Below are 72089 nucleotides of genomic sequence, written 5' to 3' on the forward strand. Positions count from 1 at the left end.
TAAGGCCAAACAAGAAACAATCCCGAGTTTGTTGGCTGAGCCAGCAGGCTGCTCTCGCCCGCTCTGGAGCGAAAGCGAGGATTACCTCGTTAGGAGGAAATGGGCGATAATAGGGCAATAAACGCTGTGTCCGCGGTGTGATGCCGGCGGAGATTTCCAAAGCGCCGCTCCCGACTTGACGCCCACCCGAGCTCGGGCGGCATAGGGAAGCGCTCGGGGGCCGTGGCCGCGCTCCTCCACTTCGGAATCGGCCCCCCTATTACACTCAGAGTGCTGTTTCTGATCAGCACCCCAACTTTTCCAAAAGTAGCAAATGGTTATTTTAGTGCTTATTTACTTAACGCCGTACCGAAAAGAGTTAGGAGATCGAGCAATGCCCAGTGAGGAAGCGGTCTGACAGAGGTCTCAGTGAGTGACAGAGGTTCAAAAAGTCTCCAGTCCTGGACGCGTTGCTTCATTTTTTTAAGAAGTGACTCTTTTGCTGGTGGCTGTTCGAAGCGTACCTTATTTAAAAAATCTACAGAATGTAAAACTGAGGGAGTCTAGTCAGGAGAGCAGAGCGAGTCTGTAAATTACTGCTCTGTCAGGATTCCTATTGCTTGTTACAAAGTACCTTTTTACGCTGAACTTTAACTCTACACTACAGAGACAGCAGATGTGAGGTGATGGCTTCCAAAAGCAACACAGATGCTGTAAAATTTCCATTGCTATATTTCAGCGAGGAAGCTCAGGAGGCATGCTGAATGCTGCAGTTTAGAATTACACTATAACTCTCCTAGAAATAAGAGAATACCAAGTTTCTCAACAGTACGCTTGGCTTCGTTTTTACTGTCATTCATATGCTCTTGTTTTTTTAAAGCGAGAAAAGAGATGCAGCACAAAGATACTATGTGTCTTGAAGCTGTTCAGTAATGACAGAATCGGTAATATGGAACTTTATGGCAATTTAATAACGACTGCATATCCAAATTCCCTAGTAAGACCATGATAATTTTTAGAATTGTCTTTCAGGTATATGAAACAGCACAGCTGTGAGGAGGCTGCTTTGCTTTATGTGAGTGAAAAGCAGCCTGGATAGCTCAAGACTGTGGAATCACAGCCCATTGTGTGTTCCTCATACTATGAGACTTCCCTGAGGTCCTTAGAAGTCCTGTGATGAAGGAATCAAGGGTCAAATCCTTAAAATGGTTTGTATGTTTATTCCAGAAAATACAGCAGCTGCTGTATTTCTGAGGAGCTGAGCTTTGCTATAGCGCTACAGAATACTTTAGAGCACTTTTTTTTATTCCAAGGATTTCAAAACAGATATCCAGTCATCAAATCATGCAGAAATATAAAGCTGGCAAAAGTGTTACAGATACTACAACTTTTTACAAACTTATAGATTTGACTTGTTGTCAAATCTAGTCACTTTGTGACTAGTCTTTGCCACTACAAGTCTTTGTTGCCACAGATATTCATGCCTCTTTTATCCAAACGTTTAGGTTTGTCACTGATCCTTCTAACATAAGCTTAATTTTTGGGGGATTTGAGGCTTTGCATTTGGGATTATGGGGATCCCACCAAACCAGGTAATGGTAACTACAGGACATTTTAGTTTAAAATAAATAAATTAGCTCCTGATTTTTTATTAACTGGAAATAAAAATTCCACATAAAATCTTGGATTTAACATGCTAGTTTGTTAATGTAAAAATACAGATGTTTAATTTATAAAGTTAAAAATTGCCCTTTAATTCCCAACAAATGTTCTCCAGTAAATTTTAGTGTGGCATTGTCTGCATTGGAGAGGTCACGGAATGGTGCTTTTGTAAAAATGTTTGAAAAGAAGAACTTGGTCCATGGAAATTGTTCAAATAATCTTGTTAAAATGAAACCTTGACTGAAGGCAGTAATTTCATGGATTAAACCCAGAAGGGCTGGCTGGGCTGATCTCCTTCCTATCACAGGCCACAGAGCTTTATCCAGAGACTCTCTACGCAAATGCTGGTTAGCTACAAGACATGGGGGATTTTGCATGGACAATACACTGAACAACACCATGAAACTAGAAACTGTGGAACTTCTGGAGGAGTTGTTGCATCTCACTGTGTTCAGCTTTGCCCTAAAAAAGTACCAATAAAACGTACCATTAAAAAGTAAGAGAAACTGTGTTTTTTTCCAATCCATCCTTTTCTCTGACATGCCACATGCAGTCAGGATCTGATCAACATAATGGGCCATCCAAGTATGGGAAGGAACTAATTGATTTGTACTTCCGCAAGTCTGCAAAGCAGAAACTATGACAAAAAAATCCAGCACTGTGGAACTGAAGAGAAACAGGGATGGGAAAGTACAATGTGCATATATATCTTATACATTGGTAGATATTTTTCCTGTCACAAAAAAAGCCACTCGTGTCTTCTGAGTCAGCCTGTATTTTTATTGTGATTCTTGAGAACTTCCTGTAGACAAGAACAAAGTGCTGCTTATACCTTTTCAGGAATGTCAGATTTGATCATGGATGGGCACAGTACCATGATGCTGCTGTTGGTCAGTGAGATATGAGAGAGACTTCAGGGAAAAAGAAAATAGGCTGAATACAATTTGCTGCAATAGCAACTGCTGGAGTGCGGTGAGTAGGTGACAGATAGAGGAGGAGGAGGAGAAACTGCTGGAAGAGGACTTTGCTGTCCCTTTACCATAAAGGACAATGTAAAATGATTGATCAGTGCTGTGGTCTGAGGATTGCTCCAGCAGTGAAGCTGCAGGCTGCGGCCCTGAATGTGGCTGGAGGATTTTCTGCTGAAAGCACTGGAGCAGACCATGATTAGACTTCTTCCTGAGGCTGCTTTGGATGCATGAGCTTCACTAGAGAAGCAGCACGAGCAGCAGAATAAGTGAAGAAGTCAGTGGGAGCAGCAGTTTAGTGTGAGGGCAATAAGAGATGAACTTGTATTGAAGGGCTTTAGCCACGTTCTCCCTCACTATGCAGTTGATGATCAGGCTGCGATGTATTTGCTCTCTCAATGCAACTGCTTCATTTCTTGAGGGCTTTTTCCTTAATATAATTTTTTAATTTTACCCCCATTGTTTAGCAAGTTGTATTTATCATTCAGCCGTGCTACAAACTGTAATACCTCATGGTGTGATGTTTCATACGTGATAAATCCATGTGACTTTTGAAGACAAGTTGTCCTGAGTTAAACAGTCTGCTGAATCATTGTCACTGTATTTGAAGAAGAAGAAAAATATCATGCAGTTAAATTGCTAACCTTAATGGATATGTATGGACATAGTGAGTAGTGATGTCTTCCTCTGATTATCCAGGTAAACATGAATTTACTTTCTGGCAACTGCCAGAACATTAGGATGTTAATTCACTCTTGAATCTCAGGAATGTTTTGTGAATTCAGGCTGGCAAGGAGAGGCCTGGTCTCTAGGTTTAATATGAGAGTATAAACACGCACCATTCTTTTCTAAAAGTGAAAGCACGTCCAGGCCTCTGGCATGCCAATGACTTCTGTGGTCATATTTGCAATTCTCTCTCCGTGCTCCATCAAAAACTCATTAGTGCTCCTAAATGCTCGAATGGCACATTCACCATTGTTACTCCCAGTGTGGATTGGGAAGTCCATTTGTTCAGTCTTTGGTTTTGGAGGCCTCAATTTTAACAACCTGGGTATAAACCCCTGCAAAACTTCTGGCAGATATCCACCTGGCTTACCTGTCTGAGATGTGGCCATCTGGGGTGGGCAGCTGCCAAATAATAACTCCCATCTGGCCTTAAGGTGTTATGGCATGCTGGTGTCTGATCTTTGATGTCAGATCTACTGGAGGAATTAAGAGAGGACTATATATTAACTTGATCTACTTAACTTTGCAGCATCTGTGTTTGGGTTAAGTGATAGTAGGTGGGTGAGTTGTGCATTTGACTCTTACCAGCTCTGAGGAGTGATGCTGGCAGGGTGTAAGCAGGAGCCACAAGAGAGAAGATAGTGCAGGGTTCTCTCTCGCGTACAGTAAATCAGAGTTGGGATGGCTCAGTTGCCACACCACAAGGAGCTGTGGGACTCCTGGCAAGAAATCCATCCCAGCCTGTCCTGGTGGAAGAAGGCACAAAAGTAGATATGAAAGGCTTTGAGCTAGGGATGCCCTGTTTGCAGTAGGCTAATCTGGGCTATCTGGATTGGTGCAGAGACTACATTAAGCAGTGTAGTCCACTTTGACCTATGAACTTTTGCATAAGCTATATGGAGACCTTAGGTTACATGTATGCCCTCTCACGTGCTGCACATTAAATGAGAAATGCACTTATGACTAAGAAGTGGACTGAAGAAAAAAAGACACTTTGTGTTGAAAGACATGGATAAAGCTAAACCTTTGTTTGAGAAGACTTTGTATAACTGATTTGAAGAGGAAAAGGTGTAATTAGATCCTTGAACGATATGAAGTTGTTCATAAATTCTGATGCTTCTTTTTGCACCTCATAAGTCAGTAATACTATAATGTAAGGGAATAATGTTTTGCATATATTTGAAGTAGAGATTTTTCAAGTTTCACTGTTTTCAATCCCAACTTTTGAAGGATGCATAGCAGTATTTTTTAAAATATTATGATATGATTAAATCACACTGAAGAATTCTTACTGAAATTACTTATTGCCCTGGAATTAAAGTGGAAATAACAAATATATCTTTCATCACGCATTTAGAATATTTATTCTTTGTATTTCACTTACTCTAAACAAATTTTTTATCTCTAGAGTTAGATCCTGACTAATCCTTCGCTGTGCTGATTTTGCTGGGACAAAACATACATGGTTGGTGATTCCAAATATGAGTAAGGACAGCAGGCTCGGGCTTGTACTAATTTTAATGAATAAATGTGCCTTGAGAATGACAAGTTGTGTTAGCACTTTTCACTTTATACCATCAGACAGTCAAAGATGTTAACTCCGTGCAGGGGAATCATCATTAGACAGGTGTTTGGAACTGTATATAGGGAGTTCTCTGGTGCCTAGTCTCAGCAGAAACTCTTAAAAAACCTTTCTCTATTTTTATTTTAGTAAAAGAATGGTGTGATTGAAAAGAAAAGTGTTGAAAGGAATTTCTCTGTAATAGCAAAATGTTCTTCCTTTCATTTCACCCACTGAGTTCTTAAATAAGGATATTCCTTTGCCAGTTCCTTTGAATTTTCTTGGTTCCTAGTTGGCATAATGACAGCAGGAATAGTCCTCTGTGTATGGTGAGGGAAAAGAAAATAGTACCCCACTGGTAAGAGATCTTTTGCAGTTGTCTTTTGTGGGTTCACGAGTTTTACAAAAGATGCAGTCTTGATTGATTTCTTGTCTTTATTTTCTTTATACATTTATTTTGCTGTTGGGGTGTGGGGGGAGGGGGTGGGGAGGCAACTATATGTCAGGAAACAGCTGCAAGGGAAGAGAAATACTAGAAATTTAGTTGTAACATTTCCCCTGGTAGTATTAGTTGAGTGTTTCTCTGTCTTGGTCTGATCAGGGCCTGGTTTTGGATGAAAGGCTTTCAGTTCTTCCAGTAGATTGCTGGGTTCCAAGAAGGAAGGAAGAAGTAGATTGTGTGGTTCCAAGAAAAGGCTCTTATCACCATAAGAACCATATTGAGATAGCTGTTACTCTCACTTTTTTATTGTATTTTATTGATCCTTATCTGATTTATTCCTCCTGGTTTAATTCACTGAATTAAAGAGCCCTGAAAAGGAATAATAAATGGAGTACCTTATTTTCTTGCCACTTTGCCAATTTTGCTATGCACATTTTTGTATTGCAGATTTCTTACCTAGTAAGTGTAGGCATTGTCTGAATCTTACCTTCATCCTTTGGTTTTGTAAGGTAGGCCTATTGGTCTTTTGTAAGTTAGAGCTCATACATTAAGTCATCACATCTAATGAGCCCTGTTCGGTTTATTTTGGTTTTAGCTCCTTGGCTTTTGAACAGTCCTGCTAACAGAACTGGAATGGAAAACTTGAAACATTTTACTGCTGTTTAAAGTTTTTCTGGTTTGTAGATGCATGGGTCCAGCTGCTAGGTTTGAATCTGCAGGTTAATTAGCAAGAAAGACCTTGCTTGACCCATGAAATTTCCAGCATGAATTTTTGACAAAAAATACAGAGCTTTTTTCTTTCCTTTTTTTTTTTTTTTTTTTTTTTTTTTTTTTTTTTTTTTTTTTTTTTTTTTTTTTTTTTTTTTTTTTTTTTGGTCCTAATTTTCCAGGAAACACTACATGCTTTGACAGAATTTAGAGGACTGGGAAGTTTTGTCTGAAAACTAAAACTTCTTGATTTGAAAAATGTTACTCTAGTCCTCATCTGATATTACAGCTCGAATGCCTGCTGGCCCTGTTCTGCAAGGCTGAGGCTGCCTACCACCTTTGACACTGTGCCATGATCTTTCGTCTTTGAAGGGAGTGCTGGAAAGTAGGGAATCCCTCAAAGTAATCTATTATCAGAATTCTCATTTAAATGATAAGTCTTGTTGATAGAGATCTGCCACATAAATCAGGTAAGCTGGAGATACAAGGAAATGCCACAGTAGCATTTCTTAATAATATTGTATGTTTTCAATAAAATATTTCAGTTGGTAAGTTTGGCTTTTGGGTAAGAAAAGTATATTTGCAGAATCACATATCTAGACATGCCAAAACCCCCCAAACAATTCAACCAAAAAGTGTTTAGCTCAAAGCCTCGTTTCCCATAAAAAATAGATGCAGTGGACGATTTTCAGGCAGCCTTATATTTAACCTCCTTGGATCAAAATTCGGTTGTTGGACTGAGAGAGGCTTCTAGAGTGTTTTTGTTGCTTTTGTTAAGGTGTCTGTTTTTTTCACTCATGACATCTGCTTGCTTTTTAAGCTATATTCAACCTTGTTATAATTCTTGATATTGCAGTATTTTACTGTGCTCAGAATGCTAATTCCCACAGGACAACTTCCTGGGGTGTATGAAAACTCAGTTTCTTTCAAGAGGTGCATCAATCTTGCCTTTTTTTTTTTTTTGGCTTGGTTTTAATAAACAAATGTGAGTACCATATCCACTGAACACTGACTGTGCAGAAAACAGTATCACTGCAATACAGTTCCTAGTGTCTTTGCCCAGGGTATCCTTGCTTTGGCATGTTGTGGATGTAAAAGTATATGTAAGTTTAAGGGATAATTGGCTAAGTGTTTGAAAGAGAAGACCCATTGGGCAAGATAAATAGATAAATCACATCAGTCTCAGGAATTCCTGATGGGAATATAATTTAAGGGATAGGGAGTTATTCTGGGAAAATACTGTATTTGATTTCTTTACTCATGCTCTCTTCTCTTGAGTCTGACTTGAGGCTGCTTTTGGAAGCAGGATACTGAGCTAAATGGACCTTTGATCTGAATTGTCATAGCCATCCTTGGGTAAGGAGAAGAACATCAATGAATGAGTAAGTGTGGGCTTTGGCAGTCTGGACTTCAGCAAAATTTATCAGAAATGAGATTCTTTTCTCCAACAAAACTGTAAGCCAGTCACAAAAATGTGCACATAGGGATAGAGAATTTTGGCTGAATAGATTGTGATTCTGGGGTCTTGAGCTTTTTGCTGATTTTTTAATTTTCTTTTGCAGCTTCCATTTCTCTTTTGTTGCTTCTTCAGCAAATTCAGAAGAATTTGCTACAACTATGTATCAAATACAACTGTGAACCTTTTAGTTGGTGGGTAGAACATAAGTTGATACTTCTATAGAGTTCACTGTACCTTGTATTATAACAAAAAGGCAAAACAAAGCAAATAAAAAAAAAATCAGGGAGGAAAATTCTTAATATGACCTACATTAGTTTCAGTAGGTGTTATGTTCTGTCATTAGCTCAGTGTTAGAATGCAGCTTTTAGCCAGAATCTATCACGAACTGCAACATGTGGTGTTTCTTAAGCAAAAGTTGTTATTCTTTATTGCTTGTTTTACATGTTAACACTTACAGAAACATCTTTCCAAATATTTTTAACTTTGTTTTCATGGCAGTTTATTGTAGTTTGCTTCATGACTGCTGAACAATACTATGCTTTTTCAGTCTTTGCAGACATTAATGATGAAATCTGTAAATGAGCATATGCCTAGTTTTGTAAGACAGCAGCTAATTTTTTCTATATTTTAATAAACTCTTCAGATTTTTTATGATTTCCTGAAAGTGTATATATTTAGTTATACTCCTGTGTGCTTAAGTTTACTTGAGAGTTATATTGACCAAACTATATGGTGTCTCTTTTATTTCTTTTCCTGACATGATAGACACCTTTTATTCAGTTTTCTGTCAGCAGAATTTTATTATAGTACATTGCCAGTACTAGAAATGTCCTTTTATAATAAAAGCTTCCTTTCATTATCTTAGAATTATTTAAAATAAATATTTGCATGAAAATGTAATAGCCTGATAAATGTTTGAAAGGAAGAAATAGTTTTTGTTGAGAAAGAGATTCATCATACTGGAACCCAAACTGTGGCAGGAAAGACAACGAAGAAAGGAAAGCACAATATTGAAGCATAAGAGTGAGCTCCTATGGCACTGCTTTACAGCTGCTCATGTATGGAATCTAAATGCTTTTGGAAGTATAGTGCTACACATTTAATTTGTGTTATTTCAAATAATCATTGTCCAAGGAAGAAATTTTAGTACTTTAGAATTCATGAGTTGGAAAAATTAGCAAAAAAAAAAAAATAAAAATCGTGTTTTCCTACAAATGTAGTAAAAATATATAAATTTTTTTAAAATTAATTTAGAAATTTTGTGAAGTGAAAGGAGATATTGTAATCCTGTCTCTAAAGTGTATCAAGAATAGCAGAATAGTGCAACCTCTTTCACATAATTTAGTTAAAATTTTTATGATAATTTGAAGGAGTGAGAAGCAAATAGAATTGCCAAATCTGTCCACTCTTGAAACTGAAAGAATTGAGGGGACTAATTGGGTGCAAAATAAACATGTGTTCACAAGTAATTGTACTGCCACTATTAAATTTCTTTCATTGTGGGAGTAGGTAGTAATTACTTTAACTTCAAGGGAAAGAGAAGATTACATCCTGCAAAACTTTTTCATGCAAAATAGTCTATCCTTCTGTCAGTGATCCTGCTTAAAGTGTCTGCTTGCTTGAGAAAAGGTTTGTCAAATCAAGTCTTTAAATGGGAGAGGGGATTAGGAAACAACAAACAAAATCCAACTTGCAGTGGGAGTTAACTTTTGGGAGTGTAGGGCAGCGAATGGACAATGAATCATCATCTTTTCAGTATTTGGTACTATTAAAACTCTTTTTCTTAGAAGTATTTATATTTTTATTGGCAGAAAATTTGGGATTCAGGGAAGGAAAATGCTATGGTAAAAAACACATAAAGAATCTCGTGCCAAAACCCAGAGTTAAGACATAGATCTTCTACAGTTTTAGGAAATGATGAGCATAAACTGGAAAAGTGTTTCTGTGCTTTAAAAGTCTAATTGTTGCTGTGTATATCAGTCTCATGTCTGTTTTGTACAGCTCTTGTGCTGGCATTTTTGAAACAAACCATACTTTTACAGGAGTCACTAGTTTGGTTTGGGAAATAAGAAATAATTGTTAGTTTTATGGGTAGTAAATCTGGATATAATAATTTTCACTTTTGAATAAGCTGCTTCATTCTGTATGTAAAACAAAACAGCTTCAATATGCTTGGTTTTGTAATTAACAAATGTCGAGTTGATCAAAAATATCTTCTCTAGTATGATGCATGGAGATGAGGCTAGGCTGTGTTACAGAATAATGTGATTATAATGATTTCCTTAAGAGAGCACAAAAGCAGCATCTAAGTTTCAACTGACGTTTATTGACACACAGCATCCGTTGGGAGCCCCATCAAACTTCCTATTCTTTTCTGTTTACCACCTCCTGCTTTTATTTACAGTCAGCATATCTGTTAATTAGCCTCTGGTAGAGCCAGTTCTTCTAAGAAGATCTCTTGTCTTCCTGGTGATGGCCCCATGAGGTGACCATGTACACACAGTCTATGAGTGAATTAATCTTTAACTCATTAATTTCAGTGCCTGATTCTGGAACGTTTAACAACTGGCTTGGTTTCCTGCTCATCAATTTGTATTTGGAGAATTGTGGTCCTTGACTTCCACTGACTTCAATGTCGTGAACACATTCGAGTGAACTTTCAGCACCTTACTGAAGCTGATCACCTTACTAAAAGTCGAAGATTCTTGTAACTTTTTGGTTTCCTGTGATTGGACCAGAATAAAGATAAGACATTGGTGACTTTCTCTGTGTCACTGCACCTAGTTTTCTTTGCACTTTTGCAGAATAAAATTACTCCTCCCCTTCCTCAGCTACCTCTGTTGCACAATAACTGAATGAAACATTTTGGAAAAAAAAAAATCTGATGTAATGTTGTGACACCAGAATCTCCCAAGAGGGTACTTAGTAGGGTACCATACTGTTTTACAGATTCTCAGTTAGACCTTGCTTGTTTATAGCCACAGTCTGAATCCTAGAAGTGGTGGTTGTAGTGCACTTCTCTCACAGCATGTCTTGCGAAAAGAGATGCAGCGATATTTGCAGGAAGAATTCGGGCGCAGGATTCAGAGATGCCTCGCCCTGGCCTACTGTGTGTGCTAGAAGTGATTTGAGAGGTGTGAGCTGATCTGTGCGTCTCACTGGGGTGTTACAAATCTTGTAGTTTCAGTGTTAATAGTTGTGTTTGTTTCACCTGAAACTTGAGAAAGGAATGACTGGGCCACTTATCTGCACAGTCAACTGTGGGTAATGTCTTAAAGTGATGACCCAGCTCCTCACTTTTACCGGAGTGGCGTTTCTTCCTTCTCTGTCCTCTAGTTGAGGAGCAGTCAAACACTAAAGATTTAACCATGGGTTACAGGCACCCTTGAAATCCTGCCCAGAGCAAGTGCAAGTATTGAAAGCCATAAAGTACACTGTGTTATGATGAACATTTTCATAGTTTAATGAGTGCTTTACTGATAAAAATTCACTGTTTCAGTTAAAAAAACCCCAAACAGCAATACCAATAATAATAATAACAACAACAACAACAACAATAATAATAATAAACAAAAAAAGCCCAAACCACCCAAACAACAGCATAATCCCTGGAACATTCAATTTTTATGCTGGAGAGTTACCTCAAAGGAGTATAATTTTCTCTCTTTAGTGTGGAAGTATTTGTGCTCATCTAAAAGATTTTATGCTTGCAGAACTGCATTCCATTGTCTACTTTTTTTGTGAATAGGCAGACCCAGGTAAAGTAACTTAGTTTTAAAGGAACTATAAATCCTAATTCCTTCAAATCAAATTCCTAAGACATCCAAGTGTCCAAGATGCTGTGAAAAGAGACACAAAAATAAAGAATAGAAGGTTAATGTTTGCTACTGATGGCTCTTGTCATTGGAGGATTAGCGCTGATGCAGTGTTGTGACAAAAAAATCAATGAATGAAAGTTTCTGCCACCTTTAATTGTAAGAAGCTAATGCTGAACTGATCTGTTAAGGTTTCATGGAGAAAGTTGACAATGAGGGGAAATAGTGGGTGATATTTTTTCAAAACATGTTAACTGCTTTTACTTATTTTGTCGTTTAAGGATAGAAAGATCAGAGATGCTAGAAATGGTTTCTAGAATTGGGTGGCCCTTCATCAGTGTTTTATAGGTACTATTTAAGCCATCTTTGCTAAGGAGAAGCTCCTTTACTATTAATATGCTGTCATCTTTCAAATCTCATCAAGGCAGCACCAGAATTTTTTCGCACAGATTTCCTTTGACATACAGCCTCAATAAATATGGAAATTACAGCTTAAATCTCATTTTTTTTTCTTGCAAAGCAGCACAGTGCCCAAATTCATTGAATTTCAACTTTTATTTTTTCTTAATGTTGAAAGACATATATGCAAATTTTATTAACAATATGCATGGTTAAATTTAGCTGTAAACTCCAGTCAGGGATTTTTGCTTTGTTTATTGTCCAAGTCAATATGTCTGTGGAGAAAACCTCCTGCTGTGCAGGAATACACAGTCAGCTACTTGGAAAAGTGGAAAGTTTAATTATGAGAGTTTATTCTGAAAAAAAGGTAAAACAAGCATTGTTTTTTGGGTTGGGTTTTTTTAATTATGACTTCAGGTAGCAGAAGTACAACATACACGGTTTATTTTGACACAAACTGTTCTCAGATAAACCATTTGATTTTTCTTTAACCTGGTCATCTGCGTAACTGAGGAGTTCTGAAAGAGAGGTCATGAATAAATGATGCATTTCTTAAACTTGCAAGGTAGATAATGACATAAATGAAGTAAAATCCAAGTGTGAAGGAAAAAAAAAAGCATGAACACATGTATTGCTGACAATATCTTCATTAAAATATACTTTATCCTAGGAAGATATTAGTGTCAGGTTGCCTGAAAGATGCAAATTTCCTTTGTTGCTCTCTCTTAAGTTGTTTTGATTTTTTTCATGGTAACAGTGAGGTACCTTTATAAGAGTGGAAGGGTAAATTATTACTGGAGAATATGTGTTATAAATGATATCCAAAGATATTCTCATGTTTATAATAGAAAGCTCTCCAAGACTGTAGTCACTGGAGTGGTTCCCGTGTGTTCAGTTTTCGTAAGTCACTTACATAAAATACATTTTATCTGGCTATTTATAAAACCCCCGCTGCTTGCAAAGAAGATGTTTCTTCTGTCTATCTAGAGTATATGTAATACTGTAATAATCTGTATTTCTCCCTGTAATTCAGTGTATATTTCTCCTTTCTAAGCCTGTTCAAATGTAATATGAAGAGTGTTTTCATGATAATTTTACTATGGATGACAGTAACTAGCTTTATTCTAAACCAATAAAATTTTTTACAAAATTTGTTATGGCTAATATTTGGGTTACATGACTTTCATCAGATGTGAAATCATATTCTTTTTTTCTTTGCATCTGTGTAGGGACTGATCCATAACCTGGGCTAGTAGGTTCCCCAGCAATACAAATGGTACATCATAATTGCGTGTGAAGAAAGGCTGGCAGCTTTACAGAGGAAATCTCTGAACCTGTAGGTAAGTTCACAATAAGCAATTGCCTGCAACTTCCCTTCCCCCATGCTCTGCATTTCCACTCTGCAACTGCTCCTCTAAAGCTTTTACTGAGTCTCATTAAACAGTCCTATGTGCAGGACATTAAATGTATTTATGGTAGAGTGAGAGTTTTGTTCTGAGTCACTGGTGCATCAAGAGTTCCTTCGTAATGTTCTTCTGGTTGCCTAATACAGTGAGACAGGCACATGAGAGGCGCATACACTGATGGCTCATGGTAGCAGTCCTTGAACCTGAATCATAAGAGATGGGAAGGTGGCTTGTTTCCTGTAGAACTGAGTGGGAATTTATGTTCCTAGGTAGGATTTAGGAGCCTAAATACCTTGAAATTCTGTGTGTATAAAGCTTAGTTGCAATGTAGCCTCTTAAATCCCCACACATCTCTGCATTTTTCCATACATGTTTCTTGTTGGCTATGTACTGTTAATTGGCAGTTTGGATGCTCAAGTATGCTTCTGTTTTGGGAGATGTTTCTTCCTAGTCTTATCCTGTATTTATTTGTCTGTTTCTTTTCAGATCTCTCCACTCTTAGACATTCTGTACCAGAAATAAAGGCACCAGAAAACCTAATTTCCAGGAACTAGCTTCCCTCTTACAGTGGAATGGATGAAACATAAGGCTGTTGGTATTAACAGAGCTAGCTACCTTGTAAAGATGCTACAAAAGGAATCATTAGGGCTCAAAGTCGACTATTTTGTCCATTCAATCTGTTTTTTGACTAATATAAGCCAAATATGCAAGTTGAATATTAGCCAAATTCTACTTCTTTTGACTGACAAAAAGTGTAGGGTGAGGGGTGCCACAGGTAGTTAAATAATGCAAAACTTTATGTCAGTCTAATCTTTTTGTCACAGAAATGACTGCTGTTCGTTCTTCTGAAGCTGGCAATAGTCAGGGCATAAATCAATGTAATGCTTTTTTCCCATGCTAGACTTTTAACTTAGTTTCGGGAGTAGGATACAGTTTGAGTAGTGATTTAAGTGCTTAGATATCGTAGATTGCTTTTTGCTTGTGAAACATGTTTTCTTTCTGTATATTTAATAACGGAACATTAATTAATGAATTAAAGAAATTAATGTGATTGACTGTTCCTTGTGGCTCAGAGATTCGTGCTGCTTGGCTAATCAGTGGCCATGACTGTTGCATGTGTAAATACTTAGAGACACTTTGGTTTTAATTCATGCTGATTTTTGTCACCAAATGTCTTAGTTTGTACTGAGGAACACCCCAGGTGGACCATGGCCCTTGCACTCCACCTCAGTGCAGGGTGCTTTCAGAGGGCCTTTTGTTGCCCCATCAGTGCAAGGTCTAAACACATTCCATAAACAATCTCATAGGATTAGGGAGCAACTGAACTGGAGAGGATGAGAATATGGTAAATTAGGTTAGGAACAGGTGCAACGTTGGTGATCCTTGAGGGACACTCTGACACATTGTGACATCATGGCTTCTTTCAGTCTGCAGCTGTGGGGTTGTTGCCTAATGCCATGTGCTAGATCTATGTATTTAATTATTTAAAAGCATAGCTTTATTTAAAAGCTATCTACCTGCTCTCAACCGGTATTTTTAACTTTCTACTTAACAATCCTGATTAAAATGAAAGATGTTTGTTGGTCATCTTGTTTCCTGATCAGATGCCTCTGGGAACTCAGTCTATAGATAATCTATTCTTAGAATCATCTAAATCATTCTGAGAGCCAAGTAAAACCAACTGAAATATCTAGACAGTATTAGATTTAAAATTATATTTAGTCTAATTTAAAAATCACAACAGTTTTTTGCATAGAACTATTAGTGCCTCACATTCACTGGATTTTTTGTGGCATGTTGACCGATATATTTTCTGCTACTCTATGTGTTAATACAGTACCATATAAGTACTGTATTAATCAGTGCTCATGAGAGATTATGCTGGTGGAAAACATGATCATGGGATTTGACCTCCTTGGAAGCAAGGACTTTTCCAGGTCACAAAAGGCCAAGTATTCAGCTCATGACTAGTGTAGAACTCTTTTCTGTCATAACAGAAATACTGACACCTGGTTTGCACTTGAAAGTGTTATCAAGGAAGCCTGTCAGAGAGGGAGATGAATTTTTTGCTGACATAGCTATGCCAGCAAAAACCCTAGTGCAGAAGCTGCATAAGAAGTTCTTTTAACTGTACATTTTACTTCTCTTGAGGGATAGGTGTAAGTTGCTTGGGAAGAGGAGTCTTGTTAGTGTAATTTCTATATTAACCTTTCTAGTGTAAATCAGCTTTCAGTCTCATCCTGTAGGGACTCATATGCAACTCATATCACTGCACACAGAGATGATATATCATAGGTTATGCTTATGTCACTCCAAAGAACGACCTCTAGAGCAACTCTAAGAATAGTATGTGTCCCTGTCTCCTGTTCATCTTCTGTCTACAGAATTGTCTTACAGCTGCAAGTTGCATGAATAATGCCTGAAAATGCATGAGTTTTCACGTTTAGCACCTGTCCTGTTGGTGGTTCTAGTCCTGAAGACAGTTTTGGGGCCACATTTAGGAAACAGTACAGACAGGACCATTGTTTAACTAACCGAGCTACTTGCAGAAAGAAGGGAGGCTGGATGTAGATGTAACAGTGAAAAGGAGGGAAGGAAAATTCCTAGCTGTGAAGCTTGTGATATGCAACACACAAACTAAAGTGGATATGCAACACACAAACCAAAGTGGAAGCTTCCTTGGGTGAACCAGTTCCAGGAAAAATTAGCATATGGAAACACTTGGTGGATCAGGATTGTCCTTTGCTGGTGCTACAAGCAGTGCAATAAAGCACAAGTAGTTCTAAAGAAATTGGTAGTGGAACAGGAGAGTCGAAATGGTGGGAGTGAACTCAGGTTATAACTTGAAACCTTCTCTTGTCTCTTACAATGCAGTTCCTGGATGCCTCAAATTATCTTTCATTTAGAAATTCCACCCTACTTGGAATTGACGACCTGAAGAGTGGGCTCTTAGTGTTTGTCTGCAGGAAGGACTTCCTTTTCTGTTATAGGAGAGAGAGACATCCTACTAGAAATTACATCTAGCCTCGAGCATATGCGTATTTTGTATTGGTTCAAATTATTTCATAACATATGAACTGAAGGCTGGACCAGGTACCTGAATACATTATTTGCACTAGCAGAAATAATTTCAAATAACACTCTGCAGGAATTCAGACTTGTTCTATTTTTGGGCTTGAAACAGGAACAGCTTGAACAAGCTAGGTGATGTTTTATTTGAGACAAAGGTTTCCTTTTTTCCTCAAAGGTTTTTTCAAGACATGTGGAAAGCCCATTTCAAATAATACTGCCAGAGCCAAAGCTGTGTATGTAAGCTCTGTGGTCGTGCACTGAGGTTGATTAATCAGCCAAGGTTAATTGAAATTGGTATTTTCACTTCAAGTCCTAGAGACTTACTTTGGAAACACATGAATTTGTAGGCTTGCAGTCTCCCTGACAGATGAATCTAGTCTTGAGGATTGCAAATTCGATCCCTGCTGTTACCAGTCCAGCCACAGGGGCCATTTAACAAAAGATCCTTGAGTTAATGATTGCTGTTCTATGACAGGGATATTGGACTTATTATACACTGAACACAAAGGTCTCTGATCCATATTCGTGCCTTGTTTCCTGCTTGGGATTCAGCACCACATGGTGGTAACTGTCTGCTTCATGCAGGAAAGCGTTCTGCTGTGATATCAGTGAGCGATAGTATCAGAAGAACATCCATTTTCCATGAATTTAAACTATTACCGCAGTTAGGTGCAATTATTGAGAATCCCTGTAGAGTCGCACAAAAAATGTTGTCTCTGTCCAAAGATGTTGATTCTGGAATGCAGCAGTGCCAGTCTGACATGCGTAGTTTGGGGTCTCAGTGGCTGCTATAAATTGTACCCTGGAAAATGATTACTAGGACTAGAAAGTATAGTGCTGCATTTCAAGCTCTATTTTGGGTATCAGTGGCTTTGTCAAACTATACATGTAATTTAAACAAAATTTATATGGTGAAAATGTGTTGAAGAGGAACCAATGGAATAAGATGACTTCATAACGCAGAATATTGACTTTGCATATTAACTTCATTAACTTAATGCTGTCTCTTGTGTATTGGAAAATTGTTCAAGTGAGAATAATAGCTTTTGAACTACTTACAGGCTAATAGGTAGTGATTGTAGTCACTAAGACTGAATAGCTGTGGCTGTTGATTACACAGATTAAATGTAAGTGCAGTTTTCAATATGGCTGATTTTCAAAAAACTCATTTTCTGTCCTTCATTTTGACTTTCATGGCTAATGACATTGACTTCTAATGCATATTAAATTCTGGGATTGGGAAAATAAATTCCTCTTCTTCCATCTCATAGTAAAGACATGATTGCAGAAGCATGCCATATGCATATTTTAAATTGTTCAAGACTGAAACTGTCAAATAAAAGGTTGCATTAGTGGCAATTCCCATACAGTGGGACATACTCTGTTTAAACAGCTGATTGGTTATAAATATTTGCAGCATTCACAGCACTAATTTTTCATGCACTCCATCCTTATGTCTTCTCTCTTCATATCTGAACTGTGTGTATGTCTATTTGCATCTGCTGTGATTTCTCAGTGAATGCTGGTTCCCAAGTTCTTTCTCTATTCTCTCTTTTTTTTTTTTTTTTTTCCTCCAGGGCCTAATTATGAAACAGCTTCAAATAAATACAATTTTTTAACAAAAAACATTCTACTTCCTGTGAACAATGGGCTGAATTTTTCTCTTTATTCTTGGGGAGTTCTTATTCAGTTGGAGTGCTTTGCAGTTGGCTAGGCCTGAGATTTCTGGGAGCTGTAATTGTGTCTCATTAATTCTTACAGTAATGTAGGGTAACTATAAGGAGCATGCAATTAGTGGTCTGGTCAATGAATAGAGCAGTTAATCAGCAGACAAAGGATGGGGCTCAGGACCTATTAGGCTGAAAGGAAGTGTTACTATTGTCACAGGCAGTAGGAATGCATGCAGACATGCCTTAAAGTTGAACTGTTTAAGAGAACTGTGTATGTCTTTTTGCTAAACCAGTTTTCCTACCTATTCCACTAGCTGAGGGAGATTCATTTAAGCTTGCCTGCTAAAAGTCAGAGACCATATTAGAGGTTTCGACAAGCTAAACAGACTCCTTAGTGTATTCTCTCACCTTAACAGAGGCAGCCCCAGGGTTTATCAAAAATAAAAATTGGCCAAAGAGATGTAAGGTATCCTTAGCTGTTCCTCCTCCTCAGAAAAATGGTCCGTGAATGTAAAGTTTAAATCAGCTATTGTGTAGATTGTCACTCAGTCATACTCAGCATGTTTGTCTTCATAATGAACCTTGTTTGTTCTGAATGGCTGTGCTTTCAGTGCATGTAAATGTATGCAAATACTCATAACAGTTTAAAAATGGTAGCTCTTATGGTAACAAATAACCTCTCCTTCTTTTATGAAGCCCTGACTTTTACTGTATCTAGGGTTTAAAATGCAAAAATGATTCCACCTTTAGACAGGGCTTCATGTTTTTTTGTTCACCCCAGATCAGAACTTCCAGTTGTTTCTGCCTTTGAAAAAATATGAACCTCATGAATCCTGTGAAATGTTATGACATATGATGATTATAAAGAAAAAGCTTTATCAATAAAACACTGCCCTTGAGTAACTCTTATTTCTAGTAGGCATTGCTTCAAATAGAAAGTAATTTCTTCTCTTAAATAAAGCAGACACTTGGCATAAAAAAGCAGTAATTAAAATAACTTTTTTTGGGAAGAAAGGGAATTGAACTTTAATAATTAACTTATATTCAGAGCCTAGTGTTTTTCTCAAAACTGAAAGTAATTTTTAACTGTCTTCTTTGTATTAACAGGTCTGTAGCTTTATCTCTTCTCATGGTATTCACATCAGCAGCAAGTAACGTTAGAAGAATAAAGTCTCTCAGGCTTTATATTAAGGATTCAATTATTCTGTATAATTAGCCCTGATTTGTTAAATATTTGAAACATTTTCTACTCTTAGGTATGGAACAGCGTACTGGAGTGATCAAAATGACAAATAACTTGTACCTTTACTCAGAAAATACTTTTTTATCAAATAATAAGGAAGATTAAGCCTAAGTCTCTCTCTTTTTCTGTTTGGATTTTATTCCCACAAGAAATATCAGTTTTGTCCACAATCTCCCATGCATTTCTATTCTCTTGAAAGACAAAGAGGCAGTGGATTCTGGTATAAATTAAGTAGATTTAATGAAATTTATGAGTTGTAACTTGTGCCTTGAATATAAAATACTTGAGTGAGGCATAAGGTATTTTGCTCATGCCATTATTGTCACCTGTCTGGTTTTTCATTCTTCTGTGCCTGTTTTTGAAACACTTAGGAGCTGTGGAGTCTTGGGAATTATAGTTTCTCTATGCCATACATAGGAAATCTTTCCAAGGTCATATTTTTTTTTACAGTATCTTCTTTAAAGAAGCAGAACAGACTTACCCTGCAAAATGAAGGCATTACTTCCACACTCAGAAGCTGGCTCTGAGTGCTCATACATATGCTACTTCTCCACTTAATTAGAAAGTGATTTCTCATCTGGTGTCAGACAGCATCAAAAAAGTTGCTGCTCAGTATCACTGTTAAGCATCACATTTAATGGGAATTACCTTCTTTTTCCCCCTTCAGTAAAGTTTTTCCTGTTGAAACACAGGTTCAGTCATGGGGAACTATTAATGTGGAAGAGGTCTTAAATAAAATCACTGAAATGTAATCTGGGGAGGTGGCAGATTAATTGTGGTCTTCCATAAGAGCACAATGTTATGACTGGAATGGGCATTATGATAGAAATGATAAATACTACTTAATATGTAAAGATTGATGAAAGGTCTTTAACCTTGTAAATTAACAGAATATCCATCTCTGTATCTCACTTTACAAAGGCACTCCTACATTTTTACTTGGTAATAAGAACTAGTATTACTCTGGTGGACAGTGTAAGGTAAGGTAAATTAAACAACTGTGTTGCTGTTTTGAGAACTTCTCTTTTTCTTGTGATAGTGTGAATCTGATGTACCTGGCCTGTTGTATAAGTCTCCAGTCTGCAAGAATCCTAGAGCAGAAAAAGTTTATAGCTGCTAACTAAAAATGTATGCCAATGTAGTTTAAAGGGCACTAGCTTTAAAGAAATCCTTCTTCATGTGTCCTGTTTTTTCTGGTGCAAGATGACATTACTATAACACAAACACATGTAATCTTGCTCTCCAGTTTAATCTAGTTGTCTATGCTTCTTCACCTGTTGTTAGAAGAGAGAGAAAATATTGCTTTCTGGCCAGTTGTCCCACTTGGTTTGTACTTTGTTCCTGAGTACTTTTATTCTCTAAGTGGCAGGTCTGACCTCGTTGAAATTGCTGCTTAAGTTGGTAGTGTCACCAAGTCACCCTCCCATTATGGAAGAGGTACTGTTTTTTTATAAGATGACTGAAATTAAGTGAGGTGATTACCTCCATAGTGAAAATCATTCCATTATAACTCTTTCATTAGGGATGATCAGGCTATGGTGCACACAACCAGTAAGTAATTTTCTCAGTCAGTTGAGGAATGCATTTGTAGATTGTACAGTCCTGTTGAGAGATATGGATCACTGAAGTCACCCCTTTTTTTACCTAGAATGTGATTGGGAAGAGTAAGCTGTTTAAGTCCAAAACAATGACCCCAAGAGTGCCTCCTTAACTGCAGTCTAGCCCTGGTGACACCTAAGCTCCATGAGCAACTTTACCATTCTGTGGTGCCTGTCAGCTGAGGTCCAAAACAGCCCTGTTTTAGCGGAACTCTTTGCCCTTCTCCTTAAGCTTGACTAGGATCCAGGAATCAGATGTTATGGGTTCAGATTTACCTGGGACAGCTGATCTGGTAAATGTTCCCAGAACACACAACATCCTTGGAGAGCTTCATCTCCTCATAAAACACAGTGGCAGCAGCTACTGCTGGGAGAAAGATGGAGCAGCTCCTTTTGTATAATATCACAGTGGCTAGATAGTCATCCAAGAAATGTCTGAGTGGGCTTGCATCTGTGTTGCACATTGCCTTGCAGGCTACCCTGTCTCCTAGAGAAGAGGTTAGTCTGAGCTAGCACAAGAAAATAGTTTTAGTCCTTTAGTGGCTTTACATATGAAATGGTGTGTCATGAATTTGAAACAGAATCGATTCAGTAACCCAGAAGAGAATATGGAGTATTGGTGTGTGGCATGCTCTGTGCAATTTGTCACAGCAAATGAGCTGCTGTGTAGGCTACTTGCTGCAACTGTTGTATAACATTTTCTATATACAGTCTCTTTAGCAAACCTGCCTGAAAGAGCATGAATTAAAATTGCTAGGAGCAAGAAAAGGTAGTCTTTCTGAAGGCTGTGCTGAAAGAAAATTTGTTGTGAAAGAGAATTTCTAGTATAGACTGTAGTCTATGCTAAAGTTGGAAGTAAACCCCTTCCTGAGCAGGAATTGTTCCACCTGTGTTTGAACTGTGATGATTTGGGCCATCTATGAACAACTTAGAAATTATAGTCGACCTCGTGACATTGTTATTATATGGCAAAATCTCTCTGCATGGCTGCTTTAGCTCCCAAATACTTGGTGGCAGGATAAGGGACAATGTACTTTTTGAATAGGTTATGACTTGCATAGGACAAGGAGTGGTGGTCTGGGGGAGATTTGTTTTCTTGCAAAGAACTAGAAAATGCAGTGCAGAAAATGTCCACATTGGCAGTAGCATGATAACAGGTATAAATTCAGAGACAAGAGAGCAAAGAAACTTCATTTTTGTTTTTGAAGAATGAAATATGTAACTGAAGGACCAGAAGACAGTAGGGGAAGTGCTTTGACTCCAAAGGTGCTATATGTCCTAAAGACAAATCCTGAAATGTATGAGAAGGATTTTAGGCAGTATGAACAGGGGGGAAGTCCATAGTGGTCAGAATTTGCTCAGAGCCGACATGCCTCAGTTTGGGTCCAGTCCTCACTGTTGGCTGCTGTGCCTGCATCAACTTGGAGTTTCGTGTGATCCCTGAGTTGCACATAACTTTCCTCCTATCCACATTTATGGTCTTACTATCACAAACTAAGAACAGTCATGCAGGATCAGACTAAACATCTGTCTAGCCGGGTATCCTGTTTCTGACAGCAGCCTGGGGGAGCGTATAAGAAAATGTCAAGCACGTAACGATCCCTTCTTGGTGTATGCTCCTACCTTATTCTGAATCATGGTTTTGGGACTTCCTGAGCCAGAGATAATGCTAGTATTTTTCATCCCTCCTCTGAGTTCCATTAGTGGTGCAAACCTTGGAGACGTACTTTCTGTTTTGTTTAAAACCATTTTCTCATTTTCTTTTATGCAGTATCTTACACAAGCTTTCTTTTGTACAATGAACTGTAAAGCTCATACATCTTTCTGTTTAAATTCTTCTTTGGGATTGTCTTCTTCCTTGACATCTACCGGAATAAGATTTTTTCTAATTTATTTCTTTTAGTCTATTAGTTAGCTGCCCATTAATGTGAGGGGAAGGGTGTGGGGGTCCCTGGGGGAGCTTCTGGCTGTACAGGCTCCAGGAGGATGGCTCCGTTTTAGCTGCTGTGCTAGAGAACAGGGAGGAGTTAAGGTGCTCAGTCCAAGACAAAATTTTTAAAACTAACAGTTCCAGGAGCCTTCAACTCCAGACACCTCGTGTTCCTCTGCAAGACAAACTTGTTGTGCAACCCAGGTCCCAGCATGACAGGAAACAAGCCAATTGCCACTGACACAGGTTTTGAATGATGTGGATAATCAAAGAGTAAAATTATTTATTTGGCTTCTGGTAACCAGCAAGTTGTGGCTGGTTCTTTTCTAAATCAGACCTTGTCTGAAAAGGATAAATGGTGCTACACTGCACACTGCCCTCCCTCCCCCTTCTTTGCAGCAGGAAGTAAATGAGTCTGTGGAAGAACTGCGGTGTGAGCAAACACAATATTGAGCCAGGAAATGTTTATGCAAGAGCATGTGAAAACCTGAAGGAAAATGTAGATTTAAAAAAAACCCCATACCCAGGAACTACTTCCCTCTCCTCATCAAATGTAAAACAGTTTAAAATTTCTCAGTATTTTAGTATTTCATGGTATTTCATGGTATTTAATGAAAAAAAAAAACCACCCATGGTATTTTAGTACAGATGGTATTTAATGAAAAAACCACCCAACTTCTAGTAGTACTGTAATTCTGAGTTAGATCAGTTCTTTTCCATGTCAGTATTTGTTTTTTCTCTTGCAGAACTCGATAGGTCAGTCTTGGTTTCAGGAGGACGAGTGGATCCGTATCCTTTCTATCTGTAGATGTATAAGTCTCTAGGCTCCTATATTTGAAAAACTAGCCCTTACTACTAAACTGTTATAACTGTAACAATTCTGACTACAGAAATTCTTAGCTAATTGGATACAAATAAATAGAAGGTGATCTCTAAAAACTTCATACATGGGAAAGAAATATTATTAAGTCATTCTTTGTCACATAGTTGCCAAATCAAGCCAGGACAAAGAGTTTATAATTTTTCTATTGCTACTTTTGCATGTTGATAGCTTTAAGTGAAGTGATTAAGCCTCTGGAACACAAAATGCAGTCTGTGTGTCAGCTAATCCAGTGCTGACCCCAACTTTCTAGTCTCTGTGGGAAGGTTCTCTTCTGCTTCAGCATCTTGTCAACTACTTTGAATGCTCTTAATCCTACTCATATTTTGTGGTATAGGCCAGGCCAAAAATCTGTTCTCATAATTCAGGCCAGGCAAATTAGAAGATATTAAGGCCCATGTTGAAAGCGTTTCCCTTCTAGGCAAACTCGTTATTTAATTGCTCAAATGTTTCACTGTGAAAACAATGTATTGTTCCTCCTCTGTGCTATAGCAAAAACAGTCTAGAATCATTTGCTTTTCGATTGTCCCCTTCAGTTCCAGTTCTGAATAATATTTGATGTCATGCACCTCTCTTTTTGCACCTCTGGTTTTCAGATTATTCTCCCTTCTCCATCAATTGCCACTCAGATTTTGAGTCCTCCTTTGTTGCCACATGGCATCCCTATTGCCAGTCATCTCTCAAAGTCAGTTAGCTGTTGCTGCTCTTGTTGTTGACAAACAGATAAAAGAATCTGGTGAGCAACCTACTGTAATAAATTAAAAAAGGCCTTTCTAAGTTATGCACTGGTTTTTTTTTTTTTTTCATTCTTCTAAACTCTTGCTTGTTGAGTCCAATTTTCAATGTATTGATAATTTTACATTTTCTGGATCTGAGCTACTTTTGGGTACAGTAGGTTGGAAGGCACTTGTTAAAGGCCTAGCAACCCTAATCTCTTTTTTCAGTCATACAGAGTGATACACTGCTTAAAAAAGTGTGTTCAGGGATGGGATATTTTGCTTATGCGACGGAAACCTTCCTGTCCTTTGGAACAAAAAACCTGGTAATAAGCTGGGATTTGGAGGTGGCAGTTTTTCCTGTGTAAAAAGTTTGCCTTATTATCCCCATGGACTGAGCTAATACCTATCAACAATATAGACTCTGTGCTGGGGGTATGGGCTGAGCTTTTGGCATAATTTTATGAGTTACTACTTTTAGGAAATAAAACCATACACATTCTATCTTCTACATGAATGTCTCTGACTTAAAAATAGTAATAAAAAAACAACCTACTGCACTGAGATGGAGTACAGAACTCCTCCTTTTCATACACTTGTTATCTTTTGGGTTTATTTGAATGAAGGTAGATATTGAGCTAAAGGACATGAATAAAGACCATGCATATATGCTAGAATCTCAGTCAGGATTATAGATTAAAATTAAAATAAAAATTATAAGTACACACAGCTGTGGTTATATGCCAGTTGACATGTTTTCTTTGCTGGTTTGTCTTTTTTGTTTGTTTGTTTGTTTAAACTACGACAGAGGTAGTATTGGCCTCCAAATATTGAATCTTTTCCTGCATTTCTGGTTTGGAAAACTTGCACTGTGCTCCCTCCTTTTCATACCACTACTAATACATACTACTTCTGTTATTAATAATTATAGTCGAGCAGTGTTTCAGACATCCTAACTACAAGAATACACCAAAGAGATGTCTCTTGTTCTGCAGAACTTATCCTCTGACACAGGAGACAAACCAAGATACACAGTTGGAAACCGTATTCAGTAGTACACTATATGGAAGCTGAGGATATTATTAGCAGTATTGTTACTGAGGTTTTTGAAGGCTTTGAGTGAAAGGAGAGGATAAAGGTAGACTTGGAGAATAATAAGTTGCCATATAGTTATTTATGGGGGCTTCCTCCCTCTGAGAGAGAACATTGCAGAAAGCACCAACACAGTTAATTCGAAACAAGTAGAGATGGGAGGTACTTAGCTCAGTCTCTTCATACACGAAACAGATACAAACCTTTTGAGAAATGAGCTACACATACAAGTAAAATATGAAGATAAGTATCTCACGTTTCAAGTAATAGAACGGGCTGTATGACAAGTGATACCCTGATTACAGTGAAGCAAGGGCATAGGCCCAGTGAGTCATGGGTGAATTAGTCTCTAAGGCTAGATTCACTGCTCTGGGGCACTGCCTTTCTGTGCTGATGGTCTGGAGAGGCAGGGCTGGGTCTTACAGACATACAGAGTCTGAATCCACTCCTCCACTCCTGCTTTATCTTCATAAGATGGAATGGCTGTTGAAATATCACTTCGTATGTGTGCTAATCATCACCTGGTTCATTAGAAAACCAGGATGAACAGAGGGTATGGTACTCCAGAGCAACTTTTACTGAAAGTAGGGGCAGTCAATGGGCAAGGTGTCATGCAGGTATTGCTAAACCTTACCTAACAGGTTCTGAGCAAAATTTAAGAGATTTAAATAATTTTTTTTAGAATAGTCGGTTTTTCTTGTGTGTTAAGCATTCACTACAGCCTCTCCATGTATTCCTATGCCAGATTTATTGTGCTGTAACTCCTTCACTGACTGTGTTTCCTACCTTCCAAATCAAGACTTTGGTCCTGCCTGCCTCCTCTTCCTCACCCTTCTGCATGAAACTTCTCCTGCCTCTGACATGCATTCCAAAGACTTGGTGGCAAGTGTTCTGTATGTTGAATTAGAATGGTGAAAATGCAAGGCTGAGTAATTCAGAGCCCCTTTGCTGTCCTTTTCACTTCACTTACGAATTTTAAATAATATTTATTCCCTGAAATTATATCAATGTTTTACTAACTGCATAGTTTACCATTGGGATTATTTGCTATATTTTTAAAACCTAATGTCTGCTATGTTACCCATTTTTTTATAGATGTGTAAAGGGCTCTGAAAGCAGCTACATAGTGGAATTTAGCAGTGCATGATACATTTTATTAGGATTAAGAGCTTGTAAATTAATATAGAAGTTCTGAGAGCTTCAGAATATACCTGCCTGAAAAAATAGCAGTAGTGACTTGATGTGATATTTGTATGTTTGCTTTTAGTTTGCAGAATGTCTCTGAGAGACAAGCTTCCTGCTAGCCAATTTATTTTTTAGATAACAGGGACTGTCAAGAAGTACATTCAGAAGGAAAACACAGTAATTAATTTGTCACTGAAACCTGAGGGGTCCTCTTCCTCATATAGGTGATAATGAAGGTTTTGCATGTAATTAGCAGGAATAATTAGCACATTTCTGGTAACAAATAGACTGAGTGGTTCTCTGCAAATAAATTAATTGTTGTGCTAACACAGGCAATTGTCTCTTTATTGTCTGACAATGCCCCTTGTTTGCACTAAAGCCTATTTCCGACCTTAGCAGCTTTGCAGAAATAGGAAAGAGAATCTATAAAATTGTACCTCATCCATCTGCTTTTGAGAAACTTCAAGACCACCAAGGGACTTGTTTGTTGAGACTTGTTAAACAATTTGTAATCGTGAACATGTGTTTCACTATATTAACAAATGAATTGTTCAAATCAACTTAGTGGGCAAACCAGAAAACCCACACTAATCAATCAAATGTGGACTCTGGGCATCTAGGAAAAGAAATGTTTCTGAAAAATAATATAGCAGTAAATTCGCAGCAAAGAGGAACAACTCCCAGAATTCCACATATAATCACACAACCAAGCAAAGCTGTGTTTGTGTGATAGATGTTCCTCATAATGCAAAATCACACTGTGATGTGTGTGCCCTTTGCTTCACGGCTGTAAAAAACGAAGGTGTCACAGGTCTGCTAAAACATATCCTCTGAGCAGCCTTAGTTTAGACAAGACTTAGCCTATATTCTGTCTTCTTTTGTTCTTTCCAGAAGATCTAAAAAGCAGTTATTGAGCTAGGCTTTCTACTTCACTGTTTTGTTTCATCCTTTTTCTCTCTTTTTTTCCTCCCTGTGTTTCCTCTGCTTAGGTGCAACTGCCTTCTCAGCAATGAGATTACATTAGCTTCTGGGTCTCCATAAATATGGAAACTGTTGGTTATGGTGAAGTCTGCAGAAAGGTTTCATCCCTCCCATGTGTTTGTGGAGGGGAGGGGAGAGGAAAGGGGGAAAATGTAGTTTGAAAATGGGATGCTGCAGGTATAGGGTTAGCTAAAATACGAAATATTGGTTCTTCTATTTTTTTGCTACAGTAATAATTCTCCAGTCTTCCTCTGGAATGGAAACAATGAAACTATAACTGATAGATGTCTGTTTTTCTTTGAGGTTACTGTATTTTTCCAAAATAACAATTTATTATTTCATTTCCAAATGAGTATTTATATTGACATATGTTTGGATTTTTATATTTTCATAATTTCCTCACTTTTTTCTAGTAGTGGTGGCACTATGCAGTGCAGTTAAATCTTGGAACATAATGCCAGCAGTTTTTGGAATTATTGTATCTGGACCTATGCTTCCCCTCTTCCTGCCCTATTGGAGAAATGCTACTCGTTGTTCCATTTCCATGTTCTTGTAGTTGACTAACAATGGGTACAAGAATGTGGAAAACATCAACAACAAAAACTTCACAGCCAAACAGTGCTTTTGCAAGTGTCTGTACAGTTGCAAAATTTAGGACTTGTCCATACCTGTAGCTGGTTGACTTCAGTCCCTTTTCACTAGTGTGTTGCATGTCAGACAGCTGATTTCTGTTGTGCATCATGCCCAGTGGCATACGGCTTTGGAAGTGTTGAGATGATGTTGGCTGTGTTAAGTGAAACTGTGGGAATATGAGCATTTTCCCTACTAAAAACACTTAAACTGTTTATATCTATCAAGTCTTCCCAGTGATATCCTGCAAAAATTTGTTGGATTTCCTCTACAGTTTGCTTGTGTTTGCTTTTTTGCTGGTGCAATGGTCAACATGACAAGATAACTTCTGTGTAGAAATTATTGTGTGGAGAGGGATGTAAGCCCTGATACTGTGCAGGCAAGCCTTTTACTTTTCATGTGAAGTTTCTCAGTCCTGAACTAAGATTTGGACTTTATTGTCCACATGGGAGAAGACTTGCTAACAATATTAGTATTAGTTGACAGTTTATATGGGACTGGGGAGGCAAATGGTTGGTGAAAGCTGGGTTAGGCAGCATAGAGCAGGGAAGAGGGATTCTAAGTGGGCTGACTCAATACTCAGGTCAGCTGTAGGACTTCTGAGTTTTTTGGAAAGTGTGTGGCTTCCATGAGATATGAAGGTGTCTGTCATTCAGCCTTGTAACCTCTTCCTGCCTGATGGATCTTCGGGATGCCACTGTTTTGCTTGCTTTATCTAGTGTGAATTTTCTATGCCATTTTTCTTCCCTCTAAATATCCTACTGCACAGCCAGCACTTTCACTTGTGTGGTGCTTGTTTCTTGCTGCTCTCTGCCTCTCTTTAGCTACTCTCAAAAGATGGGGGCTCTGTAGAAAGTTTGAAGGAAAACCAGTTTTGTTTTAGCACAACAGACAGAAAAGCATTCAAAATTTTCAGAGTTTCATTAGTGTTGTCAGCTTTGAGCTGACATTGGGCCTTATGGGGTAATTTGGGCATGTCATGGTACATTCTTCTCAAAGAAGAGTGTTATTTTGTGATATTTTATTTTTTTTTTTTTCCTTTTTGGTTACTGTGAAATTCTGTTTATCTTGCACTATAGTGATTGCTGACAGCTAGAAAAGAAAAGTTAAGACAAAGGTTTATTCATATCACGTGGAGGTGGCCATAGAAGTCCTGGTACAGCCCAGCAGAATAGCTGACAGTCTGTGATCCACTCTGTGCTCTCCAAGGGCCTCTCAGCCGTACTGGGTGTCAATGCATAACCTGTCCCAAGTGCCTCAGCCCCCTCCTTGCTGCACTCCTTAGTGCAGCTCCTTCAGTGTGTGTGTGATAAATCTCAGGGTGGGGTTGGTAAGCCCAGCTGTGTGAGAGGGATACATTCTGTCATGTGATGAGATGTATACATTTCTGTGGGGTCTCCCGTGGGGTGCATGGCCATGTGTTTGCAGTGCACTTGGTTCCAGAGAGAGGCCAAGGCTGTGGCAGACACCCCTGATGTGTGTTGCAGCCACAGGGCTGGGCACCACGAAACGATGCGTTAAGTGACTGCGTGATTTGTACTAGCGACAAATGTTGACTGAAGAAAGATAAAATCTAGGATTAATATTGTTCTCGTTAAAATGTTTCCTTTGGTGCTAATGCTGCCTGCTGAGATATGCTATTCATATTTGAACTGCTGCCATATACAGAATTTGGTGGGATGAACTAAGTGTAATTCCACAACTTTTAAATAAGGCAAATATTTTTTTTTAAATAAAATCAAGATTTTTTACTTCTGTTGCCTTAGAGATTCCTATATGTGATGACAGCCTTGTGGTGGTGAAATAGATGTCTTCTCCGTTTACTTGTGTTCTGTTTGTAATAATAAGCTAAATTCATGTTCTTTGTTTTTTTGCTTTATGAAGCCATTTATAAAATTATTTTCCAATACGAAGTGTCAGTTGTGATCCTGCATGTCAGTGCCTTGCCTTTATTTTCCCCAAACTGAAATAAATCAGGATGTGATAGACAGATCTTAGCAAATTTCTGCAGTGACTTCATAAGAATTGAATAACACCAGAACTTCTTGGAGACAACTTTAGCAAACAGGTAGTTTAACTTTTTGTGCTCATTGTCTCTGAAGGCTCAACTGTACTGATAACTTTAAAAGGAATAACTTTCTGGAATTTGCTTTTAGCCACTGCTGGTAGCCTGACTTCTCGTATAGGATTAACTGAGGACATCTACAAGAGCTAGAAAAGGTTTTCTTTGGCTGTTGTTTAGATTTTTTTTTCCCTCTTGATTTAGTTTTAATCTAATCTCTTCTTGGCACCAAGCAGAGCTGAAAAGTGAGTGACTTTTTATCTAAATTGAAGTGATAGCAATTGATCAGGTTTTCATCATCTGTCTTTGCTGTCATTGGTGCTTCCTCTGTGATCTGCAGTTGACTGAGAGAAATGAAAACTTAATTGAATTCTTTACCTTGCTGGCTGTTTATTTATAGATAGGTATGTTGAAGCATGGTGATGTAGGACAGAGTTCTCTTTCTTGCTATGAATATAAAAGCTTTATTGATTTCATTAAGAGCAGGGACATATTTGACTTTCATGAAAAAGCGGGATGAAACTTAGCTTTGTATCATGGCTTGGGAATTGGTCATGGTGACTGACAATAGAAGAGAGAACTGGGTCACCCTGGTGAGGTTTCAGGTAATGCTTATCTCCCACCTTGTCATTTTACTACTGAGTCAAGGACTGAGAAGGCTTTTAGAAAATGCATTTTGCAAATATATGCTGGTGCCAGTACCCTTGTGGAATTTGACAAAAAGGGTCTTCAAAAATGTCCCAGCATTTTATTTTTCCTGCTGCTTCAGTTTACCTCTTAAAAAAAATGACATTGATTTGGGCATTTTATTATACAGATTTTTCACAATTAGAACAGCAGCATCACTGTGCATCAAGTAGTCAAGCAGCAAAGCAAAATGCAGCCTTGTCAAAGGAAAATTAACTTCCTAAAGGTTTGTGAGTAATAAAAGCATGTAAAAAGCATTTATCAGAAATGCTTCATTTTTGTCAGCTGCCAGAAGTAGTAGCTTAAACTTGGAAAAGCAGAGATTTTAATTGCTATGTACCACCTGGTCACTACAGCAGTTTTCGGAGATGTTATTACAGGTAGATATATTGTCTGTACCAACTCTTCTAGTCGGTGTGCATTGATTCAATCAACACATGTGGAATTCTAGTCCAAGTTAAATATTAATATAGTTTTCTGCTTGCAGACTTTCTGCTGCTTTTTAGCTTAGCAAATAAGCTCCTGGAGCAAGGGTTTGGTCAAATGAGGGAGGAAAAAAACCCAAATCACAAAAATAATACCTTAAACTCTAGTTTCAGTTTGATTTTCTTTAGGATGGAACAGGGTGAAATTTTAACATTTTTTCATTGAATAATTGAATTTCCAAATGTCACAAACTGAAAAACATTCTGGAGTTTGAGGGGATATATATGATCTTTATTGTGATAAATGTCCTTGAATTCTTCTTGCTAATTCACCATGTATTTGCAGAGCTGATCTAAGTGTTAGAGCAAACATTGACAGCTCATGTTATTAGGAAGCACAGAAGAAAGATCTAAGAATCAGCAAAGGCTATTGTGTACCGTGAAGGTAAAACATTTTATTTTTTATTTTCCTATGTGTAGTGGCTTTTCCCTCTGTATTCAAGGGCAGAAAAAAGTGTTGGCTCAGAGTAACTGCTTTTTTTGTTTGGATCTTTACCCATTGCTTCATCATAACGATGCTCACTGAAGCTCACCCACAAAACACTTTGAAACATTTATTCACTCACAGTCTGCAAATTACAAATAGCAGCCGAGCCTTTTTTGGGCATTTTTAGTGCTCCAGAGGGGTAAAAATAGTTTCTATGAGCTTTGGAATTAAATTCCTAACACTAATCAAATGTTTCCAGCAGTCTAGTAAACAACTGCTATTAAAATTATGCATAGAACTGGAATGTATTTCATCATAGAAAGACAGGTTCTTGGGGGCAGTAGCTTCTTCTGCCCCCGAGAGTGTTATAATTTCAAATCCCTCACCAATTGTACCCTGTCATTTGATCTGAGTGAGTGCACATGGTATGAAAGTTGCTGTGGATGGCACTGTCCCTTTCTTGTCTGAGGAGCACTTATTGCTTTGTTAGTAGCAAATGAAGTCATATGCACCAGGCTAATAAAATGTTGTAGACTCTGTTACTGCATGCTGGAATCTAAAGATATGAAAATGTATTTGGTGGCAAGGTGGCAAGGTTTAGGGGTGGCTTCTGTGAGAAGCTGTCAGAAATTTCCACTGCATCTGACAGAGCTGGTGGCTGCTGCTGGCCATGGCTGAGCCCATCAGTGACAGTGGTAGCCCCTCTGGGATAACACAGATAAGAAACAGGAATAGTTAACTGTGCAAGAGAAAACTGCAGCTGGAGAAAGTCAGAATATGTGAGAGAAACAGCTCTGCTGACACCAAGGCCAGTGGAGGAGGGGGAGAAGGTCCTGCAGGCACAGAGATTGCCCTGCAGCCCGTGGTGCAGATCATGGTGAGGCAGCTGTGCCCCTGCAGCCCATGGAGGTCTGTGGTGGGGCAGAAACCCACCTGCAGCCAGTGGGAACCCACACAGGAGTAAGGGGATGACTGAGGGAGGCTGTGACCCATGGGAAAGCCACACTGGAGCAAGCTCCTGGCAGGACTTGTTCACGGAGGACTGTCTGGTGTGGGAGTGACTCCACGCTGCAGCAGGAGAAGATTGTGAGGGCTCCTTCCTTTTAAGGAGGAAGGAGGGCAGAGCACACGTGTGGTGAACTGACCACAGCCCCATAAAGACGAGCTTGGGAAGAAGGGAGGGGTAGGGGGGAAGGTTTTAAGATTTGATTTCTTATTATCCTACTCTGATTTGATTGGTAATAATCTAATTTTCCCCCTAAGTTGAGACTGTTTTGCCTATAATGGCAATTGGTGAGTAATCTTCTCTGACCTTATCTCAACCCATGAGCTTTCTGTTGTATTCCCTTTCCTCTGTGGAGCTGACCAGGGCAGAGATAAAACAGCTTTGGTGGGCACCTGACATCCAGCCAGGGTCAACCCACAACAGCAACAACCAAAACAGACTTGCTTATGTCTGTGAGCATTCAAAGGGACACCTGTGGATTACTGTCATCAGTTATTCCTACTGCCTAACAAGAAAATAACGATAATGAATAACCTTATTTTAAAAATAATCAAATTTTGTCCTGTCTAATTTTGGGTTCTTTGACAGGTTGAGGGTTCAACCACTGAGTCTGCTTTTTGTATGGAGCATCTATGAAGGGAGGACTCAAGCAGAAAAGAGGAAAGACTGGCTTGCTTTCAGAAATAAAGATATAGTGGCAGAACATATGGACTTCACAGCAAAAATCTTCCATGTGTTCAAAATATTAAGCATCAACCTAAGGTAACCTAGTTTTTTCATGGCTGTTAAGAATCAGTTTCAGTTATAGGAAAAATGGATCCCAAATTTATATTTTATTTTTGTGACTCCTCAAATCTCCAAAAAAGGGTAAGATAATTGCCAAATTTCAAACTACAAAGTCAACTCAGTCCTCATAGGAGCAATTATGCAATACAAAAGGCTGCCAAGGGTTGTTTTGTAACCAGTATCACTGGAATATGCAAGACTCAACAAGATGCTTATCTATCAGGGGTGTTGTAGGATTAGTGAAATTATGCTGCAGGAGGCTTACATTTAGGTAGTCCTTGAAATCCTATGGATTGCAATTTTTCCTAACCTGGATGATTCTAGGAACACACTGAAAGAGCTGTTATGTAGTGGGATTAGCATTAAAAAGAAAATGAACATATTTTTCAAAACATTCTTCATATTTTTACTTTTATTTTTTCTTGCAAAAGAGGTTCATTTCTGCCAGCATAAATAAATTTTGCATAGTGTCTGATATGAAAAATGAAAAAGAACATCAACATTATATAAGTGTACAGAGCTTAATTATGATTAACCTTTTATAATGAGCATGGGCTCTTTTCACACAACAGGTCTTCAAAACCATTTTTCCATGAGAAGAATAGGTGATCTGGAAGCCTTTTTGCTCCAAAAGAGAATAGTGCAGCATCTCATGAGGGATTGCCTGGCATTTACTGAGAAACAAAATGTTTACAAAAACTTCTGTCCCCAGGACAGATCCTTTAAATAGCAGTTTCATCCTATGTATAGGACTCCATGTGTACCAAGGGTTTTTTATTGTCACATCCATGGTTATCATTCTTATGGGTCTGGTTGTTGCTTCTGGGCAATGGATGTATGAGGACCAGTGTCCTTGACTGAGAACATTGGCTTCAGTGGTGCAGTGCATTTTATTAGCCCGGTATAGAACGTGGGCCAAGGAGCTTTTAATTTCTGGGGCAGTAAGATAAACTTCCAAACCTAATAAATTTGTGGAATTCTGAGTCTAAAAAATGTTCTAGAATCATCGAATAATTTAGCTTAGAAGGGACTTTTGGCATTCAAACCCATGCTCAAAGCAGAGTGAATGTCACAGGTAAACCTTGCAGTGAAGAAGGAAAGAGCACCAGAGAAGTTCATAGCCAGTACTGCAGAGGAAACATGACCAATCCAAAATCCCCAGTGGATCCTAAAAGGCAAAATGTTTTTTGTGGCTGCGGAAGTGATGGATACTGCTCAAACATACTGAAAAATGTTATCCATTTTTGTACTCACATAAACTAATAGTGCTGAATTTTGTAGCTCCTTTCTGGAATTCAGTTATTCCTCTGTTCACAATGCTATCTTATCCTTCCAATTTTTTTTAATCAATTTTTGTACAACTTTCTTTGTTCATAATCTATCAATAGATCCTTTGTAACTGCTTCCAGTTTTACTGTCTTTTTTCAGAGGTCCTGTGTAGATTTTGGAAGTGTCAAGGAACCTCCTCCCATGACCACATGTTCTTTCTCTTTGAGCCTATCCAAATATAGGTTGAATTACATGTGGGGGAAGTGCTCTTTCTGTTGAAGGTAGAATATCCCATGAAGGATAAATTAACTTTGTCTGAAATAATTAAAGATAACTAATTTATAATTTTTTTCTGTTCCAAATTACTCTAGACTTTTGTGAAAATGATATGACCATAATTTATGCCAAATAACTTTATATATTTTGCCAGAAAGCAAGTCAACTGACCAAGACTGATAGTCTGCAATACAGGATTCCTCTGTTACAAACCATGTCCATCTTTACATCACCCTGACCTAGCAAACCATCTTGACTGAGGGCTTGACTACACATTGAGCTAGTCAAGAACAACCATTACAGAATTCTTTCTGAATAATTGTATGTGCCTACATATTTTTTCCAACTACATCTCCCTACACTCTTGGTTATTCCTAGTTGTTCACAATAGTCATATTTCATATGCTCTTTTAATCCCAGTTGAAGCATAAGCAGGTTCTAAGGGCATCAATAATGTCAACACTAAGATTTTTGTGAAGTCAAATTGCTTGATAGTAGGTGTTTTAGGAAAAATGCTATAACCTGGGTTGGTCACAGCTAATTCTACCACGAGACTGAGGTATCACTGCTAAGGATATTCTCTTCACTCCTGTCTCTGCAATTAGATACCTGTGGACCAGGATTACACAGGAAACCAGTCAGCATGTCTAATGTGTATCTATGTCTCTTTGTGACAGTAGAAGGCTCCTGAGATGAGAGGCTATTTTTTAAGCACCTCAGTTAAATGCTGGTGTTCTGCAGGATGAATCAGGACCAGGGTCACCAAGACCTCTATCTGCACAGAAGGTGGTGTTCTAAGATATATTTTTGTAGCCTCTAGGACATAACAAAGTTTTCCAGGTTTCCTGGAAAAATGTTACTGTGCAGTATGAATATCACTGAAGTAGTGATTTCTGCCCTGCTTTTGATTTCATTGCAGCGTGGACTACAAAATTCCATGAACTTTCAGTTCCACCTAAACTTTTAGCTAGTATGTGGTATCCCAAATGGGGCAAGTGGGTGTGTGTAAGGAGAATGAAGGTACATGTTCTTATAGATAAGGAAATGCAGAGAAAAGAACCTAAGACACAGGAAGACAAAAGGAAATCAAAAGAGCTGATTTGTGAGAGTAAAGAAGCAAAAGGTAAAGGCAGTGCCTGAAGTTGATTGCAGTTTTCCACAGATTTGCTGAATAGTGAGTTGTGGAGGTTGAGTGACCTGATGAAACTTCTGTTCCTACTGTGGGCATGTTGCAAGTTGAGGCAGCAATGTCTTTCAATTCTATGCCTAAATCTGACAGAATTTGAAAGCTGGAAAATTAATTCAAACACGATGGTCTAGTTCGGTGTGAAGAATGAGTGACAGCATGGTGTAAGTTAGCAGTGAAGTACCCTCTTTTGCGGAAGTATCTTCTGTAGAAAATTGTTGTCTTTTTTTATGAAATCCTTTTATTTTCTTTGAGAGGATATACTTCAAAGTGATAGCCTTCAAAGATAACCCCTCTCCAAGCTCCCCACCTCCCCAATAAATTGGGGTATGGCGTTCAGCAGTAGCACCAGTGCAATTAAAAAACCCAGTCATAGTTATAATTCAATGACCTTCTGCATATTTTCATCTTTGAGGCTCAAGGAGAGAGCGTCTTCATTACAAAAACTGTGAGACTCATCTAAATTATCTATTGACCTGGAACCAATCCAGAAGGTGATAGCCATACGTTTCTGCGCGCAAAGGGAAGAGGTGGGTGTGAGCCAGAAGCGTGGCAGGAAATTGAACTTTCCTAGAGTGTAATGTATATTTATAGGAACCATTTGTACTTTCAGACAGGCCCATTTGCATCTGATGCATCTTACTGTGGTTAATTTATAGAAAGTAAATCCTTAAGTTGGTCAAGTAAATTCATCAGGGAAAATTTACCTACCCCATCTTCACTTGTTCCAGTTTTCTCTCAGGTGGAAAACTTTCCTGTTGCAGCTAACCTCATCACTTACCCATGTGACATTTTCTTTATTTAGATAGAGCCAATAATGTCAGATACCTCTGGTGAAATCCTGACCCATTGAAATTAGTGGTGAAACTCCAGTGGATTTTCATGAGGATTTCCTTCTTACAAAAGAACCTTGCAGAGAAAAGCAAAATACATTTAAATTTCTGCTTTGTGTTAGATGAATGTAAAAACTACGACCATACCTAATTAGATCATTCTCCTTTACACTGTTTTCCTCTTATTTGACCTGTATTTAATTAAGGAGTTACCATTTCTGTGTGCATCATTCTACACATGGAACTTAAAATTCCCATATCACCTTGAGCTTCTATTTTAATCAAAATAGAAATATTTCTTCTAATTTTAACCATTTCCTAATCTCTGATGCTGATGACAATAGACAGGTTTAACCTTTTAAATCTTTTCTGTACATTTTTAATCAAAATATGAAGAATAGCTATCTGATATAAATCCCATGCAGAACAATTCATGTTATGATGAATGGATACTTTAAATTCTCCTCTTCTTCTTTCTGTCTATAAAACAATTATTTAGTCTTACAATTCTCTTTATCCAGTCTCAAAATTTTCCTTAGGGCAGCTTATGTTTAATACCATATGTACTAATCCATCATATGAAAAATTGTCAAAGGCTCTCTGAGAGTCTAGATGTCTGTTGCTGCTATAGTTGATGTCAATGGATATTTCCTCTAGAATGTTGAGCTTAGTAAGATGTTTCATTGTAATTTGGTTCATAAATCCAGTCTGATCTGATTTTATACATCTTTATGCAATTAATACATCTTTTATATCTTTAACACTTCTGCTACTGTCTTTTTTAGCCATTTGAAGGGGTGTTGAAGCCAAGTTAATGCCACTCAAATTGAAGAATTCACATATTTGAGATCATACATCACAGAATATCCCGAGTTGGAGGGCATGCAGAAGGATCATTGAAGTCAAACTCCTGGCCCTTCACAGAACCAAATCTCTGTAAATTCTGGAGAACATTATTTTTGTCACTGTTTAGTTTTAGAGCATAGGTATATAACAGATACTGTGAAGTAGTATGCTGGGTAACATGTTAGCTTGAACCAAAGTTAAACAGTTTTTAAAATTTTTTTTGCTAGCTGTATGAATTTTTTTAAAACCTTGGACTGATAAGTTCTTGCAGGGTCTATTAATGTGTATTTTAAGATATATAAAAATCTGTGATACCTATGTAAATACAAGTAGGAAAAAATGCCACTAGAAAGCAGTAACAATTGCTTAGAGCTGGAGAGCAAGTGAAATCAGAAGGGCCTTGGCAGTTAAGGAGAGCTAGATATAGTAGATACAGATGACAAAATAGAAATGTAGCCAAAAGTAAGGCTGACTGTTATTGTTGCATTTGTATGGATGCTTTTTGTTGCTCAAAAATTTTAGATGCATGGCTGATTTTTTTTTCTTGTTTTTTGGGGTAAGTTTTCTATAATCCAGCCACTCAACAACCTCAAGAGTTAAGACATCTGCCTTGGAGATGTACTCATGTTTTGACAAGCCTTAAAGCATCGTGGGTTTTGACATAATGTTGAAATGAAATCTTTGATGCTTGACAGCTGCTGGCTGCATGGAATGCTCTTTTTTTCCCCCTTCTCCCCCCCCCCCCCCCACTTTAGTGTGATGTTTACTACACATCATAAGAATGTACGTCATTTTGAAGAACAGTTTTAATTCTCTTTACCCAAAAAACTTTCTATAAAAGTGATAAATTCACAGCAGTTAATGTCCTATTGCTGAAGAATGCTGGCAATTTTAACAGCTGTGTATGTATGTGTGTAAAAGCTCAGACTAGGGATAAAAGGCTGTGTGAAATTTTGCACATGGTAGCAGAAAGATGCCATCAGATGTAGTGCTGGAACTGACACTATCATCTTGGCATCCCTGACCAGTGCTCACTGCATATTAGAGAGGAGCTGCAGTTGGGAGGCTGTCAGCTTCCTAGAAACAAAAGGAGATGTCCCACAGAAGCAATTGCAAATGCTGTTACAGTGCTGCTAATGTAAACTGTAAAGCCAGATGGTGTGGCTCATGTGGCTCATGCACGTGGGTGAGCAGTGCAGGAGCAGTACCACTGCCACAGAATTTCCATGGCCATGGAGACTTGAGGGAAGGAGTTTGGTCATGTAGTGTTGGAGTGGGTAACTCACGTTGGCAGTAGTGGCTGCCTTCTCCAGTCTGTAGAGTGATCACAGATCCAGTTATGGCTGATGGTTCACACTGATGCTATGACAGCCCTTAGGCCAATTTCAGTGCAGCGTTTTATTTTCTGTTTATTAAAGGTGGCATCTCCCTAGCTGCTTTTCACCAACAGTAATCACTTTTCACTTGATCTAAATGAAAAGAACGGTGACCACTGCCTTTATGAAGTGGTGGTAGAAACAATAAGAAGCCAACATCCAAGACTGTGGAAAAGCCAAAATTGAACTGAAACTGATGGGATATGAAATGTCAGAGGGAATGCTTGCCAGTTCAGCTGATTTGCAGTTGTCCATGGATGAGAGACATCAGTGAGCAAAAAGGTAAATGAATAAAGAGAAGCAGATTGTGGAGGGATTGTGGAGATGTTCACAGAGCTTAGAAATATAGCACTTCATGGAAGGGCATACTTAGATTTCAAGATAATTATATTCACCTTTGGTCGTTTTTTTTCCCATTTTGTTCAATAAAACAGGACTTTATATACATTCTTTCCTTCTACGAACAGGAGCAAGTGAGTAAAGATGCAACTACCGGCAAACTCTGAGACAAATGGGAAACCAACTTTCTTTATTTTAATCAAGGTTCAGTATGTATGGGGGCTTTTAAATGTGCCCAGGCCTCATCACTACTTTTGGGATCACTCCTATGAGTTTCTGAAAACTTTGGCCATGAGCCAGCAGTGTGATAAGATTGTGTGAGGGTTTTTAAGTGTGCAAATGGCCCCATGGCTTCCGTGGGACCATTTACATGTTTAAATTAAATGTGCTGAAGTGCTTCACTGCTGCAGAGCCAGAACACCTGATACCATGTAGGATTGAGTCCTTGGAAATCTAATTAATACATTTCAGTGCCAAAATGGGGACAAAGTTCTTTTGAAAGTCTTTCTGCTGGGTTAGGTGTCTAAATGTTGAATGCTGAATTTTCCTGAAAATCTAGCCTTTAAATATCAACCCTGATAATTTTTAGCGATAATCAGTTTAGCAGAAACATGTGGTCAATATTTTTAATCCAATTCTGCTTGCCATTACACATCCTAAGGTGAAGGATTTAATATGAACTAAATAACATATTGGCCGCTGTAGTTTGTTTATTTTGTAGATTTAGACAAACAAATGTAGGTCTATTCCAAAGAATGCAAATCTAATGTTTAATTAAATTTAAACACCACACATTTTGGAAAATGAAGTTACCTTTGATTTTTAAAATTAGTCTTTCCAGTATATCTCAAAATGAATTTACAGTAGTAGTCAATGTGATTGATAGATTATGTCAAGCTTGTGCTTGTGCACATAGGCCTCAGATCTGGTGCTAAACCAGTATCAACCTTTGCTCTACTTGTGTCTCAGAAACACAGTACTGCTAACTGCTATTTTATGAAAGTGGCTAAGGCTGTATTTGTCTATGCAAGGTTTACTGGTTGTGTTATGCTTACAAATTTCCATAATTAAGACTACAGATTCCATAATTGCAGCTGCAAATGAGAAGCATTTTTTCCAGAGCTTATTTTGACTGTTGAATTTGCAAAAAGGGGATTTTTTTTGGTAATGGAGGGGGTGATACCACTTCAGTTGCTCCAGGTTTTCTATTGGTCTACCTTAATTCTTTTCTACTTTTAACAAAACTGTGGCAGTAAAAGTTTCAGTTTTAGGCAAGTCTTCTGTTTTGTTTAGCTTTCTTAAGATTCTAGATGCTACCTTGTAAAATGACCACACATTGTGGACTTTCTTGGAAATGGAATATGAAACTGCATTTTACTTGACTACCCTTATTATGTACTTAAAGCAAGATGGAATAACTTTATGGTTGTTTTATATAAAAAAATGAGGAAATCTTAGTATTATGCAGTAAAATCATGATTATAAGCAAACAGTTTAAGCAATTCTTATTTTTTTTTACATAAAAAGTATTACCCCATAATATGAATGATATTTATGATCTTTATTAATCAGCAACTTATGATTTGTGGTTTATGACAATCTCACATTCACAGAGGTTGACTTAGTGGCATAGGAATTTCTCTAATGCATCAGAAGCAGTTCAGGCTTGTATTTTTGCCACTAAGAAGTACTCTCATTGGTATTTTCTAGAAAGTTTTTCTCTATTAGTGATAGTCAAAATCAATAAAGGAGAAGTGAAGATTGGCTAAATCCTTAACATGGCACAGAGTACACTTCAAGATATTACTACTTATCAGGCTGAAGAGATCAGGACTATTTCAAAGTTTGTGTCCTGTGGAAGGGAAAAAACCCCTTACTGTAGTAATATCTAAATTCAAAAAAGGAAAACACATAAACCCCAAGAAAACTTCTTGAAAAGAAATTTAAAAGAGCAACCATCAGGGTAAAAATGATTGAAGACCCTATATTAGAGGCTCAGAGTAACAATGTACCGCCTATCAAATGAAAAATTTAGAAAAGAACCTTTTCCTAAACCCACCTTGACCAGCAGTACAGCAACAAAATATGACCCAGAAGCGCAAATGACAGATCAGCAGAACAAGATGAATTGTGTCCCAGGATTCATAGTGCTGTTATCAGAGTTCTAGAAAAGCTTGAATATGGAATTTTAAAATTATTAGCTACGGTGTAAAATTTATATTCTAATCAGCCTACAAATGGTCCTGATATCTTTAAACACTTCCTATCTTCTTATATATTTTCTTGAAAAAAAAATGATAAAAAAGGGAATTTAAAGCTTACCTGGTGGTTCAGTCTAGCAAACCATACATATCTCAAACACTACAGACATATGTACTATTGATTCTCTATTTAACTGACCGTGTAAATTTAATTTAAAGGCTCTGAGGCCCTGCAGTGTTGCCGCATAAACATCCGACAGTAATAATATGTTTGCTATATGAGTGCCAGTACTAACTTAATTCCACTTCAGGATATCAAGAATCACAAACACCTTCTTCCCAGTTAATTGCTGTGTTTAATTTGTTTTCTCAAGTAACACAATACTTTGGATTATAATAGAGACCAAAAGGTCTCAAACTGCTCATTCCCCAGAGCAAGGCATGAAATGCTGAAGAGGCCCAAACATGCTGAATATCCATCCTGAAGAACAGCTAGTTTTTTGCAATTTTTGACAACAATTTGCTGATATGTAAATTGAATATTATTTAGTTCTTTTGAAATGCTCTTGTACTGTGTATTCTTTAATTTGCGTGGAGGAAATATCTAATGGTAGCAGGCTGCTTGTTTTGAACAATGTAAAATGACTTGCTGTAAGCATCTTAAATGAAATGCTGGCTGAATAATCATGAGATTAATTACAATTCTGAATAATTTTCTACCGTGCCTGCCATTTGGTAGCTAGCAGCCAGGACAGACATGGTGTTCATTGGTGACTGGTTTTATAGTGCATGCATGTGCATCCTCTGAATATTAGTAAAGTAAACTTTCAAGGTGGGAATTCATTATCTTTTTGAAGTAATTTTAGTGGGTAAACACCTCATCTGAATGGTATTATAAAATCTCAGGGTACTGGAACTGTTGAAATTGAACCTGTCTAATATTAAAGACTGCTGTTTAGGATAAAGTCAACAGGTGCTAGGTCTTTGCCTTTCTGCTTCCATCTGACTAGGTCAAAACTTTTCATATATATGAGCTGTCTGTTTCTTTTCTTCCTAAACAGAAAAATCTACAACTTCATAAAAACAACATAATGTAAAGTTTCATTGTCCCTAAGGTTCTTCAATATCAGTTTTCTAATTCTTAGGTGGGAGGGTCACCACTTTTAAATTAAACTTTAAATTAAGCAAAACGTAGTTGCTCCTGTTGACCAGAGTTTTGGGAAGGTGCATGAGGAGGTTCTGCAACTTATGTTTCCTTGCTGACTGTATTTCTTTGCTATTCTTTGATATCTACTTTCAAGATTTCTGCTGTAGCTGGAGGAAACAATAGATATGATGTAGAAGATAACTATCAGCTCCAGAGAGAAGCCATAATGGCATAGATAATCCTCTCGGTAAGTCATGATTTCTTGATAGGAAAATTTTTGTGATGTTTGTGTGTGGCATGTGTATTTAACCAACTGAGCATTTGCAGAGGGTATATGCATTTTACTTACAGGTGCTGAGTATTTTTCCTTTCTGTTCTTTTAGAAGAATGCACTAGAATCTCCCTTTTCTCCAGATTTGGTGCAGTGAACAGATTCATACCGAATTCCTATCAATATGAAGGCCTAAAGAATTCTTTGAAAATGTCTCATTCACTTTGGCCCTGAAGGTTTCTCTGGAAGTCATCAAGTGTACTGACTATCTGCATTGCCCAGTTGCTTGTAAAAATTTGGTTCACTGTCATCTCTTCAATTCAGCAACCTAGAATGATGCGGCATAACTTTGGGAAACAGCAGCATTAAATTAGAGATTCAAGCTGCAGACTGTAATATTAAAAATGTGTTCTCCTACTGTGGCCTAATTTGCCTTTTTCTTTTTATGCTGATAATGTATCTGAACCCACACTGTGAGCAGTGTGTAATAAGTTTCTAGGCTTTTGGCATCTTTATGGACAAACTGTGGATTCTTTGCAGCATCAAACAGCAAATGAAATGAGAAGATCGATGGAATTCGTGTGTAGATGTGTGACATGGAAATGTGCCTAAACAAATGTAATTTTGCAGCAGGAACACTTAAATTGTGTTGAGGCTAAAGAAACAGGTCTTGCTTAACACATGAATTAATTAACTGCAAAACATTTCTTTCTCCCGTTGTTACACAAAATAAAGGGCTGGGGATTTGAATCCTGTAATTCAGCATATAAAACTGCTGTCACTACCTCTGGCTTAGGAAGCACTAAAACCACAGGATACTGGAAGTGCAAGTAGGGGAAGGATCACTGCATGCTTGCTTTGCTTGTATCCTTTTCCTTAGGCATCTGCTACTGGCTGCTGTCAGAGCCAGCATATCCAACCAGATGGACCTCTGGTCTGACCCAGCGTGGCCACGCTTGCGTAAGAACAAGTGGTGGGAGTATTTTTGATCTTCAACCCCTTCCAGGGCTGTATCACCACCGAGGATGAGTGAAACTGTGACTGGAGTTAATCTTAAAACATTGTTATTCAGGTTTGGAGTAATTTCAAGGTATGTTGTGCTGTCCAAAAATATGAAAATCCACTGGACATACAGTCCTACTCAGAAGTAGATGTTCACATATTCTAAAAGGATTTGAAGTAAAAAAGTTGTTGTTACCTTCTGATTCAGCAACATGAGATACCTTGATGTGTTTTACTTAACTCTCTATACCCTTCCAATGTAGTCTGCTATGTGTGTGGCTCAGTTTTACAGTAAGAATCTGGAAATAAACATATTTTCCCATTCTCCTAGTATATTTGTATTTGAGGTTGGTTTGTTTGTATTTGTTTGTTTGTTTTTGTTTTGTTTTGCTTTTGGTTTTAATAGTACATTCTTTGTAGCGATATCCTCTGGCTGTTGTGGTTGAAGCACTTAACACCAGGAGTCCCAAGTTTTTTTGGGTCTTTAGATGTTGCTGTATTGCTCACATGCCCAATGCTTTCAGCTGAGGTGGTAGAAGCCATTTTTTCCGAAAGGATCTACAGTCTACATTACTTGCACCTTCTCTTTCCACATCATAGACGTTTATGTTAGGCTGTAATGCGTAAGTTAGATTTCTGATACCAATGGAATAAATATTTCATTATTTTGTTTAAATGATACACCCTCTTTCCTGAATCTCTGCTGTCAGGACAGCAGGCTTGGTCCTGTATTATTGTCTCTTGGTGAGTGTATGAGAAGAGAGGCCTGAATTTGACACTGTCGAGTTGCCTTCCTCAGATCCACAGTCGGGGAAACTGCCCTGGAAGGAATCCAATGGCTTTTCACATTACAGCGAGCAAAACGGGAAAAAGGATCAATACCACTGTATTTGAGTACACTGTTGGGTCTGTGGGTAACTTGTTTCCAGTCTCTGGTTTTAGACTGCATGGTGTTTGGACAGAAGTGAGATGTGTTGGGCAGCTGATGTCAAATAAAGGAACTCTTCACTATGAGCACATATTTTTATTGGTACTGACCTTTCAGGTGTTTGAAACAATGTTACAAGGGTATGACTTCTTGAGCAATGACCAAGCTGTCCTTCTGATTAGTGCTGAGAAATACCATCTATAATTAAAAATATAATGAACAGCATGGAATGGTTTGTCTGGTGTGGGAAGAGCTGCTTATCCTGTGCAGATCCGATGGACTGACTGAATTAGGTACAGTTCTCCTTTAAATGCTCTTTGGATAGCATGATCTGAAGGTGCAAAGTGAAAAGGGAAGTAAACCTATTCTGTAGTTTGTAGAAAAAGGGGGAGAATATTGCAAAGGAAGCAGAAAGTCTGAGAAAGTCCCGATTTTATTTCCATAAATGTTTATTCTAAAGATACAGCAAGTACCAATATGAAAAAGCTATTAGGTTAATCCCATTTTCTCTTCTGGAATTTTGCTGATTACAACTCCTAACAGTTGCTTTGGTGGTGTTTTTTTTTTGGTTTTTTTTTTTTGTTTTTTTTTTTTTTTTTTTTTTTTTTTTTTTTTTTTTTTTTTTTTTTTTTTTTTTTTTTTTTTTTTTTTTTTTTTTTTTTTTTTTTTTTTTCCTTTGAGTGCTGTTATTCTGTGAAGTTGTATGAGCACATATCTGGAGGGCCACAGTTTCTGGTAAAATAAAGTTGTTAATGGAATTAGAATCACAGTGACATACTGTGAAAGGCTTCTCTTTATTACACCCCTAAGATTTATGAAGGAAATGGTCCAGACTCATACAAATTTTGTGAATAGTGAGGAATATATACATTAGTATGCCAGATGACATATCTATGTTTTATATGCTAGATTAAAGCAAATGAGGTTTTAGTGTAGATTTCAGCTGAGGTGGCCTTCTGGGGAAGTTCACTCTCTTTCTGATAATTTTAAAGCTCTGTTCTATTGATCAGATGCTTGAGAGAAAGGGGTTGAACTAATTCAATCTGAATTAGTTTTATCTGAATGTTGTAAGAGTGTAATCTTTGTCTACAGCAAATAAGGGACATGAATTTACTCAGTTTCCTGAACTGAAATTAATTTCAAATTAATTTCTGAAATTAATTTCAAATTCTTTTACTTTAAGCCACTGTGATTTAGAAAAGTTATGAAATGTCATAAATATTTATCTTTTTTGTTTGATTTGGTTTGGTATAGGTTTGTTTAACATGAATTTAGACTTTGGACAAAATATGAGGCTAAAACCAGAGTGAGGTGTTGCTGTTGTTAGTGATTATGGAGGTGTTGGTGTGGTAACCATTTGCCTGGACACCAGTTAAAAGTGACCTTCTCTATGGAATTTGGGTAAATTGACAGAGCAGTGTATAGGAATGGTTTTCTATGTAGGGATTCACAGCAAAATTTGTTAGTTTCTTAACAAAATTATTATTTCACAATGTAGTCTCGTGTTATTCCAGCAGATTGTATTTGCATGGAAAGGCATTCTGGAACAAAAAACCAAAATACATTGGTCTGAATCTTCATGTGGCCGAAATGCTAAAGTTAAAGGGGTTAGTTCGTTCCTATTTTGCCTGTATATTGAAATTTCCTATGTTATTGCCAAGGTGATAGGGTGTCACTGACAGTAAAAAATGTCCATTTGGATGAGAAACAGAATGATTCCTCACTGCTGGTAGATGGGATTATACTGTTGGGAAAAATTTTCTTCCTTTCTTTGTGTTTGCTTGGTTTTTAATAAACATATATAAGAAAAATGAGAAATCCAAATGTTTAAAAACTCAGTCCTGAGCATTGATGATTATTTTCTGTTTCTGAGTTTTTTTGAAAGTGAAGCCCATATCTATCTTGAACACTTTTATATTCATCTAAGTCCATGAAAATTAGGTTCCTAAATTAGGTATTGTATTGCTGGTTGAGAATGGCATTTTCTGTTGTTCAGCATAAAATGTCTTTTTGTTCTAACTTGGAGTAAAACTTGAAATTTTTCATGTCATGGAAACTCTGCTAGTATTGAAGCATGCTATGTATCAGTGTTTTATGGCAAAGGTGTAAAATAAATGAAGTGATGAAGTAGAAATAAAATGGAAATTAAAAAAATACAACAGTGATTGTTTACTAGAAGTTGACACATGTAAGATTTCATCAAAATTGACGAAAGCTTTGGATTTTGTTAAAGTTGCTTTTTTCAGAGATCAAATTGCTTTTTACCTGATCAAATTTTCTTTGGTTTAAAATGTTCTTGCATCAGTATGGTAGATATTTCAAGCATGAAGGGAACAGGTTACTTGCAATTAGGTGCCCCAGTCTGAAAACTGTGTCTCCATTAATATCAATGAGGATTAAAGTGAAACAATACATAGCTGTCATTAGTCATCAGTATCTGATGGTCCATCTAGCTTGAAGATCAAGCATTTGCTTTAAAAAGAAGTCACTTCTTCACACTAAGGAACACAAACAGCAAACTGAATCGATTCCAGCTGTAATGGGTTTGAATAAAAAGTTTAAAGTCCAAATTGCCTATATAGCTGTGCAAATACATAGATGATTTTTTGTATGCAGCATCTACAAGTTCTAGGGCATATCCTTGCAGTGGGACTCTGGAATGGAGGCGGTGAATTCTAGTTCATTCAGTCCTGGGGAAACATCTGTGGATATGAAAAATTACTCAATCCACCAGATACAGGATTTGAGTCCTGCTGTTGCACTTCTCTTTTCCTGAGATCCCGAGATTTAGTATCTGAAACAGCTATCAGACCAATATTTGTGGTTAGAAGAAAAAAAAGGCTTTGGTGAGATATACACATGATATTCTAAAAACAGTGAGAAGGACTGGTGTGAGTAGTAATGAATTGTGATAATGCTGTGGAGGGAGAGTTCAAGACTGTGGAGGGAAAGGGAAGAAAGGAAGCTTCAGAGATTAGATAAGCAGCCATAATTTTCATGGCATACTTGATCCAAACCTCAGAAGACATTGTGTTTCATATATCATTGGATTTTGACCTGTGCTGGAATTCTTTTTAGCAGAAATACTGTAATGAATTGGCAAAAACCATATAAGCTTTCTTTGAAATCCCTTGTCTTTATGCCAATGTAAGCAAGAGAAATGCTTTTACCATAAGCCTTTAGATTTCCTACAACCCGTGATCATTGTTTCACTTATAACACACTTAAGCAGTGGGTTAAGATTTTTCCTTGCCCTTTTTTTTTTTTTAAATTTTTTTTATAAGCACAGTTTTAGGAGTTTTTCTTGTATTGTGGGGGAGAATATCCCACTGGCCAATTACTTTCTGCTCATCTTTAGGTCTCTCACATTCAATAGAGGTTATCAATGGGCAGCACCAAACATTAAAATGCATGAATCTGAATTAGACTCTTCAGCCCCTAAATGGCCCCATATGCAGACACCTTGAAAGAATTGTCATTTAGAATACAACTAACAAATAATATGTATTTTAGGTTGGAAGCATAGAGGAATATAAAATTTGAATTGTAATCACAGACAGAGGAGTATCAAAAACAGTCGTGGAATGAAGCCAAGAAATTATCAGTTTTTCAAAACACCATTTACAAGAGGCATTTTTGATTTTTCTTTGGTTACACGTCTATAGATATTATGCAGGCAGCATACTGAATCATGACAGAAAGATCTTTAGTGTATGAGGTGATGGGGTTTGTTTCTCCAAGTTTTTCCTTTGCTGCTGTTTAATCTGGAATTCGTTCCTATTTCCGGTAATTTTAATTGTCTGCTACAAATTTCAAGGTTTTATGTTGGTATACTTGGCATACTTCCATTTTATCCTTCCTTGCCATGCTGGAAATGGGCTCCAGATCAGACATTGTGAAGGACATGCATTTGCAATCATTCTTTTGAAAACAGGCCTATCCCCACAAGCACACATCTGCCTGTTGATGCTGCTTCACAATTCAGGGTGCTTTTCATAGGTGCAATCTTTCAGTGTCTAATAATAGTGAGTGAACAGATACAGTGAGAAACTCTCTCACTTTACTTTCATAGTTGTTTTAAGATTATTTGTGACACCCAAGGGACTGAAAACTAATTCTGGAGCATCATCCAACACCAGGAGCATTTGTATACTGCAGACAAAAGATGGCTTTTTCTTTCTCTTTGTTTGAGACCTTTTTGGTCAATCGAAGTGTATGTCTTCTTTCTGTATTGACTAACAGCATTTTTCTACATAATCAAATGCAACACATCTGGAGACACCTCCTGCCAGATACAGTGTCATACTCACAGAGGATCAATGTTACTTCAGAGGACAATTCTTCAGTCACAGTTTCTCGAGTTTGATTGATCCCAGTAGCACGGAGGAATATGCTGCTTTGTGGAACACGGAGACGGTGTTTTCCATAATGGTTCTGCAGATGTGTGTCTGTTTTAGCATGACATATTCCATTCTGTTAATTTTGTTACTCTGGGGTGTAATGGCATAGCATGACCTTTTCCATTTTGGGGTTTTAACACAATGGCAGCAATTGTATTGCCTCTATTGTAAAGGGTATTTCCAAATTTTTGTAGAGAAGAATGATATTCAGACTTCATGTCATATCGTAGGATAGGAAAATACTCTCAGGGAGAAAAGGAGGATTCAGGTGTGAAAATTCATGCAATGTATCCTATACTATGCACCAGCTTCTCATATACATTCTAGTAAATAATCACTAACTTTCAGAAATAAGTAAATTAACTGGTTTTCTACCACATTGGTATACCACATTCACATGATCTGATTTTATTAATACACATCCTCCTGACTCCCACTGCACTTTTCTGCCTGAAAAGTGGGCCTCAAAGAGACAGGAAATCTATCTGTAAAGTCTCCCAATTCCTGCCATGTGACCATATGAAAGTGAAGCAGAATTTGGCTTGTCATGAGAATTTTACTAGTAATATTGTAGAGCACATTTGAAAGAAACCAAAATTTTCTGCTTGAGTAAAATTTGTTTTGCTGATGAAATCTCTGGTGCTTAAAGGGGAAACCCTCTTTGGTAACTGAACAAAGCCATCAGGTATGTTATCTGACTTGACAGTCTGGTGTTTGATTAATCAAACTGATAATTTGATTTTAAATGACTGATGCTCTTTTAGGACTTCTGACTTAAGTGCCTGTTTATAATTACGGTACTGAATCAAAGGCTCTTCCCAACCATTGTACAGATTAGTTTGAAAAGATGTGTTTTGATTTTAGTAGTCGTAAAAAACTAGCATTGGTGTTTACTTTAAAGCACAAATATGTTCAAAGAAACACATAGTTAAAGTGATAAAGCAGTGCCCTCACGCTTTTTATCTGAAAAAGGAATGCAAGGGTGCAATTTTTAATAAGTTATATAAACAGCATACTTTATCTTCTTAAAGTGATAACCACTTTGGGGGCATTCATAGCAGTTTGATTGGTGGGCACTTAGCTTTGTGTAATGAACATATATCATGCAAAAGTTTTGTAAAACTGCTGGAGGAAGAGGATTTAATCTTATGTGCAGCTGCTTGCATCTTATATTTTGCTGGGAATTTTTAAATTCTCAATGAACTTGGAAATGAAATAAAGGTATCTTGCAGCCTATAATAATTCTGTGTGTTGTGGTGTATTTTCAAGTGGATTGTACTAAATGTTAAGGTATTAGGATAGCTGAATGTTTAAGTGAACGTCATGGGTAAGGTTCTAACCCTACAGACAGCCAACGCGCGTTTCATTGAAGTCATCTGTGTAGTCCCATTTGGCCTGATAGTTCCATGAACTCTTACATGCAAATCAAATCTATCAGTTTCCACAGGCTTCACATATGATTGTATCTGTAACTACAGAAGAGTGCCTGCACTTGCCAAAAAGGCCAAAAATCTCTGCAAAAAACACTTCTTTGAAATAGTTTAGATTATGGCCAATCACCAAGGTGGTAAACACAATCTCTAATAAATGTACAAAGTACTTTAAAATTGTCACCTTGGTGTAGCAAATAAAAAATGGCTAGAGCCATTATTTCTGCTGATTTTTAAACTCTTCATATCTCAGAAAATACATTATCTTCCCTAGTTTTCCTCACAAGCTGCTTGAATATCTCAGGGGTATGTGTTGTAACACTGTAATTATATAGCAGATAATCCAATCACTTCACAGTGACATTTTTTCCAAGTGTCCTTTTGAGCATTGTAGTTAAGTGGGTGTTTAAAAAATATTCTAAATTTAAAGAAAGTTTTCCATGCCTCCTTCTTGGTTTCCCAACTACACAGAGTTCCAAGAGGCTTGATTTGCAGAGGAAAGATACTCAGCACTTTCTGGAAATGAGTATCCACATAGGCAATTCAGGCACTGTAAGAGCCAGAATCATTAGTCATTCTTGAAAATCTTGGCTGAAGGACAGTAGACAATGGAATCTCTACTTCTGTAGGGTTTACTTTGGTTTTTTGTTTTTGTTATTTTTTTTTTCCTCTCACATCAGAGTTTCATAAATTCTTCAGTCATGCCACTTTTCCGGAGTACACAGACATGAATTTTGACTGTAAACCCAAACTAAACCACCTCCTTAATTCTTCCCTTTAGTTTTTCATCTATCATATAGAGCAGTATGAAAGGATGAAAAATAATTGTTTTTTTCCTTAGCAAGGCATCTTTTTTTGAAAAAAATAATAGTCTCTAAAGGAAATAAGTGTGGAGAAATATAGTTTGTCTCTCCCCTGCACCCATCCAAATGCTAGACAGCTGAATATTCTCAGTTATCATTCCTAAATGACCCTTACTTTGTTGACATGTCACTAGCCAGGATTTTTTCTAACCTGGTTTATTGAAAGAATACTGAACTTGGCTGAGTGAATGGAGCTTGTGTTCTTTGATTGTGGTAAAGTCTATCCTGTGAAATTATACCAGTACATGGATTTGATTTTTGTTTTGTTTTGTTTTTGTTTCATGACTGTTTTTCCCTTATCAAATTCACAAGCAGGTTACTTATGGAGCAGAATAAATTTGTGAGAGCTGTGTATCCTCAGGACTCCAGGGTGCACCAATTCCTGGCTCATGCATCCAGAGAGTTACTCTGTTTTACTTTTTCCATCTGTGTTCAAAAACACAGTGCAGGTTTGCAGTAGGGAGCCATGTCATTGTTCATTTTATTCTGGCTTAGACTGCTGAAGATCCTTTCTGGGGACTGGAATGGCTTAGAAATGGGGTGAATTTGAAGTTCAAGCTAGCTAGAAATGTCTACTGGGAACACTGAATGCAGTCTAAGGCAGTGGCAGTGGCTATGGCTTTGTGAAGCCATAACACCAGTGAGAATGGTATTTTCCATAGGTTTTCAGAAGCCTGCAGGGCCAAGTGAAAGACAAGAGCATCTGTCCTACGTGTTTCTTAGGTTTGTGAATAATTTTTTTTTTCTTTCAGAATGAAAGAAAAAAGGAAAACTTTTTTACAGAAGGAACCCTAGGGATGGGGCCAGAATTAATTTCAACTAATTGTAATACCCAGCTGAGATTAGGAGCCCTGTTCTATAGTGCATGAGAAGAAGCAATTTTAGAGTAGCAACACTGAATTATCCTTTAAAGCTGTCTCTCAGCATTGACTTATATAGGCAACCTTTGTTGATGTGCCTCCTAATTAGGCACCCCAGAGAAATTCCTGCAGTTAGTGAGATGAATTTGGATCTCAGTGAAATAAAACTTCCTGAAATTTATCTCCTGTACGTAGCAAAAAATTATACAGAAGAACATATGAGCATTGAAATTTAACAGAAAGGTGTATTTTTAATCTGGAGAGTTGATCACTAAAACTTACTTTGATAAATGCCTTACCCTGCTTGGCTAAGGAGACGAGTCAAAGCACAGAATTTTTTTTTTCCAGATTATTTTCATTTGTACACATTTAATACTTTTGAGCATACTTTTATGGACTGGAGTTAAAAAATTCCATTTATATATCATAGTTGATGCATATATCATATTTGATGATGCTCTGCAGAAATATTGTTTGATTTGGGTGAGTGTCTTATGGAGAAATAGAAGTAATGATACCATTTACCTGCAAAGGCAGTTGTGAAGTCTTAAAAAAAAAAAAAAAAAAGAGTTATATTTAAGAGACAATAATATTGCATCTTTTATAACAAGATACGAATGGACTCTTTTCAGCAGCCCAAAATTTGACATTAGGTTTTGGATATACTTCATTCACTCTCATTCTTCTTCTATCTAAACTTAAAATCTAGATACCAAAGAACATAATTATACTTCTTTCTTTTAATTTGCATGTGTTATACGGATCTCTTACTAGACCTGCACAAGGGCAAAACCTAGTTTTCAAATCAGATGAAATGCTGCAATGTGGTAGAAGAGCTCTGCATAGAGGATTTAATATTCTTTAAAAAACGTTATTACCTTTCATTTAAAGAAGTCTGTGCAAATTATCCAGAATAATTCTTGGAGCCTGAAATAGTCATTTTCTTGCAGATAGTGCTATTCACTCTCTTCACTAGCAGTGACCTCCCAGAGAAATTCCTTCACGAAGAAGATGTTTCTGTGGGGAAAAGGAGGAATGTGAACTTGTACATCCTGATATGTAGCTGCTGCTAAATTATTAACTGAATATCTCAGCCTCAGTTCTGGCAGTTCCAGCTCTTGTTCTCCTTCAGAGCAGCTTTGTCTTTGAGTGTAATAATTGGTAACTACAGCAGGAAGACTGAAAGTGAAAGGAATGGGGGTTCATACTTAACAAAAATCTTGCTGCAAACCTCTCTTGTTCAAATGTCCTGACTTTGTTATAAATGATGGTACATTATTATGATTGTATTCTCTTTTTTTTATTTTTTTTTTCTGGCATGAGGAAACAGATTTTTATATATGTAATTAGGAAATTGATCCTGTACTGCCTATGGATTGAAGTCAAAAGCTGTTAACTTCAAGTATTCACAGCTTTAAATCCACCAAGGCAGAGTATTTATGAGAGAAAAAAATATGAATGGAGTGCCATGTGCAGGGAGAACCTACGGGTGCTAGGTCACGCTGTTGGAATTTCTTTGGATATACATAACATTTAATGGTGAAGTTGAAGTTCCTAAGCAGTTTTATCCATGCACCAGTTTTGACTGGGAGCTCGTACTGGTTTCAGTACTCTGCATTGTTGGCTCGGATTTGCCACATCCTGGGCTTGCTGAAGTGCTGATGTTCAGTTCTGAACTGGTCACTGCAAATAAGCTCAGCTCAGCTGTTTGCAGTAGTGTGGAAGGCAAAGGAGTTTGCTGAACCCCTGAGATCTGTGACAGTATATACAGAGCAGAAGAGGAGCCCAGGCAGCTAACATGACAAGGGACTTCAGAGGGATTATTTTTTTATGTTTTTGTTTGCACCTTTGGTCAATATATTAAGGATCTTCACTTTGAAGGAGCTGATGCAGCAGCAACACTGCCTAATCGGTCTCAAAAATTCCTATGAAACCCCTTTTTTCCTGGTCACACCTAGCTGTCTGCCCCACACTGTGTGGCTCCTCCAGAGCAGGATGGTCTTACAGGCAGGCCCTCTGCAGTATTTGCTCCCATCTGCTTGCATCTCACTTTGCTTTCTGTGCAGTTGATGTTTTTTGTTAATGCTGCTGTACATTTACATACTAACCTTGCTTAAGAAATCCTCTCTCTGTTTTGCAACTGTACAGTGCTTGATGCTACCTCTGCTGGGTATTCTGCTGCTACCTCTGCGTTCAGGGTACTCAGGGGTGGGTGAACTATAGGAGAGTGAGTGTTGAGGTATCTTAACTGGCTTTAAGTGAGCTAATTTCTGTGCAAGGGTTAATCCAGTTTAGAGCTCTGTGCAGGTTAATGTTGTCCTCTCCCAAAATAGCTTTCAGAGTTCTGTGCTCTGGAGCAAAACTGTTCTTGTCGCTTGCACTGGGTGTTTAAAGCTGCTTTGTGTATTTTCAGACTGCAAGTAGGTTAGACGTACCTTTGCGATTCTCCCTTGCCCCTTTTATGTGTTTAAATCATAACTGTGGAGCCTGAAAATATTCCTTCCTAACTTCTAAGGATCAGAGGCATCTCATTTTTCCCATATAAAGGAAGTCCCTGAACCTGTGAATCTATGGATTCTTCCTTTGTGGCACACATCTAATAGTTACTTATTATTTTTTTTTTTAATCTTTTTTCTTTTCTGTCTGCATTACTGAAGACTTTGGAAGATGTCCTGTTGTCTTGGTGGTTCTTGGACCATTTGGAGAGTGGGAAAACAAGAAGAAGGTGAGTAGTAAGAGAAATCCTTTGTTTAATCTGTAGGGACCATTGAGCAAACTATGATCCTAATTTTCTAGTTAGGAAGAAGAAAATATGTATGAAGTTAGTGGTGAGTAGCTGTCAGTCTACAGTTCAGACCAAGTCTTGTTTAGGTTAACTGGAATATTTTCCTTATTTACTACATAAATTGGTATTGCATCCTGAAGGAAAGTTTTATGAATCGCATCTACAATGTAATATTTTAAAGCCTTTTTACCATTTGATAGAAGTTTCTAAACTCTAATAATATGGGAGGGAGAATATTCCATTTAACACAGCTATACTGAATATGTTTTCTTAATAGATTTGTAGATGAATGTAAGAGGCAATTGCAGGATCACTCTCGAGGAGAAAAGACAACGCAGAAAGAATCGCGTCTTGTCGATATCACCTGGGGAGTCTTTCTGCTGTACCTTCTGCAACCGGACTTGTCTATCTCGCATTGGCCTTTTTAGCCATCAGCGTGCTTGTAGCAAGCGTGGGTAGAGCCCCTCTCAAATCTTCGTTCGCGAAGCCTAGCCATGATGACTGAATATGTTTTCTTAATAGATTTGTAGATGAATGTAAGAGGCAATTGTAATTGTCTGGTCTGATGTTACTGAGATGAAAAAATTTTATTCAGTAATGTTTTTAGGAAGTCTATAACTTCTCTTTGAGCAGTGGTATACAGTGCAGGATGTATCATAAATATTTGTACACAAATATATGTATGTGCAGCCTAAACTTAATGAATGAGAATTTGATTAGGGTCAAATTGAAGGCGTGGATCTCCAGAGGGGTTATAATTGCTAAAGGGTAACCCAAACTAGAAAAGATTAATGTAATTAAAAACAGACTATTGCAGATTCATTGATAATACTTCTACTACAGAAACAGAGTTGGCATGTCTTCATCTTTATTGTTCATTAAAACCCCTCCTTTTTACTTTGATTCTCTCATACTGAGCTAACAACTGCTATTTGTTGAGGAACTAAGTATTCATGTTTGCTTCCTGAGTATTTTCTTAAGCTTGTGCCAGACAAAACGAAAGAAAAACAAAGATTGTTTGGAAATTCTAAAGTAATTTAGTTTTTTAAATCCTTTCAGGAGGTCCTGTGTTTACTAAGTGAACTACATAGGGTTAATTTACTAAAGTGTTCTGAAGGACTTGCCCAAATGAGAAAAGAAACATTACCTAGAGTTGCTGTTCTTTGCCAGGAACAAAAGTAAAACAAATCAGTGGCAGGATGAGTGGATCCGGTTAAATAATAATGTTTCTCCAGCAGGAAGTCTGTCTATCAACTGAAAGGTGAGACAGCAACATAATGACAATGCCCTGTGGATCAACTCTGAGAGTAAAAAAAAAACATCTCACAACTCAACTCACCCCCAAAAAACCGTCAATGAAAATATAAGATGACAGAATTCACAACAGCATTTTTTTTCAGTCTTTAAGCTCAAGTGTCTGGAAACACATTTCTTCTCTAGGTTATTCACATGCAGATTCCTCCTTGTGGTGGAATGCCCCAGGGTAACAAGAGAGAGCAGAATTTGGCCCTTTCTGTTTGCTCACTGAGGCCAAGTGCTGCTTTCTCAGTGAAATACCTGCCTTAGAGCTGCACAGCTGCGATATGCAAGAGCAGCTTTGGCATTTCCTTTTTTTTTTTTTTTCCTCTTGGTATAGGAGCTGAGTCCTATGAAAGCTGAAGATTTTGCGTGGAAATGAAACACTCAGGGGTAGGTGACATGCACGAGTTTTGGCCTGAGAACTCAGGGTGTCGGGTTTTTTTGTGATAGCAGAGGTAGAAATAAGACTTATCAGAATTACTACCAAAAAAGCTTTTCAGTCTGGTGCTCTGTTATTTGTATTTCAGTTCTGGATAAGTGCAATGCTCCTAGGATATATGAACATTTCCTGGAATTCAGCAACAGTTGTAAATGCTCCTTGTCCCTGAGAGAAAATCTAGTTGTTTAATGTGTTATTTAAATATGGATTTAACAGCCGACAGAAGTTTGAAAACTTTGGTCTCTGTTTCTAGTATTTTCAGCATATCATTTTTCAAAATCAGTATACTCATTTTTTTAAAAATATATGATGCCTTATCACACTGTCATAAAGAAATCCCAAATTGCTGTTTTTGTGCTTAAAACATCTGCAGGAAACAAAGGTGTTGGGTTGCTTTGCAGTGATCAGTTCAGATCTCATTTCCATTTGGTAATTGCTGTGAAAGGTTTACCTGCTGTAGTGTAGTTTATTTTGTCTGGAAACGCCTCTGTCTCTGTGCATGGCTGCTAAGCAACAGCCCAGATATTTACTGTCAAACAAATAAAACAAAAGCCTCATCTGCCACTTGGAGGCCCGACATCATTGTTACTGAACCCCTCAGCTGGGTCATCATATTGGAGAGTCAGCTCTAAAACTTAGTCTTTGAGTTTCCAACCACACAGTAATTTAACTGTAGGAATCCTTTCAGTCCTCACATTAACTGGTGAGATTATAACTATATGTGAGTATTCCAGTGCCTCATATATTATTTATTTTAAATTATTATGTTTTTCCCCATCAAAGCACAAAAGGAAAACTTACCTCGTGGATGATCTAATTTTCAAAAGTTACCTTCTTGGTTCTCCTGGAACAGTGAGGGATTTCTTTAATAAGTTCCTGTCATGATTAGAGCTGAGCCCTTCCCTTCTATTACCTCCCTTGCTTAACCCAAAACAGTAATCAAAATATATTTCTTGGAGCCAATCTGGGGAAAAAAAAGAGAAAAATAACAGAAAAGCCAGGTCCCAGAAGGAGCAGTCAGGCAGAAATGCTACTGACAAAGGGAAATTACCATTGAGGCAAGTAGATAATCAATAGTAATCAAGTTGGTGGCTCTCAAATACAGCAGTTTCCCTCAAGACTTGCATTATGTTCATCTGCAGTGGGTCAGAGGCCAAGGCAGACTAATTGCAATTGAGGTAAGCTTTTCAGAAAGATCTAGGGGACTTGAAAAATTCACAGATTTTAATAGTTGGAACTTGCCACCTTCTCCCAGGCTGCAGTCACAAACTGTACCCTCCGTCCCTATGAACATCAGCAAGTGATGTTTTGGCAGGTCTGTGTTAGTGTTCTGGTCAGTTCGGGAGCTGGGAGCGACATCTGCCAGGCATCTGCACGCATACAGTCCTCCAGGTGAGGCCTGAAAAGCACAGAGAAGTTTTTTTGGCAATAATTTCAGTGTTCCTTGTTGCCATAATTAGGCCCCTAGTAAGTCCAGCTCCCATTTACTGTACACCTCCTTGTAGGCGTGTGCAAATATTTTCATGCAGGCTAGATAAACAAATTTTGGTCTTTTCACCAGATGGGCACTGGAAATGAATGGTCCTGGCATTGTGAAAGAAATATTCAAGGAAGCCATGGCACCAAATTACCAAAGCATTCCAGAATTGCCTTTTTCTGTAGTAGGTTTCAGTATTTTTGGAGCAAATAATAAGCAAGGCCTGAAAATTAAACTCCACTAAACTGACTACATGGATTTTGAAGCAGTCAGTACCCTTACAAAGTCCTGCTGTATATGGGTTTGGAATATTAATTTTACAGGCTAATCCATCTGGCCATCTGCTCATCTGAAATTCAAACGAGACTGTGTATTGCAAGTTAATACCCTATAACAACCAATAGCTATAAATGATCAGCAGGATATGTCATTCTGTCTTGCTGCTCCATCAGTGAATGACTGTGACATGTCATTTAATACTTCAGCTACTGATTATTCCTGATGGGGAGGAAAGGTGAGAAAGCAAATGATTGAGCTGGTAGTGATATTTGGCATGCATCTTGTGGATCCACTTTTTTGTTGCGCTCTCCTATGGTCCAATTATTATGGGTTGTGCCAAAGGCTAGAGGAAAGACTGTGTTTAGATCTTTAGATTGGAAGTAGCGTGACAAATAATTTCCTCTGAGAATTACTTTCCAGTGGAAAGAATTGGTCTTGACTGGATAGTCAAGACCAATATTTCAAGCTCTTGACTAGCCGGTGGAAACCATGAATATATGCAGTTTTTTTCAAACCTAGTAAAAATTTGATTTGATGTGGTTCCAACCACCAAACAGAGGATTTTTATGTAGAACTGAGAAATACATATTGAGCTTTTTAATTTGTACCTGACTTTATTAAGCATCTGGTAAATAGCTAATACTCTCTGAATCAACATCTTTAAATCACGAAGATTTACCTAATGTTTTAAAAATTCTAACAGAATAGGTATAACAGAACTAGTATTTATAATTGTCTTTTTTTTCCTAGCTTTAACCCTAAATTTTAATTATTTTGTTTGACAAAGAATGCCTCTGCAAACCTTGTGATTTGAGTAGTTACTGAATTCTTTGTCATGTCAGTGGTACACTTGAAATGTTTAAGATTTTTGGATATTATGATTATACTCTTCTAATTTCTGTAACTTCTCGATGTGAATATGGCATTAGTTATGTAATAAAAATGAAACTCTAAGCAATAGCTGGTTATTCATTCTTTATGTTCTTAAGGTGCAGTAACATAACAAGGGGAGGATTTACAGAAGTAAATGTGAGGTAGGATCCAGTTCTGAGGCTTTCCACAATGATTTTGTGGCTGACCACCTTCTGTGCTTTTGGAACACTTCAGCTCTGTGAGATAGAGTCAAAGCTTTTTTTTAGAGAGAAATCTTATTTTTCCACCATTTTGTTACATGAAGTTGTAACAAATGTGGTATTTCCATTTCCCATTTTTCAAAATCATATGGTCAAAATGATGTCACCAAATTCTTAGAAAAAAAAATTGAATCAGAACCCAAATTTTCCCAGAACCTAAATGTAATTTGCTTTTGGAGTTGTTCCATTAATTTTCCTAGTCTGTATGAGGGGCGGTGGCAGGATCTAAATCATAATGTTTGGAAAGGACTTTAAAGAATTTAGAAAACTATAAAATATTATTAAGTGTGTAATTAATTGCTCAAACTCATAGTCTTCCTAATGGGTTTGCTTTGTTGTTTTAGTAAAAGGAGAAGTTAGATTGCTCTGGGAAATACATTTTTTTTGTAAATTTTGAAACCACAGCAATTTAGGTAACACATTTTAGCCTAGGTTATGGCTATGAGTTGCTGCATTACAAGGATTCCATGTAAAACCACTTCATACCATAAGGGGTAACGCCTTTATGTAGATGAATAATAACCATGAGAAATCAAACAGAGACTTGGAAGAAATAAAAAAGGAGGAAGACGAGCATAGGTAAATCATAACATGAGGGAGATGATATTTTTGTTTTCTCTGCTGTTAGATAATACTGAGAGAAAAGAAAAAGGCTTGGTTTTTTTTTGTGTGTGTTTTTTTTTTTTTTTTTTTTTTTTTTTTTTTTTTTTTTTTTTTTTTTTTTTTTTTTTTTTTTTTTTTTTTTTTTTTTTTTTTTTTTTTTTTTTTTTTTTTTTTTTTTTTTTTTTTTTTTTTTTTTTTTTTTTTTTCTCTATTTGGTATTGGGGAGAAGTCAGAGAAAGAAATCCTTTTGCTAAGAGCTCTGAATTAACTCATTTTTGTTTGGCACCATTCAGGTGCCAGAGACCAGGATAACAAAGGAAGCTTTCAGTTTGCCTTGTTGAGGTTCACTGAAAGAAGAGACTGTGACTGAAGGGAGAGTTTAGGTAGAGTGTAGGGAGGCAATTAAGTAATTTAAGTATTTCTGTTTGCTTTTCACTGGAAGGCAACATAGAGTTTGGAAAATACTCAGTCAAAAATATTATGCATCTCCCAAGAAAGCCTGTCTTAGCTATTTCCTACCCTGTTGTTACCTGAAAGATAGAAGCAAATTTTGATACATTTAAAACCAGTGCCAAAATGCTAAGTGCAAATGTAGATGAATGATAAATGATAGTAATAATGCAGATTTTAAAGAAATACTTCATAACATTTAACATTTTCTGAAACTGTTTGCACAAATAAGTGACTTAAAAATATAATATCTCCTTGTACACATTAGTAAGAAACTTGCTAATCTGATAAAGTTATTGAGTACACAATATTTTCTTTTCAAAATGTACCCGATTTTTCTTCTCCTTCTATGATTATTTTTACTGAGACTTTTCTACATTCTATATGACTAGAATAATTTAAAAATTATATATTGAATACTTTCTGGGAGTGCTGAATTCTTGGTTTAAGTTTAGGCCAAATGAACAATTAGTATATTATTTGCAATGTGTTGATGGTGGCTAAAGCCGCATATGTCCCAAGGAAAAATGTAAGAAATCCATTTCTTACTGACTTATTTTCCATTTTTCTGTTGTTGCTCTTTCTAATGCCTATTCTGACAACTCAAAATGTTGAACAAACAAAGTAAATAAGCACTATGGAAACCATAGATCATAAAATATTCATATGCTTAGAAAAAAAATACATATTTAAGTTTCTTTTGGTCTCTTCAGGATGACTTTTGTCTCACTGTTGTGGTTTCAATAAAAGAGACAGCATGCACTAAACAGATAAAATATCCATTTATGTTTGAGGATATTGAGCCAAGTTTTTCTATCAGCTGTACTACTGTAAGTGCTGTAACTTCATTGGAGTTACTGTTGTATTATCTTGACAGAAGTAGACAGCAATTAATTAGGAATATAGTTACTGTATATTTTAGGAAATCTTGAATAGTGATTTCTAACACAGGCCAGATTTCTCACTTCATTTCCAAAAGGAAACTAAAATCAGATTCAGGTTCTAGGTGCATTTGGTGGATGTTCACATATTGCTCTGTGATGGTGCTGTGCCATACCAGAGCACTTTGATCAAGCTGTAATTTAGTGGTTAGGGCACTTTCTTTGAAAACAGGAGATGAACACCTTTTATCTCAGGGGAACATATTACCTGACTCTCCCAGGATCTGATTATATACTTTAGTTGCTCTACTGTCATTTAAAGCAAGGGCACTGACAACTTTTCCATCACTGTTGAAAGTGTGCAGTATTTCTTCTCACAGGAGAGAAACATCATCTACCTCACTGCCCGATGGAGAGTCCCACCATTCATGAGCAGTGGCCATTTGTCTGGGATTTCAAAGGAACAGAGTTGAGAGGTGTGAAATATTTCTACATGAATTACCTTGTGTTAGTTATTCAGCTCACCCTCACCAAAAAAAGAGCAGTGACAGAAACCAGAAACTTTATGGTCAAAATAATTAAGTAGGTTTGCAGATTCCGAACTATTAGAACACAGTGGCAGCTATCCTTTTTGTGGGATACCTGTTAGACACATGGCACAGAACATTAGTGACTTTGGCTGCCAAAAATTGTGTTTTTATCAGAGTCATTTACCCAGTAGTTCTCTACCTCCTGGATGTATTTATGCAGGTATTAAAATTAGTAGGGAAACAAAAGATTGAAAAATGCAGTGATTTTTCAAGGTGCCTTAGAACAGACATTTCCAATAATATTAGAAGAAAGAAGAGGGAAAAGGTCCTGAAGAAAGTGAGATCCCTTGGCCATAGACCTTGCTATATTCCAACTGGAGAATACAGGGAATTTGTACCTGCAGTGTATTCAACTACTGAGAGAGGAGGATTTACATCACAGGAGCTTGTGCTGCTGAAATGTCATCATATGTTCTACCAAAGGGTTTACAATTTAAAATGTAAACAGCTCTAGAACTTCATGTGTTGAGATAACCAGAATCAGCTGGTAAAGTGTCAAAGCTGCTGACCAGAAAAAGCTATCAAACTAAACTAAATCAGGGAAGATGTGGAGAAAAAGGAGGCACAAGTCAGTAACGTGACAGCTCCTGGGCAGGCAAGAAAACTGCTTTTGTAGTGATGAGTTGGTGTGAATGTGATAAGAGAAATCCTTCTCCCCTGCTCCATTGCATTTTAGGAAAGAAACAGAGTATTTTAAAATCTGAAATGGATACCTCTAGCCAGGCAGAAATATCCCTCAGCTGAAAAAGAAGGCATTAAATTTCTTTAAATATAACAAAAGTCATTAGACTGTTCTTTCTGTTCAAAATTGTTATTTCTCAGGTAATCTTCATAGTTTTTATTGGATGGTGCAACCTGTTTTTCAAGTGCTATGCTGTTTACAAAGTTTAGGAAATCTGGTCAAAGAAAAGTTGTACTGTCTGACTGGTAGAACCAGTCACATGGCTGAAAAAGTGAATTCTAAATGTTAAGTCTGCAAGTGAATGAAGAACAGCTCATGTGCATCCACTTATATTTGTTTTCTTTATAAGCAGTGAACGCTAAATGACTATGAGTGATTCACAAACATTATGTCTTACTTGCAAACAGCCTAAATGTGAAAATTGAGCCAGTTCCTCATGGCTGAAATTTAACCAGATTTAAGTGTAAGAAACAGATGTTCTCTATTTCCATACATCTTCAAATGCATTAGTTTTTACAAAAAAAAATTGGATTTTGTTATTGTTCACATGTAGCTGGGAAATCCTGAGTAAAAACTGATGACTGACTGGCTCTACTATCTTGCATCTTATCTAGAGGCCTTCCCTGTGCAAAACAAGTGTAAAATGCTGCCACACTGATGCAAATATAAATGATACCGTGAGACAGAGAGGAACACCCCGAAGAGTGGTGGCTGTATTAGTAACATTAGGTCCTGGGTAAGAATCAAACCATGTTTTATTTGTAAAACTGTGACTTGCAACCCAAGTTACTTCATTACTTGTGAGCCCTCTATTTAATCTACAGTAGTTGTAATGAGCTAAGTACCAAGACTGTCTTTACTAAATCAAATGTCAAATTACCCCATCACCTACAGATCTGAAAGAAGATGATGTCAATCATTTGACTATTGAATATTTGACATATTCTATGCTAGCGAGTTACCAGAACTGAATCAGAATGAAATAGTTTGTAGATGAGAACTCACCAGAGAAGAACAATGCTGTGCAGTGTGAACAAATCTGGATTACCATCTTTAACTCTAGAATTCTTCATTGCTATTGATATATGTCAATTCCTAAAAAAGAATTGATTTCACTGTTGGACAAAAGTACCTCTCCAGATAGAAGCTCCACAAACTTTTTCAGATATTTCATTTTTCATCCCAAGTATCTGGGGGGAGGATTGTTCACTTTAGTATTTAAATGGAAGAAATGATGATTAATTAATTCCTGCTGATTTGTTACAACAAGAGTCTCTGCTGCAGTGGTGCTTGAAATTTCATCATCCATCAGTTGATTCTTTTTCCTTTAAGGAGACAGAAATCATTGTGCTTTTGAGAATACGATAATTATGGATTCTTGTATTACCTTATATTAAGCCTGGTTTCTTCTTCAAGGTCTGTAGCAAGTGTATGAAGAAAGTCTATGATAGGATATACAGCAGGAAGTTTCTTGGCACTGGCAGTGGTCACACAGCCAGGTTTAAAAGGATGTCCACATTTGAGGTTGCCAGGTTGGCCTCACCATATTTGAGAGATGTCTCCACTGCTGTGTATTCTGGGTGTGCGTGTGGAGAGAGTAAATTTCACTTAGAGTGTATAAACTCCTGGGATTATTATTTCCCAACACTTCTGTGTAATCACTAGAGTGTGCCACCTCCTTCAGCTAATATTTGCAGTAACTTTAGATGTTAAAACAAGGCTATGCAGTAGCTGTTGGTAGCTTAACCATGTGGCTGCAAAATTAACCTTTGACCTTTCTTAGCCTAATCAGGAAATCGACTTCAGGAGCTATTCCTTAACCCAGGATATGTGGTTAAAGTTAAACATCACTAATAGGAAGCCTGGTAACAGGAAATGTGTGAATGCTAATCCATACAAACAAACCTTTGGCTTACATACAGTTTTATTGGAATTTTCCTCTTGACTCCCTTTCATTCAGTAAGTCAGAAAAAATTACAAGCAGCTTGTAAAGTCTTTGAAAAACTTGATTTTTGTGGCTGTAGGTTCACTAGATTTCTGCTTAAGGAGACTTTAAAACTTGGGTAGAATTTTGTGAAGGTACCTCAGGGCAGGTACATTCAATTCACCTTCACTGCAGTTCTGATCAATAAGGTTATTTACCAGAAGAGCACAAATTTTTAGGCAAACAACTAACTGGGAGTATTTCTTTTTGTGTGACAGAATTGGTGATTTAGAGAGGAAGGGCTTAAAAAAAAAAAATCTATTTCCATAAGCTCATTTTGAAATCTTTTTAGAAACAAAATTGTCAGAAAGTCACTGAAATTAATATAATTTCAGTACAGAAAATAATTTTTAGTATTTGAAATATTTTTATTGTTCTCATTGGATTTCTGTTACATTTCATTAGAAAAGTAGGCTGAAGTAACTTGAAGCTAAACATGAACCAGTTAGTCACTGCAGATATAAATACAGACCTTACCTTGGAAACCTCTGACTTTTACTTTTCTCTTCATACTAAATCAACAAAACCTTCACATTCAAATTGAGCTCCACTGAGTTCAGTGTGACGTTGTGTATGTCCATTGACACAGATCAGCTTTCAGGATCAGGGCCAAAGTAATTTTTCTGGGAGGAGTTTCCTTTAAGTCAAAGAAGGACCTTATGGGAGCAGAAAAAAAAGTCTAGTCAGAAAAAAATCTTTTTCAAAACAGGAAAGAACAAGATAGCTGTTAAACAGTAGCCTACAATGTCTGTAATTCTCTCTTGACCTCTCCAGGATGGGTAAATCAGTGATATTCATAAAAAACCCCAGGCAAAGTATTTATTATCATAGTAAAGCAGGGGGTATGTATGGCATTAGAACAGTGTTATAATGATATATGTTCACATCATATTTACAAAGTTGGCTAATCCATGAGGCACACAATTCATGGCTTTTCTTTGCAGATAATTTTTTTCCTAAGGGAACATTTTCAAGAGAGTTCTTAAGATGTACTATTATGTTAACTGCAATAAAAATCTTATTACATGTAAAATGAATATCCAATGATTATCTGAAATGTGTTTAATGATTAACAGCTGTGAAGTAAACTGTAAAAGAATCATATCAATCCAACCTTTTTAAATAAATTTGGGATTAATTCAGTTTGCCTTAATGCAGTGTCTCCTCTAGAGATCATAAAAACTTCTCTTTGGGACACTGTAAAGTTTGACTTCCCTTAGATTATTTGGTTGTCTTTCTATTTTTGGAGCCCTGCTTGCAGACTGATGTATCATAGTCATTCACACCACTGTAGTCCAAAAGCTCTTTGCCTATGATACTGAGGCAAACTTGAAAACTTGATTTTGATCACAGCCTCATTAAACACATGCTTTACAGCCTCATTCCGCAAATGCTGAGTGAGGAATTTGCAGCCTGCAAGAGCCTTCCCACTTAAATGTAGTAATGTTTAAAAAAAGAAGAAAAAGTTACTATGTAAAGGTGTGACAGTATTTATAAAAGCAACTCTTAGGTCCTGATTCTCTCGTTAGTCTGCTGCTGTTGGAATCATTCCTGAATTCAAGAAATTTAAATATAGCTCAGGATTTGATCATAAGTTAATGGAATTTAATGAAAAGCTGTAAAAAAGAGGTGGAGTAAGCCTCATAGTAATATTAAGCCAGGGGTTTTTTTGCTAGCAAAAATAAACGTTTTTTTTCTTATAATACTGCTTGGCAAGTGTTTTCATCAGTCCCATGAATAATATTTTATAGCGAATTTCAATCAGGCAATAAATTTAATATTTTAAAATATTTGAACCTTGTGACACTAGTCTTTTTCCACAGGAAAAAACTCCTCAGTTTTCATATAAATCTACCTTCCCCCCCCCCCCCGGTAATTTTTTTTTGTTTGTTTTCTCTTAAAAAACTGCTGGTACCATTGAAAAAGAATCTGTCTTGATGAGGCTTGTTTTAATAGAACGGAAATTGCTGTCAACATGCCTGTGTGAGACACAGTCTTTTTTTACTTCAGTGCATAGAATTCTAATGAGGAATGTAATTTGCCTAATTAAAAGCTTATCTGTAAGATAGAGGTATCCCTTATGCTGTTGGAGAGAACACAGAACTGGGCCGGTGTACCTAGTGAACCTGGGAATCCTTTGCTTCCCCCAAGAAGGAAAGATCTGGTAATTCACCTGAAGGCCAGTCCTGAGGCTTTGTCATTGTAGATGCTGGACAAAATGATAAGGAATCTGTCCCAGGTTTTACACTTCAGGCACCAGGCTATCTTCTGATACATTAAAGGGTGGTGCTGCCATCCAGAGGGACCTGGACAGGCTGGAGAAATGGATGACAAGAATCTTACAGAGTTCAACAAGGAGAAGTGACAGGCCCTGCTCTTGAGGAGGAACTACCCCATGCACCATTTGTATGCTGGGGACTGACTGGTTAGAAAGTAGCTTTGCAGAAAACACCCCGGTGTCCTGATGGATGCCAAGCTGATCGTGAGCCAGCAGTGTGCCCTTGCAGCAAGGGCTGAATTTATCCTGGGCTTTATTAGGAGAAACGTTTCCAGCAGGTCAAGAGAAGAGATCCCTCCTATTTCTTAAGCACTGATAAGGCCACTCCTTGAGTGCCGTGTCCAGTTCTGGCCTCCCCAGCATAAGAGACACATGGACATACTAGAGTGAGTCCAATGAAGTCCTTGAAGATGATTAAGGGACTTGAGCATCTTGAGCAGCTCTCCTGTGAGGAAAGGCTGATGGAGCTGGAACTGTTTAGATTAGGGAAGAGAAGGTTCAGAAAGGATCTTATCCACAGAAATAAATATATGAGGGGAAGGTGCAAAGAGGATAGAACCAGTCTCTCAGTGGGGCCCAGTAACAGGACAAGAAGCAATGGGCACCATCTGAAGCATGGGAGTTTCCCTCTGAACATGAGGAAACACTTTTTCACTGCATGGGTGACTGAGCACTTCCACAGAGTTCTCAGAGATCGGGTGGAGTCTCTGTCCTTGAAGATATTCCAAAGCTATCTAGTCACAGGCCTGGGCAGCTGTCTGTAGGTGATCCTGCTTGAGCAGTGGTGTTGGATTGTATGACCTCAAGGGGTGCCTTCCAGCCTTAACCATTCTGTCGTTCTGAACGTGTGCTGTGTTTGTTTTCACAGGCAGTGAATCCAGTGACAGATTGAATGTAGGCTATATCAGTAGAGTGTATTGTCTGAGCAGCCATTTATTGATCATGTGAAATAAAACACGGTCAATGTCTTGAGTGGAAATGGAAGGCTTAAGCAGAAGAATAGAAGAATATGCAATGTGTGGTTGCAGGGCTGCTAATTTTAGCTTTATAAATGGATATTTCTTATCATAGTATTATGGTGATAGCCAGCAATAAATGTGTGGGAAATCCCTTTTAACAAAATCAATACAACCTAAAGAATTGTCTTTTGGTTTTGGGTACAGCAAATTCTACCAAGGCAAATGAGTTTGGAGGTCCTTGACCATAATGGTATGGTAGAAGAGACCTGCTAAAAACCAGAGCTATCTTAGGAGCTCTGACATGGATGGTGGCTTCACACTCTTATCACTTCCCCATTACCAACCACTTCCTCATGGCTGAGGGAATGCAGCATATGTATTTGACAGCTGTTTAAATTATACAGAACCCTCAAAGTTTCAATTGTAAAATAAAGTAAAAAGGTTTTGAAGCCAGAAATTGGGAGAGGAAACTAGAATTCCCTGCTGGTATTCATTCTGCCTTAGTCACTGGAATTTCTTTTTTAAGAACTGCAAGTATCTTAAATTTTGGGGCATGGTATTTAGTCAACCCAAAATATTTTGCCACAGCTCCCTTCATTTCCAAGCCCTTGTGGTTGAACTCAGAGTCTCTGTGTTTAGCTTGCATGTTTTTTGTGGTTTAATATATTTTCTTCTCTTCCTGATATATTGGAGGCATCTCTGTGCTGAACTGTCTCATCAGAAAGAGGCTGACAGCATATGAAGGCAGAGAAGTATCCTTTGATAAGAAAATGCAAATCCCAAACAAAACATTTGCAGAACCACTAATCACCATTTCCGTACAATTGAGCAATGATATGGTATTTATTATGGAATGACTCAAAGGTAAGGCTGACTCCTTATAAGAAATGCAATGAATAACTTCATATACACCCCCTCCACTTATTTCTGCAGAGGCTAATTTTTACCTCATTGGGATTAGTGTCAGGACTCCCTCAGTGTTTGGTGGAACTGAGGTTTGATCTCTCTGACCTAAGGACTGACTTGGGTAGTTTAAGGAGTTGTATAGTAAAACAGGAAACTACTTGGCAAATATTGCCAAAAGAAGTTTCTAAATTTGGAAGAAGGTGTGGTGCTCTGGATCTGCTATTCAGAGATGCTGGGTAACCCCAGCTGTCATAAGTTTTCATGGCAGTATATTCAGCACTTTAAAATGAGGGAACTGGATTTTCACATCTGGAAATGCAAAAATAGAGTTAGCCAAAAACTTGGAGAATTTGGAAAGTATTGGTCTTTTAAATTTTAGTTCTTTGACTTTACTGTAACAATTATGGCTACTTCATTGTTTAGTTCTCATAATGCCCTTTGCTAAAGAAAAATGTGTTTATGTATTTATATCTATCTATATCTATCTACCTATATATATCTGTGAGCTTGATTTTTGAATTTTATTTATGCTTTCCTTATTTAGTTCAACTTTTACTTTAAAATAATTTAATTTGGAGGAAGCTGTTTTAATTCTGAGTAAAACTTAATTTAAAGCTGTAGACACTGTAATGAGATTTGATTATAATGAGTATGGGTTTTAAAAAAGTTTAATGTTAAAAAAAAAACCTACAGGGTTATAAAACCTACATCAGTTCAGAGTGAGTCTAAAGTCTGATGTTCCACTATATTAGATTCTGCTTATTTCTACTAGTAGAGCTTGGCTAGGAAAATAAATTCAAACCAAGATTCAGGTTTGGATTTTTCCATATCTATTAGAACCTAGAACATCCAGATATTCAACAGTGAATGCCTTAGATACACTTCCACTTCTGATTTGGATTCACAAGGATTGAAGAAAATACTTAAGCAAAATATCTTTTTACTTTTCTACATTACAAAAGTCATATAAGGAAGCTAAGATAGAGAAAGCCAAAGGTTCTCTTTTGTGTTGAAAAACAAAGTGAAGTAGCTTCAGTGTAGGGTATAAGTGCAGTACTAGGAGAAGAAGAATTTGGACCTACTGAGTCTAGTAACCTGCAGTGTTTGTATGTTCAAAATTTCTGAGCTAATAATTATGCTCTATTTTTCAGGTCAGAAAGAGACTGAGTCATTTGACTTAAAATTTAAGGTGTGATCAATCTCACTGTAGTGTAGATCAGCAAAAATAGGTCAGATGAATAATTTTTAAATGCTTGTTTTTCTTCTTTAGCTTAAAAAAAAAAAAAAAGCCTAAATTAACTAGCTCAGATATAGACATATACTTCCTGGGGGATTAAAATTTGGTAAAATAAAGCCCACCCAAAATATTCACTGTTCCCAGCTGGATTAAATAGGCTGTAGTATGTTTGGTCTGGTTCAGTCTTAGTCTTTACAGGTCACGTAGCTGAGGCACTGGTCTGAAAATCTAGTTGCCTTAAAAGCTAAAAGTTTAAGGTTTTGGGATATATTTCTATCTAAGTGCATACCTGCAGGTAAGCAGGGCATTGGTAGTTGGGCTTACATGTTGATATAGACCTGCTTAAAACAGTTCAGTAGAAAGAAACACTTTGACCCTCCAGATTTTGTTTTCCTTCTGACCATCACTGGCTAATGAGTCAACTTTCTCAAAGACTTTGGAGCCAGAAAAAGGAGAAAGTGTCTGTTAGAGACTAAGACCAAGGAATGAAATATATGGGACATTGAGATGTCTCTAAGTTAAAACATCTCAAGAGAAGGATGTTTGATCTGGGAAGCTTTGGATTTACTTTTATGCTGTAGGAAAGTAACTCAGGAAAGGTTAATGTCATATTGGGAGGGGTGGCAGAAGCAGTACCACTAATTGCCACTTCTATTAAAGATATGTTACATCTGTTGCCATGCCAATTATATGAGGAGATCTTTCTGTAGGTCAAGTGGCTCTACATTATTAATCCTAGAGTGCATGTATCTGAAAGAAGACAAATACGGAGAACATTAATGAAGTTTAGGTGTACACATCTTATTAGGAACAGCAAAGCTGTAGGAGTCTCTGAGTGTGCTGAAAGGATTATTTTATTAGGCTTTGTGTTTTACCAGTTCATTCCTTTTGATTTTGAATATCCTTTTTGTTTCTTCCCTTTAATTTCAGATCAGTTCTTTAACTTAAATCTGTTACTTTGCACTGTCTCAGGGAAAAGAGCTGAAAATTCTACAGTTTTCCAGCTTGTCCCTCTTTATAACTCTATTTTCAGAGTGTGACTTGGGTTTTGCCAATGATTGACTATGAGTTCAATTTTTTTGATCAACATCTTCCTTTTTTAGTAACTTTATGCAGTTTCTCAAGTTTTGTTACTGTTGCCTTGATTATGTATTATGTAAGGAACTGGATTTCTTGGAATTAAGCTGATTCTTGATTTCATCAATAGTGAGTATCCATCAAGATAGATTTATTAAACTCAATCTGAGCAGTGTTTGTCTTTAACAAGAGATTCAATGTATATAGTCCCTAAGGTTATGAATGTTC

At 37.4% G+C, this 72089-nt stretch overlaps 1 long non-coding RNA gene across 1 annotated transcript; it reads left to right on the forward strand.

The window, feature by feature from the left end:
* The first annotated feature begins 11126 nt into the window (after nucleotides 1–11126).
* Nucleotides 11127–43271, forward strand: LOC114062941. Its single transcript, XR_003572476.1, has 3 exons — nucleotides 11127–13059; nucleotides 20032–20090; nucleotides 43216–43271. It is a non-coding gene; the product is annotated as an uncharacterized LOC114062941 (long non-coding RNA).
* The last annotated feature ends 28818 nt before the right edge of the window (nucleotides 43272–72089 follow it).

Source organism: Empidonax traillii, unplaced genomic scaffold (genome assembly GCF_003031625.1).
Source record: "Empidonax traillii isolate 1590-97213 ecotype Southwest subspecies unplaced genomic scaffold, ASM303162v1 scaffold446:size905785, whole genome shotgun sequence".
Taxonomy (NCBI): Eukaryota; Metazoa; Chordata; class Aves; order Passeriformes; family Tyrannidae; genus Empidonax; species Empidonax traillii.